We start from the raw sequence: 72,089 nt of genomic DNA on the forward strand, positions 1-72,089 counted from the left end.
TATTTCGCTGCTTTACATTTTCCAACCTTTTGTTTAAAAAAAAGTTTAATAATTATGTCCCGTGAAACATTGTATATACACATTTGTTACGGAAAGGACGTTGGTAAGTTGCATAACTTTTGTCCAATCCATTTGAACGAATTTGGTTCCAATTCATTCCATACTTTATGACTAGTATATCAATTTAAAATACTAACCTCTATTTCCCCTATTGGGCCCCAGCCCTCTGGCCCCAGGGGGGTCAGAGGCAATATTTATACAAACTCTGTTGCACTTCATGACTAGCAGCGATTTAAAGACTTATCTCTATTTCCCCTATTTGGCCCCGGAAATGTTCCTGACCATAATTTGGTTCAAATTCATTCAAAACTTTATGACTATTAGCAATTTAAAGGATTAACCCCTGTTTTCCCTATCGGGCCTCACCCCTCAGACCCCTGGGGGATCAGATTATATATTTATACAAACTCTGTTCCCCTTCCCTAAAGAATGTTCCTGACCAAATTTGATGAAAATCAATTCAATACTTTAGGACTAGTAGCAATTTAAGGAAACGCCGACGGACTACGGACGACGAAAGACGCGCCATGGCATAATCTCAACGGCCCTTTGGGCCAGGTGAGCTAAAAATCATTCACTCCACTTGTAACAAGACAGGATCTTAAGACTCTCAGGGCAAGATACTCAAGCTGCCAAACACTCTGCAAACCTGAGTTTAATTGTTAAGAATTTTACCCCGAGGATTGTCTTCATATCCGCATCTCATCACATCTCATGACATTTTTTTAACAACAATCTTGTTAGAGAGAAGCCAAGAATGAGATGTTACAGAATGTCAGCCAGAGAAAGACCAGTACGTCCTCATCTTGCATTATTGTGGTGGAGCATAAATTCCACAACAATTGACTTGTTGATAATGAAAGCTACCCAAACCATGACAAACAAATATTGCTTCTTTTTTTTTGTTTATTTACAGCAGACTTATGTATTATCTATTTAGTGGCAACTGCAGATGATGGAGCGGCTGCTGTCTTTTTCTTGGATTTGGCAACTGTACCCTCACGGAAGCCATTCCTACAATGATGAAAAAAAGACACTTTTAGATGACCTTAAATCAATAAAGAAACATTAAATCTTAAACATAATCTTTTTGTTATGAGTAAATAAGTATTTATTGGGAGAGTAAAAATTTTATGGATAAAAGATTCAGTTACAATTTGATAGTATTTCACAGATGTCAGTCATTTCTATCGTCGTAATCTGCATAACACTACACTATACTTTATCACCCATGGGTAAGCTCAGTGAAAAGTCTTGTTTCAATGATGTCGCTTTTATAACTTGCTCTATAAAAAGAAACCTAGCTTGACCACCAGGCCCTAAGTTTTTTCGTTAAGAATGGCCAAGCTGAATTCTAGACTAAGTTTCAAACTAGGGGCAGATAATCTAGTATTAGAATTCAGCTTGGCAATTCTTAACAGAAACAATAAGGGTCTGGTGGCATGTCTAGAATCGGATATATCCTAGGGACCAAAATCATAAAGTTTTTTACAATCTTAATATTCTAGAGACAGGGGGCCAGTCTAATAGAAACTAATCAACATAACCCTTTCAGAATAGGAACTCTTCAGATTTGGAGGGGAAAATATTAACATGTATGTATACTTTTAACAATACATGACTGTATCCATGAAGGTGTGCAGATTTTCTGATAAACATATATATAGTGGACAAGAAGTCCTACATGTCTTTTGTGTTTTAAACCAGTATAAGCTAGTACGGCATAATTTGTGTGTCCACAAGCTTAAAGAAGTACTGAAATTGAACACTAACACTAATACCATCTGAAATGAACCCCTTACTTCAGCTAGCTGATATAAAGATCTCTGGCTCGAGGCACTCATCATAAGTTCTCTCTGAAATCATCTGAAATTGTTGGTGGCGAACCCCTGTGCTAGCCTTCTGGCTTCTGGTAGGCCCCTATGTATAACAAATTCTCACGAGTCCCTGAGCTGATTGTCTGGCTTTTGACCAGTGGAAACTGAGACTTGCATTTTTGGCATAACATTGGCAAATTGCTGAAATACCTGCAACAGGCTTTTCCCCACCACCTAGGCCTGTTTTCATTGATAAGAAATCTCTATCAGATAAAAGGGCCGAAATGATTTAAACCTGCTGATACTAAATTTCTGATGAAACACATTTTCGAGAATATTTATCACTACTGTTGATATACATCTTCTATAAAGCATTTGCTACCTTCAATCTGAAAATTCCGATAGGAAAATGTGATGGAGCCAATGAAATAACCTCTATTGAAACATGGATTTTTCACCGAATTAACCCACGGATAATAAGTGTAGTGTAGTGGAGAGCAATCAACCATAGGTATATATTTACGAGTCATTTCCATTTATCAAAAGTCTGAAATACTGACTTTTTAGTTGAGAAATTTTAGTAAAAATACAACAAATATACAGTAATATCTGAAATCAGATTTTTAGCTGAAAATTCTCAAGCCAGAGTATTGTTATACAAAATGTGGTAATGTAGACCTACCTGAACCTCCTGAAGACATCCTTGAGGTGCCTCATACGGCCAGTACCTGTTGTCCTCCTCCTCTTAGATTTCTCACTCCAGTTATCTGCATGAACAAAGGATAGCAATTGTTAAGTTTGAATTTCAGATGAATTCTATGTTGGCTCAGTACAAAGAGCAGCTCTAAATCATTCATACACGCTTGTAAAAATTTGCTTTCTTTCCCACAAATTACTGTAATCAATGATAAAGATTTTTATACTATGTATTACATAAAATGCATTATGGTGCAACAGAATATGGTATACATTTTGTTAACTGATTGAGAACAAACTTGCACACTCGGGGGTTAATGCTACCCATTATGAAATTAAGGGGAAATCAAGGGCCACAGTGTCTTGAATTATTCTTTAAAATTCTATGGCTATTCGTAGCTATAATTCTTACATATTTCATAAAAATTTCGGGGATTTCCTCTTTTTGGAGAATTTTCTCCTGATTTATGGGATTTTTTCTTGATGGGGAATTTGTTTTATTCAAAGGGGAAAACACCATCAGTGGGGAATACTACCTAATGTTGGTAGCAAAATTGGATTGTTTATTAGTACAAGTGAATAGTGATGAAAATATATCTTTTATACTAGTATATTTCCCAAGAGACAAAACTTTTTTCTCGCTATATTTGTAGAAGCTCAGGCTAGCAGGAATTTCCCTTTAGCCTAGTGGAAGGATGTTTGCATCAAGAGCGAGAGGTCACTAGTTCAAAGCCTGGCACTCGGCATGGATACATCTTTTTTCATTACTCCTTCCCATTACTTATGTAGTTTCATTTATATGTGTAGAAATGGTGAGCAAAACACAAGAGATTCATTCAATGGTCTGATTTACTGGAGTGTTGTTTACATGTTTGGGGCCGCGGTGGCCGAGGTGGCCGAGTGGTTAAGGTGTACCGACACTTTATCACTAGCCCTCCACCACTGGGTTGTGAGTTTGAAACCTACGTGGGGCAGTTGCCAGGAACTGACCGTAGGCCGTTGGTTTTTCTCCGGGTACTCCGGCTTTCCTCCACCTCCAAAACCTGGCACGTCCTAAATGACCCTGGCTGTTAATAGGACGTTAAACAAAAAACAAACCAAATCTCAAATAAATTGGACCATCGAATGAATCTCTGTGTTGGGCTCACCGTTTTCACACATATATTATCTGGATTTCTGGTAAGACCTTGTGTATACATATGTATCTACGGCAGGAATATATACTCCTAAGTGTACTTACATGACCTCTTCTTTGGACTAGGATATCCACATGAAGCACATACTTTCTTCTGGATATGGAATGAGCGGCGCCCACACCTCCTGCAGTGGGTGTGGGTCTTGTTGTGCCGCTTACCAAAGCTGGATGTTCCCTTGGTCTGTCAAAAATAACACAAAATGTAAACTTGATTTAATATGTGATCATTTTACTTTCCCAATACTTTCAGCCTATAATGGATTTTTAATTATTAAGGATCTGAGAAAGTTACTCTTGAACTCGATCAAATTCTAAACATGCCATTTATAAACTTTATATTCTATATTTTTTTTCTTCATTGTGTCCTTTCCTTTCAATGGGAAACATACAAGCAAATGAGTTTCATAGAATGGTATTACAATTGTATTTAACCGAACAGTGATGTTACAACATATACAGTACATATTAAACTGTTAATATAACCATCGAATCTTTATAAAAAAAGTTGTGACAATATTAATGTATGCAATGGTTCAACCTATGTCATAAATCATTTAGAAAGAACCCCTTACTTCAGTTAGCTAAATATGCACGACTCTCGTCGTAAGTTTCTCTTCGCGTAATCCTCTACATTTTTTAGTGACGAACCCCTGCGCTAGCCTTATATGCCTACATGTATAACAAGTTCTCAAGTCCCTGTGCTGGTTGTCTGGCGCCCGGCCAGATGGAACAGAGACTTGCATTATCGTCATAACGTCTTTAATTAGCTACTTTATAAATTAGATGATTACATTGTACAGAGTAACATGACGAGATGTGCTTCTGACAGTTGTCGGCGAACAACACCTTTATTTCAACTTAACATAAAAATAGCCTTCCGCAATTAAGACATTTGTAAGCCTGTGTCTTTATCCTGACAAAATATTATCAAAGCAAAGAAACAGTAATTTATAATACCAATGCTACATAGGTATCTTGGTCAACATCTTTCACTTATACATTGGAAAATATTTTTCTTCGAACACCTCCAAAATAGGGTGTCTTGTATAAAAACTACGATATATATACCAAACATAAGGATATCAGATAAAGGACTGGATTTTTAGCAGTACAATGAGTGCATGATTATTCTGCAAACTTTATTTATGAAAGCGATAACGGTCGATTGAGAATCGCGTATTTCTCATCGCTCACCATGTTTATCCAGCAAGATGGCGAAAGGTCATTTCCGTTTTCCTGATCCGTGACCTCAAAAGCTTCTGACGTCACATCCTTAGTAAACTAACAACTTGTTTTGGCCACGTTGGAGCTGACACATAGCTGTCATTACGTAGACGAAACTAGGTATATATATAGTTACGACCATGTATTCTTCATATATCACTTTATTCAACAACAACATCGACAGTAAACTATTTTCTTACGAAAGGTCATTCATCCGTTGGTCTGAAAATGATTGAAATTGATATTCCTCACGATATTTGTCCAACAACATTTGTTTGTGAACAAAGTTTGTACACCAAACTGCCAGAAAGATCTACGTTTAACGGCGACCAAAGGTCAGATTTAACACCATCACTTAAAAGTGATATTTATTTGGACGAAGGGCTTCTTTATACTCTGAAAATTTTAGTGAAAAAATACAAAAAACAAATGGGTGAGCGACCAGAAACATTTGTATCGGGAGGACTCCAGCAGTACCTAATTAAACAAGAAATGAAACAGAGGAGCTTAATACACGGCCAGAAAAGCGTTGACCAGAATGCTTCCATTTTCCACAAGTTACCTGTAAGTATACATGTATATAAAACATAGACTTTGTATAGTTTAAAACTTTTTTGTTTTTCGAGTTGCTCCTTTAAAATGATTTAAAGACTACTGAAATCAGAGACCTATATACTATAATTAGGTCTCTGCTGAAATGAAAATGAAACTTTACAACACTTATAAGCGAAAGGAAAATATCTAACTATACTGTAGGTATTTTTACTAAAACGGCATGCTTGGTGTAAATTATCACTTGTTTTATTTCCTTGCCCAAGATATATATTCGAAAGTTGTCCTGGACTATAGATGAGTGAAATAATGTCTAAATTGTTTTGCAGTTGAATGTGAAACTCCATATATTTTCGTACCTTGGAGTACGTGACCTTTGTCGGGTTAGTGGAGTATGTAGGGACTGGTATGATGTGAGCCAGGACAATATATTGTGGCAGGAAAAACTCGCACGTAACATCCAGTCCTGGAATATTATTTCTCATCTCACCAATCCAGCTATGTACAAGGAAGTGCAGTCCGAATGGACCAACAGGGAAATGTAAGTTTATAGGCGATGAGTTGTACTTGTTACAATATTAATTCATATTTCATTACTTTGACACCATCAGCATTTTTTTTACTTCTAAATATTTGCAAATACATGTATATAAAGATTAAACAACAATTCTTAAGCAAAAAAATTAAACACCAATTTAAAGAATTGACTGATTCAATGCATAGTTAAAATTGTATCTATAATCTTTTACAGAAATTATCATTTGAATTCATTTAAAATTTGAACTTCTGTTCCGTTTAGATAATAATGAAGTATATGACAAACTATTGAGATTTAATTAATTACTGAAATTTATTTTGTAATTATTTCAGATTTCTGAGATGTTCTCCTGAAATCAACAGAATTATGCATGAGAGAAACTCCATGTTGACAAGCATATCTAATATGCTGCGATATTTCCTTCCAAAGAAAGTGCCAAAGATTGCCATGTTTGGTCCCGGCCTAGAATCTGAAAACACCAGCATTTTAGTCAGACAAATGCTGACAGCCAGAACATTATTGGAACAAGTGGGGATGGTACCAGGACAGTTTGATGGTACATATAAAATACATACATATGTATTATACAAATATGCATATCAATACACAATGTATATACTGTATACATTTGGTAAAATTAACTTTTTTTCTATATAAAATGATAAATGACATGATGACAAACTTAATCAAGCAAAAGATTAATGTAATATGTTCATGATTTTCACACAAAAAAAATTCCCTTGTCATTAATTTTATCTTAATTTTAATGTAGAAGTGTTCAATGAAATATATGGGGCTGAAATCTGTAGCTTTCATTTATTCTTCCTGTTATAAAGGTGTTGGTTCTGGCTGGCTCCTGAAGATGGCAGACTGCAGTAATTTTCAGCTGTCAGTTCTGTACTCTGCTTCCAAATCAATCCGACAGCAACCAGGATGGGACCGTATCAATGGCAATAACTTATTGCAGGTATCAATACAAGATGGAGAGGTTGGTGTGGAGCTCAAACCAGCCGTCAAAGATTTCTGCCGTACCGTAGATGCTTTTATCTATGTCATAGATTCAACTTTATCAGCAACTGGTAAGATAGGTTGTTGATTATGACTAGACCAAACTTAAAATAAAGACAAAATTTTCAAAAAATTAGATTAGATTTTTTTGTTGTCACATTCACAGCATTAATATTGCAGTTATGTAAACAAAAGGTCACTGTACATGATACATGTGTCTTTATCTTAGAACAGCTAGTACTCATTTATATCTAAATTCAAAACATCATTTTCATGAGTATTTTAACTCTTCGGAATGTTATCCTTTAATCAACAATCATATATCAATAGTTCAATGTAAAAAGTATTCCACTTTTTGCAATAAAAGTAAAGTTTTATACTCTTGATTATTAAAGCAAGAAATTTATTTCTTCAATTTCAAAATTACCAATATCTATTTCACATCTAGACCTGAAGAGATCATACAGTTACACGGTTGTTAGTATAATTAATATGTTAGACCTGTTGACTTTCTTTTGTTAAATACCATGTGCATGTTTGTGTTGTAGGCGAAAGTAATCAGGAGTTTTATACCATGGTGAATGAGCGCTGGTCAGCTACACATGTTCCAGTTCTAGTATTATCCTGTATTAAAAACTCCAATGCTTCCCGTATCCCTTGCATCAAAGTCGTGGAGAAGCTTGCAATGTCCAACATGAACAGACCATGGCAGGTAATGAACTATCAAGTGAATATGATCACTGATGCGTTAGAAATATTTGAAATGACATTTTAACTGTTTTTTGTGATGTCATGTAATCAAATAATTGATTTTTCCTTTAATTTTATTTGTAGGTGCGAGATTGTGAGGCAGAGAATCTGACAGAGGTTTTAGAAGGAATTCGGTGGGTGGTTGAACAGTCACATCGACGGTGAAACTTCGTTGTGTAATAAACACCTACATGTCACCCCAATAAGTGACAGACTAGACCCACGTCCAAGAAAAGGCTTCTAGTCATTTCTCCTTGAAGAAGTCGTACTTTGGACTATTAAGGCACCAAAATGTGTCTGACCAGTCCCATTTGAAGGAACATCATATCCCAGGGAACATCAGAGAAGCAAATACATGGAGTATCTTTTGTGTATGAGAAGATCAGACAAAGTTACACATTTAGCAGGAAATAAATGCTTGGCCAGAACTGGTTCAGAAGCAAGATTACTTCTCTTGTCCATCTTGCATTGAACAGAGGCCTGTAGCTTTAGTAAGTTTTAATCTTATAAAGACTTACCACCGTCTCCAGAATTAAACAAGATTGAATATCATTCTTGATGTTAGACATGGCAGAATGAATCTAATGGTGAGTGCCATGTTATAATTATATAAAGTATTTTGAGGATATTATTTATACTTATGTACTACAAGTTCATGTTATAGTTTGTAATGCCATGTGCCGTCATAATATGATTATCTTCCTGTGAAGGAGAAAGGAACCAATGTTTAGGATTTAAATTGAATATTGGACCTCTGAATTGTTTGGTTGTGATTTATGAGTTTTTGTGATGATTTTAACAGAATTTGTTTTCACCTTAAATAATACATGTATGTCATATACATAATTGTACTTAGATAATGAATAGAATGTATTTTATCACCTGTTTCTATATAGAAGTCGTTTTAAGATTTTTTGGAACAAAAAAACATACTTTTTGCCAATTCAAAATAATTTAAGCAAAGAAATAATAAGAAAAAAACGTTCTTTCTGAAAGCTCAAGTGCCAAAGATGTGTTGAACCCACCAGATAGTAGCAGTAATGAGATAAATTTGAACCCACCAGATGGCAGCAGTAATGAGACAAAATGTATTATTATATTTAGCTTACATAGTCAGTATACATTATATGTAGACAATTATAGATGTATTGACAGACGAGGCGAGTGCCTGTGTGTGGACAGTAGAATATAGTTAATGTTACTGCCTTCTACATCATATAATTTTTTTCAATGTCACATTTTTTTTTTGCCATATTGACTATTTTCACATTTAATAACTGTTGTGTGATAGGACATGTAACGTAGATACATATATCTATCAGCTCTGGATTGTGAATGGATGTTGATATGAATGAAGGTGACCTCTATTAACCTTTTCATGTCCAACTGGTGAATCAATCCCTGATGGCCAAGGCTATGTGAAAGGCAAGTGTATCACCACTAGACCACCCATATATGGATATTATACATTATTAATGTATGTGAGAATGCACTGTGATACAAATTGTTTGAATAATTAATATATTTATACATTATTTTTACACAAACGTAAACATTATATTATTAAATTTTATGGTTATGTAACTTCAGTTTTGTTTTTGTCTTTAATTCTAATTACCATATTTTTACCTATAATTTGTATTTCAATTGTCTTCTCATAGTAAATCTATAGGAGACAGACACTAATAGTACAGCAGAATGTAACACAATATTTCTAATTTTCCTGATATATACAACACCAACAAGTTTTATCAGAGGTTTGGATCTTTTTATTCCTCTGTTCCACAAGACCAGCTGTGTGACTTACCTACATTAATTGTAGTTTTGATATCAGAACAATCACCTATGATGATTTGACCAGTTGCCAGCTGGCTATAACACACTTACATGTACCAAGCACTGAGAATGGCCTGGACTACAGATCATATCATGTAGCACTTAATTTTGGCACATTATTTCAGCATCCACCAAACAATAGCTTTGGAATAAAAAGACATGAACTCCTAAACTAGATACTTCTGGGACACTCTGAACCAATATGAAATTATGAGTCTAGTGATACAAGTTTCATAATGATTTTCAACGTTCGGTTAGACAAAACAAATTTTAAAAAGATATTCATCTTTGGAATATTTATCTTTCAAACAAGGCAAAACAAGATAAAATAAATATTGCATGTATTTGACTTTAGACAAAATTAAAGTTGGCTTAAAAATTGTTTTCGCTTGATCCCAGCAAGTTCTTTTTCAATAATTCCTACTGATTGGAAAGTACACTTGTACATAGCAGAGGACTTGTCAATTCCAATTCCTTTCAGAATAAGTTATCTCATCTCCTCAATTAACTACCAAAACCTTGGTACATTTGTTGTTTCATCCAGCTTCTCATGAGTAGGTGTTCCATGTCTTGAAACACCACCATGTAAGATAGCCAGATTATAATTAACATGGTGAGATAACAACTCGACCATATACACAAGTCGTAATCACCCTCGGGCTAGTGACTTGATCCTGAAAGAATTCTCCATCATACTTCCCATGTAGATCATCCATCTTTCTTCAGAGATAAGTACATTACATTTTTCACCATCTCTTTCTTTGGGCTGATTTTTTTAAGGAGGGTTGCTATAGCACTCATCATAGCCTCATTTGTCATGTTAACACGTTTGGATTTAAACTTGTGTAGCAGTTCCTTAGTGGTCATTGGTTTTCTCATCAGATATCTCCGGATTGATTCCTCTGTGATACCACCACTGAAACAAGACAACAGGGCATTAAACTTCAGTTATGTATACGATACCACCACTGAAACAAGACAACAGGGCATTTAACTTCAGTTATGTATACGATACCACCACTGAAACAAGACAACAGGGCATTTAACTTCAGTTATGTATACGATACCACCACTGAAACAAGACAACAGGGCATTTAACTTCAGTAATGTATACGATACCACCACTGAAACAAGACAACAGGGCATTTAACTTCAGTAATGTATACGATACCACCACTGAAACAAGACAACAGGGCATTTAACTTCAGTAACATATATGATACCACCACTGAAACAGGGCATTCAACTCAGAAACATGATACCACCACTGAAACAGGGTATTCAACTATAACATGATACCACCACTGAAACAGGGTATTCAACTATAACATGATACCTCCACTGAAACAGGGTATACAACTACAGTAACATGATACCATCACTGAAACAGGGTATTCAACTATAACATGATACCACCACTGAAACAGGGTATTCAACTATAACATGATACCCATCACTGAAACAGGGTATTCAACTATAACGTGATACCCATCACTGAAACAGGGTATACAACTACAGTAACATGATACCATCACTGAAACAGGGTATTCAACTATAACATGATACCTCCACTGAAACAGGGTATTCAACTATAACATGATACCACCACTGAAACAGGGTATTCAACTATAACATGATACCATCACTGAAACAGGGTATTCAACTATAACATGATACCACCACTGAAACAGGGTATTCAACTATAACATGATACCTCCACTGAAACAGGGTATTCAACTACAGTAACATGATACCACCACTGAAACAGGGTATTCAACTATAACATGATACCATCACTGAAACAGGGTATTCAACTATAACATGATACCACCACTGAAACAGGGTATTCAACTACAGTAACATGATACCACCACTGAAACAGGGTATTCAACTACAGTAACATGATACCATCACTGAAACAGGGTATTCAACTATAACATGATACCACCACTGAAACAGGGTATTCAACTACAGTAACATTATACCACCACTGAAACAGGGTATTCAACTATAACATGATACCTCCACTGAAACAGGGTATTCAACTACAGTAACATGATACCACCACCGAAACAGGGTATTCAACTATACCATGATACCATCACTGAAACAGTGTATTCAACTATAACATGATACCACCACTGAAACAGGGTATTCAACTATAACATGATACCACCACTGAAACAAGGTATTCAACTATAACATGATACCACCACTGAAACAAGGTATTCAACTATAACATGATACCACCACTGAAACAGGGTATTCAACTACAGTAACATGAAACCATCACTGAAACAGGGCATTCAACTATAACATGATACCACCACTGAAACAGGGTATTCAACTACAATAACATGATACCATCACTGAAACAGGGTATTCAAGTACAGTAACATGATACCACCACTGAAACAAGGTATTCAACTATAACATGATACCACCACTGAAACAGGGTATTCAACTACAGTAACATGATACCATCACTGAAACAGGGCATTCAACTACAGTAACATGATACCATCACTGAAACAGGGCATTCAACTATAACATGATACCATCACTGAAACAGGGTATTCAACTACAGTAACATGATACCACCATTGAAACAGGGTATTCAACTATAACATGATACCACCACTGAAACAGGGTATTCAACTATAACATAAAAATCCATCACTGAAACAGGCTATTCAACTACAGTAACATGATACCACCACTGAAACAGGGTATTCAACTACAGTAACATGATACCACCACTGAAACAGGGTATTCAACTATAACATGATACCACCACTGAAACAGGGTATTCAACTATAACATGATACCACCACTGAAACAGGGCATTCAACTCAGAAACATGATACCACCACTGAAACAGGGTATTCAACTATAACATGATACCACCACTGAAACAGGGTATTCAACTATAACATGATACCTCCACTGAAACAGGGTATACAACTACAGTAACATGATACCATCACTGAAACAGGGTATTCAACTATAACATGATACCACCACTGAAACAGGGTATTCAACTATAACATGATACCCATCACTGAAACAGGGTATTCAACTATAACGTGATACCCATCACTGAAACAGGGTATACAACTACAGTAACATGATACCATCACTGAAACAGGGTATTCAACTATAACATGATACCTCCACTGAAACAGGGTATTCAACTATAACATGATACCACCACTGAAACAGGGTATTCAACTATAACATGATACCATCACTGAAACAGGGTATTCAACTATAACATGATACCACCACTGAAACAGGGTATTCAACTATAACATGATACCTCCACTGAAACAGGGTATTCAACTACAGTAACATGATACCACCACTGAAACAGGGTATTCAACTATAACATGATACCATCACTGAAACAGGGTATTCAACTATAACATGATACCACCACTGAAACAGGGTATTCAACTACAGTAACATGATACCACCACTGAAACAGGGTATTCAACTATACCATGATACCATCACTGAAACAGGGTATTCAACTATAACATGATACCACCACTGAAACAGGGTATACAACTATAACATGATTCCACCACTGAAACAGGGTGTTCAACTATAACATGATACCATCACTGAAACAGGGTATTCAACTATAACATGATACCACCACTGATACAGGGTATTCAACTATAACATGATACCACCACTGAAACAGGGTATTCAACTATAACATGATACCACCACTGAAACAGGGTATTCAACTATAACATGATACCACCACTGAAACAGGGTATTCAACTATAACGTGATACCATCACTGAAACAGGGTATTCAACTATAACATGATACCACCACTGAAACAGGGTATACAACTATAACATGATACCACCACTGAAACAGGGTGTTCAACTATAACATGATACCACCACTGAAACAGGGCATTCAACTAAAGTAAACATGATACCACCACTGAAACAGGGTATTCAACTATAACATGATACCACCACTGAAACAGGGCATTCAACTATAACATGATACCACCACTGAAACAGGGCATTTAATTCTAAAGTTACATTAGAACATGATGATACAGGTAGCACACTACAGTATGACAGCCTGGCCATGGGTAATTTTTTTGTTAAGCAAATAACTCTGGTATTATGATATGCATAAAAAATGAAAAAATAAATGTACACTATAATTGGTATATTCAGTATGAAGTAGTACATACAGGCTTCACATATCATAATATTTGCAATTTTTTAGCATTTTTAAGCTGTTACCATGGTATTCACAGCTCTAAAAATCACAGAAAATATCAGTTTACTTATCCTTCAGAGCTGTATTAAAATTGCAAATGTTGTACAGATTACAAATATATATACTTTATTAGAGGTTATATGTAGGGTTAACTGGCAATGTTTACATATCTAAAACATGTGCCATATTTTTCAGAACTGGGCATTTCTACTGTACAATGCTACCTACATTGTAAAATACTTAATGTTTGGTAAATTATGTCAGAGGAGATCAGTGATTTGATCATGTTGATGGAATGAAAAGTATTTCTTTGGAGTTGGGTCACAATTATACTCGGTGAAGTACCGAGAATGTGTTACAGCTCAGTAAACAAGGATGTGATCCTTGTTAGCAGAAGAGGATTTGAAAGAGTCTTCAGTCAACTTACCTTGATGAACCTTGGGCACCTAAACTTGGACTATCTGTCCTCATCTTCTTTGAAGCTTGTGTATCTGTCTCCAGCTTTCTCTTCAGAGCTATAAGGCAGTATATATTGTGAGCTAGAATCATCTCTTGTATGCTTTTAAAAATGTTGTGTTTTACAAATTTCATAAAAATTATTACAACTTGTCTTTTAGATACTATTAAACTGTAGTTATCTGCAAATAAGCCCTTTCGTAAGTTTTACACAATCTTCTATTTCAGAACAGTAACCAAATTGTTTTGGTTCTCAAATTAAGTAATCTCCTCAAACTGCAGAACTAAGATTTTGAAAAAGTGTAGGGGGTTTATTTGAGAATCAATCTATTTTCATCATTAATTTACTAGCACTGCTTCTTTACACACTTTACAAGTTTACTTTGCTACCCAAGTCTGCTTCAAATTTAATAGTGAGCTAAACTTGAGACCTGGTGAGCCAGTAAAAAGATGTGATGGCATGTTAGTCTGCTTACATGTTTTATCCTCACTGTCTACAGGTGTACCAGCACGGGGAACCGGTGAAACACGCTTCTCTTTTTTCTGTAAATCAGGAATGATAAATATGTTCTATACTTCTGTACTAGATCAATCTAACCTACCAATACTCATACCAACATTTCTTTATAGTTTGTGTAATGTTTTATACACACATATATATATATAACATAACATATGTATATTAATCTTAATAACCACAACACTGTAAAATGCTGGAACATGTATCAGAAAATATATCTGATCATCTTCACCATTGTGTTTACAAACGTCTAAATAATAATGAAAATGGATTTTCTCTGTAGATTAATATCAAGCTTACAGGTGTCCTTACAGATACTTATATGTTCCATACCTGCATAAATATTGCAGATATCTTCTCATCCTTGTCAATATCAGAATCACTGCCGGAGCTGGAGCTGCTACTGTCGCTATCTGATCCTAGGAACATGGAGAAGGAACTATATCACAGTCACAAATCAACTTCAGACATGTATCACAAATATGTTATAAACTTTGCCGGAATGTCATAAAACATTAAAGTGAATCTCAATAAACCAATTTAACGAGGATCCGAGGGGAAAACATAGGAAACATTGATAAAAAGTGACTGGAGTTTTTATGGACTGATAAAAAGTAACTGAATATTCAAGTTTTGTACCATCTTTCTTTTTCTTTTCCTTCTTTTCTGCTTCTTCCCTCTCTTTTTCTTCTTGTTTTTTCTTTTCCTCTTCATCCTCGCTGCTCTCATCTGAGTCTAAGAGTTTTTTCAAACCCCTTTCCTCATCCACTCCCTTTTCCTGGTAGAGGTCTCCTTTCTCGCGATCTCCTGTCTCAGACAGACTACTGCAAACAAAGAACAGATATTGTGACAACAGATTATTAATAGAATTTTGGTATGTCATTTAATGCATTTTTTAAGTAAAATTCTAAATATTCCACCAACAACAAATACATGTGACCAATGTGTTTGTGGAAATTGATTCAAAGATTTATTAACATTCATTGTTGACTTAAAGGAATTCCTAAACTTTAATATTAGAATTTCAGTTCCTTAACTAGGATTTTCTCCTTAAATCCAAACAAGAGGCCCATGGGCCTTGACGGTCACCTGAGTCTTAAATATGTAACTATTTCCTATGTGTTTAAAGTGCAGCTCTAAACATACCCTAAAAAAGAAATAGTAAAATTTAGCCCCTTCAAATAATTCTAACCAATTTTGAAAAAAATTATGCTAAAAAATGTGATTTTCCTTTATGAAATATTGTAACATTCAGCCCCTCTCCAGAGAGAAACATGTTACCCATGGGCCATGAAATTTACAATTTTGATAAAACACCCAAAGATCCGTCCATCCATGAAAAGTATTTGATTCTACCATACCTGAGTCTTGATAAGAAGATTTTCGAAATTTCAGCCAATTTGGCCCTTTTTGGCCCCACCCGTGATTCCCAAGGGGTCAGCAAGGGTCAATATATATCAACACCATAAAATGCTATTAATTCTAACCAAGTTTTAAACATTTCCAATGGAACTAAAACAAATTTTGCTAAAAAAAAAAAAAAAAAAAATTGGGTTGGTCTTTGCCTTGACCGGAAGATTTCTGATTCGCATTTTTAAGACAGAACTATATGTAGTTATTTCCTAAGAATGACATAGAAAGTAAAAACGAAATAAAAAAGAAATTTATGTATTTGACACATTTCATTTAAATCCCTTGTAGACACCACCAAAACACTTAACACAACCTTCACATGACGCAAACATGACTACAAGTCCCTCTTATGTCATCTGACCCCTTACCATGACCTTCACCTTTAGACTCTGAATCTGAAGTATTATATGACACAGTATGCTTAATCTGCAATATTTTTGAAGTTAGTTACATAGAAAAAATTCAATGTACATGACCTCATGATATTGAGTCAAATCTAGATGTACTTCCTGTCTGAGATAGTGGAGTCAAATCTAGAAGATGTATTATCTGTTGGGGTAGTGGAGTCAAATCTAGAAGATGTATTACCTGTCGGGGGTAGTGGAGTCAAATCTAGGGGATGTATTACCTGTCGGGGTAGTGGAGTCAAATCTAGAAGATGTATGATCTGTCGGGGTAGTGGAGTCAAATCTAGAAGATGTATTACCTGTCGGGGGTAGTGGAGTCAAATCTACAAGATGTATTACCTGTCGGGGGTAGTGGAGTCAAATCTAGAGGATGTATTACCTGTCGGGGGTAGTGGAGTCAAATCTAGGGGATGTATTACCTGTCGGGGGTAGTGGAGTCAAATCTAGGGGATGTATTACCTGTCGGGGTAGTGGAGTCAAATCTACAAGATGTATTACCTGTCGGGGTAGTGGAGTCAAATCTACAAGATGTATTACCTGTCGGGGGTAGTGGAGTCAAATCTACAAGATGTATTACCTGTCGGGGGTAGTGGAGTCAAATCTAGAAGATGTATTACCTGTCGGAGGTAGTGGAGTCAAATCTAGAGGATGTATTACCTGTCGGGGGTAGTGGAGTCAAATCTAGGGGATGTATTACCTGTCGGGGTAGTGGAGTCAAATCTAGAAGATGTATGATCTGTCGGGGTAGTGGAGTCAAATCTAGAAGATGTATTACCTGTCGGGGGTAGTGGAGTCAAATCTACAAGATGTATTACCTGTCGGGGGTAGTGGAGTCAAATCTACAAGATGTATTATCTGTCAGGGGTAGTTGAGTCAAATCTAGAAGATGTATTACCTGTCGGGGGTAGTGGAGTCAAATCTAGAAGATGTATTACCTGTCGGGAGTAGTGGAGTCAAATCTAGAAGATGTTATACCTGTCTAGGGTGTTTGAGCGAAATCTAGAAGATGTATTACCTGTCAAGGTAGTTGAGTCAAATCTAGAAGATGTATTATCTGTCAGGGGTAGTTGAGTCAAATCTAGAAGATGAATTACCTGTCGGGGGTAGTGGAGTCAAATCTGGAAGATGTATTACCTGTTGGGGTAGTGGAACCAAATCTAGAAGATGTATTACCTGTCGGGGGTAGTGGAGTCAAATCTAGAAGATGTATTACCTGTCGGGGGTAGTGGAGTCAAATCTACAAGATGTATTACCTGTCGGGGGTAGTGGAGTCAAATCTAGAAGATGTATTACCTGTCGGGGTAGTGGAGTCAAATCTAGAAGATGTATTACCTGTCGGGGGTAGTGGAGTCAAATCTAGAAGATGTATTACCTGTCGGGGGTAGTGGAGTCAAATCTAGAAGATGTATTACCTGTTGGGGTAGTGGAGTCAAATCTAGAAGATGTATTACCTGTCAGGGGTAGTGGAACCAAATCTAGAAGATGTATTATCTGTCGGGGGTAGTGGAGTCAAATCTACAAGATGTATTACCTGTCGGAGGTAGTGGAGTCAAATCTAGAAGATGTATTACCTGTCTAGGGTAGTGGAGTCAAATCTAGAAGATGTATTACCTGTCGGGGGTAGTGGAGTCAAATCTAGAAGATGTTATACCTGTCTAGGGTAGTGGAGTCAAATCTAGAAGATGTATTACCTGTCGGGGGTAGTGGAGTCAAATCTAGAAGATGTATTATCTGTCGGGGGTAGTGGAGTCAAATCTAGAAGATGTATTACCTGTCGGGGGTAGTGGAGTCAAATCTAGAAGATGTATTACCTGTCTAGGGTAGTGGAGTCAAATCTAGAAGATGTATTACCTGTCGGGGGTAGTGGAGTCAAATCTAGAAGATGTATTATCTGTCGGGGGTAGTGGAGTCAAATCTAGAAGATGTATTACCTGTCAGGGGTAGTGGAAGTCAAATCTAGAAGATGTGTTATCTGTCGGGGGTAGTGGAGTCAAATCTAGAAGATGTATTATCTGTCAGCGGTAGTTGAGTCAAATCTAGAAGATGTATTACCTGTCGGAGGTAGTGGAGTCAAATCTAGAGGATGTATTACCTGTTGGGGGTAGTGGAGTCAAATCTAGGGGATGTATTACCTGTCGGAGGTAGTGGAGTCAAATCTAGAAGATGTATTACCTGTTGGGGGTAGTGGAGTCAAATCTAGAAGATGTATTATCTGTCAGGGGTAGTGGAACCAAATCTAGAAGATGTATTATCTGTCGGGGTTGTGGAGTCAAATCTTCAAGATGTATTATCTGTCAGCGGTAGTTGAGTCAAATCTAGAAGATGTATTACCTGTTGGAGGTAGTGGAGTCAAATCTTCAAGATGTATTATCTGTCAGCGGTAGTTGAGTCAAATCTAGAAGATGTATTACCTGTTGGAGGTAGTGGAGTCAAATCTTCAAGATGTATTATCTGTCGGGGGTAGTTGAGTCAAATCTAGAAGATGTGTTACCTGTCGGAGGTAGTGGAGTCAAATCTACAAGATGTTATACCTGTCGGGGGTGTTTGAGCCAAATTTAGAAGATGTATTACCTGTCTGAGTCTGTGATATAATCAAGTTCTCGATCATCAAAATCTCCTTCATCGCTCTCCTCTACTGCCTCATCATCTGAGTTATGTTTAGCCGTCTTTTTCGGTTTCGCACCCTTCTTTGTTTTCTTTTTAGGTTTTTCATCTATGCACAAAAAGAAATCATCACAGTCAAATTATTTCAAATTGTGAAAATTACCTAATGATCTAATCTAAAAATATTACCAGAAAAGATAGCAGTATTTATCCAACTGAAACATTAAATACACATCTAGGGCTTTTTCTCTCAAAAATTAAATCTTGCAAATTATCAGTGAAATTGATAATCACAAAATTTATAATCACATCACCACATCATGGGAAATCATCCTCATTCATATACTCTAGCCTTACCATCACCTTTCTTTTCATCATCATCATCATCATAGTCATCATCGTCTTCGTCATCATCATCATCAAAATCTGTCAATTGCTGCAAAGTATTAAAACATTTGTTTTTCTTTTGTTTCCTTCATATTCTTCCTCTTCCAAAAACGTAAGCATAAAATATGATTCTATGTCTCAAAGCTTATTCCATTTAAATAGAGGTTACACATAGTGTCTTTCATTCGCGTTAGTTATTTTTCAAAAGTAACAAAAACACAAGCTTTAGCAGGTGTTTTTTGTAACTTTTGAAGTATAACTAACAAGAGTGAAAGAAACATCATATACAACAACCACAAGTTTGTGTGACCCGTTTCTACCACAATAGAAAAGCTATTCTGAGGAATGAAGTGACCTGTTTTGTGTCAACGTGTGTTCTTTTCACAATATCAGGAGTGTGACGTAAGGATATGACCTAATTTTAAAAGCCGCTAATTAATATGCAAAACTGACAAATTCGGAAATGCATGGAAATATTACAATTCATTGCAAATCATAACAAAATGATATTTAAGTAGTTTTATTCTTTCAAAAGCAACAAATTGATAAAAATCATTTCATGGTGGGGGCATAAAAATCAAAGTAAAATTTAGGACTGGCAATAAATGATGTCAATAAACCTTGGTGACTACCAGTGGGTCTGTTTTTCTGATCTATAATTTCTTAAATGGTTCAGGGTTCAAAGGCTGACACGGATCCTGGAGATAACTGATGGCCAATGTGGTATTTATGGCAAATACTAGCTATATGCAGCCTATTGTTAACGTTCTGTCATGTAAAACACCATGTTAGGTGTTCTTGACAGTAATAAGGTGAGCCTCACACATCGTTATCTTGGAAGTATGTAGATAAGGGAAATAAATTCCTGAGTAAACAAAAATGGCCTTCCATGTTGGAATATAGGCACAATGCAAGCAACCCTGTAATGAGGAAAACTTAATGTCATGGACAAAGTAACAAAAGGGCAATTCTTTGGGAAGTCAAATAAGGACCCAAACTTCTTTTAAGATGGTATGTATGATGAAGAACAAAGCAGGGAAATTGGGGAAAAGTTAGAACAGACATGATATATTGTAGGTTTAGGAAAAGCAGACCAATAACACCAGCCTCAGATAAATATTAGTAAAGTAGGGGATGACGGACTAAATTTACCAAACGAGAGTAATGACTTATAAAATATTTTCCTATTTACAAATCCAAAACTAAATCATGCAGTGTTTTCCAAATGGCCATGACAACAATACTTTCTACTTAGCTGATGATTAATAGTTGTTTTTCAAAGAATAGTTATAAAACTTGTGGAATTTATGGTATTGTAAAAAAAAATCCTTGTGAGAAGAGGTGGTTACTTGTCTAGTGGAAGCTTCAACCAAACACAAGCCCAGAAGTACAGGGTCATAGCTAACAATGTAAACACTCTGATATTGATAGTCTGTAAAAGATTGAGGTGTGAAGTAAGAAACAAACCTGTACTTAAGGAACAAATTCTCACTCTTGCAAGAGGATTTAGCTCTGACTAAAGACTAAGTGATACTGGACAGACAAACGGAGTAATGAAGATGCCAAATACTTAATTCCCCTTCAAAGCAATGTTTTATGGTATACAGTGGACCCGCGATAATCCGGACGCCGATAGTCCGGAAAACTCACAGTCCGGACGGAAATGAACGGGAACGGATTCCCGTAACGTTATTTGTACTCACCAGTCCGGAAATTCGGATTCCGATTCCGGAAGCCAATTTTGAGACGGAACGTACTTTTCATTAGTAAATTTCCCTCAATAATCCGGATGATTTTTTCACCACGAGGAGAAAAAAATGTCGGGGCAAGTCACCCGTGTCGACAGCTGTACAGACTATCGCTTGACACTGTGTGTAGTCATAGCGACCGCTGCCAGGTCATAGCCCCGGGTGTTTACCCGTGTTACAATGTGTAGCTTTTGTTTTTATAACGGTACATTGCTTTTTCTCTACGACCTAAATGTTACAGAATTTATGCACAAACATACAGTACGTGATACGATAATTAATCAATCTCAAATACATATGTAATAAATTTATGATCGGTAATTAACATCATTAACAGTTGTATTGGGTAAACACGGATATCGGCTTGTAACACCGTTACGTGAAACGACGACTCATTGAAAGATGCATGTTATTAATTACATACACATTTATGTATTAAGCAGTGATCACAAGAACTGGGTTGATTACACACAAATTAGTCAATAGTCGTCTGATACTTAACTAAGCGTCACATTGTTAAGTGAATACGGGTTTAATAATTATCGGACATCTTGGGTAGTTCTCGCTGGTGTCGCGTACTTTTAAATAGATAGCTTGGGGTTTCTGGTACGTAAAAATGGACTGACGGTAAGTTATAAAATCTGTGTATTTTATTTAAGGTATTTAACGTTTGTAATTTCTACTTGTTTGTGAACCTCCGGGACGTGACACATGTGTGTTGTCACAAATGCCCGCTATAAATAAAACAACTTTCACTTTACATGTTCTTTTAAAAACATCAGAAACATAAGTATATTTATTGTTAAAAAGTCTGACAATTAGACATGTTTATGAAACGTCCCGGATTGTATATAATCAAGGGAGATAACTCTTACACGACAATTTTTTTGACCTGGTACACGAAATTCGGCAGTCCGGAAAACTCGTAATCCGCACAGTTTGGACTGGGAACAAAGGTGTTCGGATTATCGAGGGTCAACTGTATTCATGTTTGTGGAAAATGCATGTACATTTTTTGTACATGCACCCATTTTGACGGAAATGTCCTCATCTTTCTGTTCTCTTACAACCAATATATAATTAATTTTTTTCTCTATTGAACAAAAAAGAATTTTCTGAAGGTTATGTATAGAGTAAAGACAGACTTTTGACATTGATAAATTAAGCACATCAGGAAACTTACAAAACCTTGCTTGCTCTTTTTCTTTGACTTCTCTTTTGTTTTTTCTCCTTCATCTAACTTGACATCTCCATCTTCTTCATTTTTAATTCTTTTCCGTACCATTATAGAAAAATAATTCAAAGTTTTGTCCCTCCTACAACAAAAGATTTGGAACAATCCTAATATAAAATCAAACAAACCACAAAAATTCAAGGATATCCATCAGTCTGAATAACAAGACATCCAACAAGTGCAATCAGTGATTGCGAAAGCTCACTGGCGGCAGCAATCACACTATGCATTCATTTTTTATGTATGTATAAGCATGTCATTTTGAAATTGTATGTCACATAATATCGCTCCTAGACCTCTAATGGATGTATAAACCAAATAATAAGGGTGTGGACATACAAGCTTTTCAATACTAACCCCCAAACTAACCTTTTTGTGTCAAAAAAAGTAAGTCCACTAAATAGTAAAATGCCAAAATGCCAATTTTTTTCTGCATGATTTGCCACAGCATCACTCCTGGATCTCTAATGAATGTATAAACCAAATTAGAAGGGTGATAGGTGTATACTTTTGGACTTGCCCCCAAAACTTTAAAGTGAGTTTTGGTGATGCAAAAAAAGTTAAGTCCACAAAATGGTAAAATGCGAAAAAATCACAAACTTTTTCTGCATGATTTTGCCATAACCTCACTCCTAGACCTCTAATGAATGTATAAACCAATTTAGAAGGGCATGAGGTGTATACTTTTGGACTTACAAACTTTCCAAAAACTGACCCCAAAAACTTTAAAGTGGGTTTTGGTGCCAAAAAAGTTAAGTCCACAAAATGGTAAAATGCGAAAAAATCACAATTTTTTTCTGCATAATTTTGCCATAACATCACTCCTAGACCTCTAATGAATTTATAAACCAACTTAGAAGGGCATGAGGTGTATACTTTTGTACTTACAAGCTTTCCAAAAACTTACTCCAAAAAACTTTAAAGTTTTGGGGTGGGACGCCGATAGTCATTAAAAACTTCATTGTCAAAATTCAAAATGGCCCCTATTGCCATTTGGTTTTCCATTGTGACAGAGAAAATAAGAGGCCCATGGGGCCTGTATCACTCACCTGGTTGGATTTGACCAAATGTCAAAATAATGTTCATGTTCAATTAGTTTTCTTTGTCAACCTCAAACAATGCTATATATGGTTATAGTGTGGGGATCCCAACTGCTTTAAAGAAATAATGAAGTCCAGACCCTCCAAGTTTACAACATGCATTCATAACCTTATGACTAGTAGCGATTTAAAGGAATTACCATTATTTCCCCTATGGGGCCCCATCCGTTTGGTCCCATGGGGGTCAAGGTCATCATTAATGCAAAATCTGTTTTGCTTTCTCCAAGGATGTTTCTTATCAAATTGGGTTCAAATCCATTCATAACTCAATGACTAGTAGTAATTTAAAGGAATTACCTCTATTTCTCCTAATGGGCCCCGCCCCTCCGGCCACTTGGGGGTCAGAGTCGCCATTTATGCAAAATCTGTTCTTCTTCCCCCAAGGATGTTTCTGACTTAATTAAGTTCATATCTTTATTACTTGTAGCCGTTTAAAGGAATGACAACTATTTCCCCTATTGGGCCCCTCCCCTTTAGCCCCTTGGGGGTCTGAGTCACCATTTTTACAAAATCTGTTCCCTGTTCCCCCAAGGATTTACTGACTAAATTGGGTTGAAATCCATTCATAACTTAATGACAAGTAGCGATTTAAAGGAATTACCTCTATTTCCGCTATTGGGCCCCGCCCCTTTGGTCCCTTGGGAGTCAGAGTCACCATTTATGCAAAATCTGTTCCCCTTTCCCCAAAGATGTTTCTCACCAAATTTAGGATCAAATCCATTCATAACTTTATGACTAGTAGCGATTTAAAGGAATTGCCTCAATTTCCCCTTTTGGGCCCACGCCCATCCGGCCCCTTGGGGGTCAGAGTCACCATTTACGCAAAATGTGTTCCCCTTCCCTCAAGAATATTTCTGACTGAATTGGGTTCAAATCCATTCATAACTTTATGACTTGTAGCGATTTAAAGGCTTTACCTCTATTTCCCTTACTGGGCCCCGTCCCTTTGACCCCTGGGGGTCAGAGTCACCATTAATGCAAAATCTGTTCCTCTTTCCCCAAGAATGTTTTTGACCAAATTGGGATCAAATCCTTTCATAACTTTATGACAAGTAGGGATTTAAAGGAATTGCCTCAATTTCCCCTATTGGGCCCAGCCCCTCCGGCCCCTTGGGGGTCAGCGTCACCATTTATGCAAAATCTGATCCCCTTCCGCCAAGGATGTTTTTGACCCAATTGGGTTTAAATCCATTGGTAACTTTATGACTAGTAGCGATTTTAAGGAATTGCCTCAATTTCCCCTATTGGGCCCCGCCCCTCCGGCCCCTTGGGGGTCAGAGTCACCATTTATGTAAAATCTGATCCCCTTCCGCTAAGGATGTTTCTGATCAAATTTGGTCAAAATCCAACAAGAACTTTTGACTAGTAGCGATTTGAAGCAAATGTTGACGGACGGCGGACAGACGGACGACTCGCCATGACATAAGCTCACCAGACCTTCGGTCCAGGTGAGCTAAATACCTGGACAATCTTTGTACCAATGTTATCTATGCACCCAAACTACAACAGCAACTTTTAGCCAGCAAAATGTGCCAATTACAAAGGAGGTAATAAAAAAAAATTATGTCAGAGCAAAACTAAAGTCACTCTCACCACTTATGATATTTTATGCATCCGACATATGAAATGGCTTAAAACAATATCTGCCAAAAATTATACCTATTGAACTCCTCTTCAGCCTCCTCTGAGTTGAGGTATTTGTATTGGACCATTGGTGAGAAATTGTACCACTCCTCTATAGGGAACGCTTCAAAGGCTCCATCTGGACACTGTGTAAATATGTAGTAGGATGTGTTCTCTGCTATTGTCCCTTCTTTAACACCTTTGAATCTACAAACACAGAAGTGTACATACATATTAACCGGGCAAAAATATATGTAACACACATGTACGCTGTACAGGGAAGTACATGAATCAACTACATAATATATTAATAAAGTCGAACCTGTCTATAAAGGACACCTAAGGGACAGGGCAAAAGTGTCCTTTATAGAGAGGTGTCCTTTATAGAGAGGTGTCCTTTATATAGAGGTTCAACGAGTTATGTCCCTTGTAAACGAAGAAACATTAAACCAAAGTCTGTTTTTAGTACACTATATGTCTCCTGATTTATTATATTTAAACACTGAAACAAATGAATAAAAGACAAATAATTAAAGATAAATGCTTAATTAATTAATTTTCAGTCATTCATCTGACACAAAAATTGATGTTGATATTTTTAATAATTTATATTAAGCCTATAGTTTCAAAAAAATCTTCACAATATCATATTACACTGAATATCTATTCAGACAAATACTCAACATAGTCAAAAAAGTAAAGGTAATTCTTATCATAGTAAAACAATTTTCATTAATCCTCAATATTTTGGAAAATAAATATGTTTGAAATATCTTGTCTATTACAACATTAACTCTTTATAAATGAAAGTACATTTTCCTCTGATAATTATAATCCCTAAGCATTTATTTTGAGACATATTTTCTGAAATCCATGTAGGGATTTAATCTAATAAATACTGTTTTCTGGTAAGACCTCATATACGTATAGGAGTAGGGTTGAGTAAACAAACACCTCTGCCGATGGCGATCGGTCACTCTCTTGTAATTACTGCCCATTGTTACAGCAACTTACAGGTAACAGGACAATTAGTGACTGATGAAGTGGCTTCCCTAAGTTAGCATTGCTGCCAGGGGACTTGAGTAATTAAGGCTCTGCTAGTTATTTAGAAATGTTTAACACACAAATATCAACACAGCTATGGTTTCACGTGTCCGTTATACGGAATTTTAAATAACTTTACCGACAAAAATAAGTGTCCGCTGTCCGCATAAGGAAGGTGTCCGCTATATACGTGATATTTATATAGTGATTTTCATTGGGGATTCCTGGAAGTGTCCGTTATGGACAGGTGTCCGCTATATAAGGGGGTCCGCTATTACAAGTTTGACTGTATATAATATATGTTGTCTAAATTACAGAGTAAGTTCAATATTTACAACAAAAAGACAAGTTTCTATTTTTTAACAGTAAGACTTAAGCTTGTTAACAGAAATGTACAAACACATTTTTCGAAAAAGTATCAAATCAAATGTATTCTCTAAAATTATAGTAATGAAAACCTCACTAGTCATTTACTCTTTCCGTACTTTGTGTCCTTTCCGGATTCCGTAAAGAAAGTAGTTATTAAAGGGACAATTTAGTCAAGTTTGTTTACTTTTTTATCATTTCACAAATTATTTCATGAAAGTGTACATCAGTTCTCCTTATGAACTATCCTTGGTCATATATTGATACAAGTTTTTGTTTTCCATGCGTTTTTTTAAAATTAATTGTAAGGGGGATCATAATCGTATAACCATATGATTTATATGCAAATGAGCAAGTCGTCTCTACACACTTTGTATACATGTGTGTAAGCACAGCCCCGTCTCGTGACTGTAAACAACATCGGTTTGCATTTGAAGCTGTTAGCGCATATTTTAACTATAGGTTGCGGGTCTCGTACCAAACGTAGACAGTGAATGGATAAACAAAATATATGGAGAATTACTGTTAGGTCATAAATAAAACAGATGTGAGTTTTTTCGAACGGTTGCGACAACAATGAAGAAGTTCATACAGTTGCGAGCGAGTTTGCCGAGACTTGACCTAGATCGGCCTACGGAGTAATGTTGAGGTGCGATGTTTTTGTTCTGCACAACTTCCATTATCATAATTCCATTCGTACTTGTTATAAGTATTGTTCTGATTACATCATGGATGAAATAAAACACCTAGATTGATGTTAGCGTTTGTTTGCATTCGCACACAAATGAAAATACAATCTTTTCCTGCATACGTATCGGCCGTATACATGCATGTGTGTACACAATTACATGAACACGAATTCCCGTTCTGTGACCCTGGAATAAACCTGTGTTTGGTCAAATTGTCAAAACAATAAATCATTATTGAATCTATCAATTATGATACATGTAACAACTGTTTGCCACGCATGTTGTTAAATCGAAATCCAAAGAAATAAGTATACGTCGGATCTACCGTGTCATCACTTACAACCAACTCTGTTCCCGCCAGAGGGCGCAACAAGTTGCACTATATTTGGAGTATAGCTATATTTGACGTGGGCTTTCCCAAAACTTAAACTGACCATAATGGACATTGGCTACGTAGAGATAATTATTGACCGCAAATGTTTTTGTCTGGATATATGTTTTATCGTTTCTGTCTGAATTATAAAAAGCATGCTTGACTAAATTGTCCCTTTTAAGTCTTGCCCCAGATGTTTGAACAGAATAGCAGACTACAAGTGCATTTTTGATGTGTTGTTAAACACAAAGGTTAGTGTTATCTTTGTGCATTATTGAGAAATATCTAACTAAGTTAGATCTAGATGTCATAATGAACACAAGAGGCCCAGAGGGCCTGTATCGCTCACCTCGTTGGATTTGACCAAATGTCAAAATATGTTTAATGTCTAACAACGCTAAATATAGTTAAGGGGAAGGGACCTCAAATGCTTCAAAGATAAAACCCAGAAACGCAGTCAAGTCTCCCTCGGGGAGTGGAAAGACCCAAAGGATTGTTTCTACAACATGATTGTGTTTAAAGTAACCAAGTCCCCTAGGGGTGGGGAAAGACCCAAGGGCCTATTTCTACAACAGGCTTGTCGTTATCTCATGGTGCCAGCGATGCCATATAGGGTTATGGGTTGGGAATCTCCACACTTTCAACGCTACAAAAAAGTGTTTATAGCAATATGGCCAAATTGCTCACTTTTGGCCCCGCCCCTCAGCCTCCTGGGGGTCAGCTGGACCATTTGTAGCTTTTGAATCGTGATCCCTTAGGGATGCTACCATTCGGGTATGAATGATATTCATCACTTACATACTACCAGAGAAGAAGTTGTTTATATCAGTTTAGCCAAATTGACCCCTGTAGGCCCTGCCCCCGGGGGGTCAGCCCCACCATTTGTAAAATTTTGAGTCCCCACCCCATAGGGATGCTTTTGACTAAATTTGGTCAAATTCTGATCAGTGGTTATGAAGAAGAAGTCAATTGTTGACGGACGGACGGACGAGGGACGCCACAGTATGGCATAAGCTCACCTTGGTCCTTCGGACCAGGTGAGCTGACTAGGAAATATCCTAGACACTGATATCTAAAATGAAAATGTAGCAAGCTGCGATATTGTTTACATTAACAACCTATTGGGGAAATATCACCAATTATGGTATTTAAAAAACGTAACCTGAACAAAATAAACACGAATTTATCAACCAAAATGTTTGTTTCAAAAGTTTTGCACACCTTTTACATGTCATTGTATTGGTAATTGTTTGTGTCGGGTGCTGTTTTCAATAAATCAACACTTTTAAAAATGATGTCAGCTTAGCCTGTCGGCTATAGTCAAGAGCGGGGAAGATGGAGCTCGAAATTATGTCGACTATAGTAGACAACAGGGAAGAAGGAGTATTTCTTTTTGTCGACAACAGTACTGAAAGAGTTAAAATACATACTTTTTTGCCTCCTTTGCTTTTCCAACTTTCATTAACCAGGGCTGATTGCCTGGATCATATCTCTTCATCATGATACCATATTTTTTGCGTCTTGCAGTCTCTTTCTGTTCACGACCAAATTCACTTCCTGCTCCAAATTTAGGCATCATGTCGATGCCGTGGGCAGTCTTGTATTCCTTTAGGTTGTTTTCCCTTTCCATCCTCACTGGTGTTTGCTGGAAATTAACAACATATTCAATAAAGCATGTACCAACTAGAAATTTAATTAATTTCTCGTGGTCCTGTCGACTTTGTGTTAACGAAATTCCACTGTACCTATACAATGTCATCTAGAAATGTAATTACTATACTCGAACAGGATTAAGCCCCTGCTCAGCCATAAGCCCAAGCTCGGCAATTAGCCTCCTCCTTTTGGTACCAGGCCTACATTCAATAATAAGCCCCATTTCACATTATCTGGAACTTGGTTCGGGCTTTGTTCAAGAATTTTTCAATTAAAAAAATGCCTTCACTGAATTTCCCTTCTCAACCATATGTGAAAGAGAATATGAGATGAGGTAGAACACTTTCCCATTTTCAGTGTGATAGTGACTTGTTCATTGTAATTTGCACATACACAATATATATACATTTACCTCCTGGTGAATCTTGGCAAAGTCTATATTTGTCCCAGATGAAAATTTCATCATTCTGTACTTCTTCTGTCGATCTCTGAAAAAAGGAAAACTTTTATATTTACTACAATAAAGATATGCCATTTCTTCAATTTCATTAACAGGCAAATAGTGTAAAACCAATAGCAAGGCTCCATTTTTAACTATACAGTAAGAAATTACCTCCATCAATTATGTAAATGTATATAAGTAAACAACATTATTTATTGGTAAAATTTAGGAAACACATTTGTAAACAGCTCCAGAGATTACTTCTAAGGGTGATATCCATTTTTTTTTTCTTCAAAAATAAGTACACTTGTTTTACTGCTGACAAGATTAACTTTGTGAAAATGAAAATTTGTACCCCTAAAATTTAAATTAAACATATAAATATATATATACTAGCAAAGTACATCTGTTAAGACAGCAGTCTTGCCACTGTAAGGTCATATATACACTACACTACATGAACTGGTAAAACACACCTCAAAAGTAAACATTTGTTAATGGAGGATAGATTGTCCAGGGGAGAAATGGGCTATCATAATATATATGCTTTATGTTTCTTGCAGAAACAAGAGGCCCAAAGGGCCTTAACGGTCACCTGAGATTTGAAATATTTCGGCCAACTAAATTGACCCTTTTTGGCCCCATCCATCAGTCCTAATGGGGTCAGTCTATGAAGAGTATTTGATTCTAACATATAGTTGATAAGAAGATTTTGGAAATTTCAGTCAATTTGACCCTTTTTGGCCCCGCCCACCAGCCCCTGGGGGTCAACAGGGGCCAACATGAACATAACATCAAACTGTAATCCCATGCTGATAATTTGAACCAAGTTAGAATGAATTCCAATACAAATCCAACAAATAATAGTCAAAAATGTGATTTCCCTATATAAACTATAGTAAAGTTTACCCCCTCCCCAGGGGCAAACGTGAGACCCCAGGGTCATGAAATTCACAATTTTGGTAAAGCACCTTAAGACCCTTCCATCTATGAAGAGTATTTGATTCTACCATATCTGAGAGTAGAGAAGAAGATTTTTGAAATTTCACCATATCTGAGAGTAGAGAAGAAGATTTTTGAAATTTCAGTCAATTTGACCCTTTTTGGCCCTGCCCACCAGCCCCTGGGGGTCAACCAGGGCCAACATGTACATACCATCAAACTGTCATCCCATGCTGATAATTTGAACCAAGTTAGAATGAATTCCAATAGAAATCAAACAAATAATAGTCAAAAATGTGATTTCCCGATATAAACTATAGTAAAGTTTACCCCCTCCCCAGGGGCAAACATGAGACCCCAGGGTCATGAAATTCACAATTTTGGTAAAGCACCTTAAGACCCTTCCATCTATGAAGAGTATTTGATTCTACCATATCTGAGAGTAGAGAAGAAGATTTTTGAAATTTTAGTCAATTTGACCCTTTTTGGCCCCGCCCACCAGCCCCTGGGGGTCAATTAGGGCCAACATGTACATAACATCAAACTGTAATCCCATGCTGATAATTTGATACAAGTTAGAATGAATTCCAATACAAATCCAACAAATAATAGTCAAAAATGTGATTTCCCTATATAAACTATAGTAAAGTTTACCCCCTCCCCAGGGGCAAACGTGAGACCCCAGGGTCATGAAATTCACAATTTTGGTAAAGCACCTTAAGACCCTTCCATCTATGAAGAGTATTTGATTCTATACCATATCTGAGAGTAGAGAAGAAGATTTTTGAAATTTTAGTCAATTTGACCCTTTTTGGCCCCGCCCACCAGCCCCTGGGGGTCAATTAGGGCCAACATGTACATACCATCAAAGTGTAATCCCATGCTGATAATTTGATACAAGTTAGAATGAATTCCAATACAAATCCAACAAATAATAGTCAAAAATGTGATTTCCCTATATAAACTATAGTAAAGTTTACCCCCTCCCCAGGGGCAAACGTGAGACCCCAGGGTCATGCAATTCACAATTTTGGTAAAGCACCTTAAGACCCTTCCATCTATGAAGAGTATTTGATTCTATACCATATCTGAGAGTAGAGAAGAAGATTTTTGAAATTTTAGTCAATTTGACCCTTTTTGGCCCCGCCCACCAGCCCCTGGGGGTCAATTAGGGCCAACATGTACATACCATCAAAGTGTCATCCCATGCTGATAATTTGATACAAGTTAGAATGAATTCCAATACAAATCCAACAAATAATAGTCAAAAATGTGATTTCCCTATATAAACTATAGTAAAGTTTACCCCCTCCCCAGGGGCAAACGTGAGACCCCAGGGTCATGCAATTCACAATTTTGGTAAAGCACCACAAGACCCTTTCATCTATAAAGAGTGTTTGACTCCACCATATCTGAGAGTAGAGAAGAAGATTTTTGAAGTTTTAGTCAATTTGACCCTTTTTGGCCCCACCCCTCAGGCCCCTGGGGGGTGGGGACCATATAATTCACAATTTTGGTTGACCTTCAGCCATAGAAACTTTCTGCCAAATTTCATTGAATTTTGTTAAGTGGTTTTGGAGAAGAAGTCGAAAATGTAAAAAGTTTACGGACGCACGACGCACGACGGACGACGACGGACAAAAGGCGATTAGAATAGGTCACTTGAGACTTCGTCTCAGGTGACCTAAAAACTAGCTGGGTATGAATCTTACCGGTCAGAGTAGAAACTGTTTAATTCTACTGCTGGAATAAACTAAAGCAACACCTCAACTTACTTTGGGACACGCACCACATACTCCTGTGTGCTACCAGTGGAGCCACCAGGCTGAAGATAAAGAAATATAATATTAAATATCATGAAGTCAGAATTGTACAGTTTACTTTTTTTAACATATTAATTATAGCACAAGTACTTATATTACAAAGATTTCATTTTGTGAAAGAAAACTTTCATACCAATGAAGCAGACATATTCATACTAATTTAACACAAAGATGAACTAAGATAAGATAATTGTAAGATACTGTATAAGATATGGATCATATTAGAGCTGGATGAGTTGCTCCCCTTTTCAAAGTAGGTTATACTGCAGTATGCTCAATTGTCTTACCAGCCTCGGGTGGTTGGAATTTCCTTTTAGCCTATATGTAGATGTGTAGCAGTATAGTCAGTATTTCACTTATTGATTGGATAGGGAGAGAAATGAGTCACTAATTTCAAGCCCTGGAATATCTTTCATTATGTCTTTCTATTACACATTTTTATTTTCAATTAGTGGCCTTTTGAACTCGTGCGTAAACTTACAAACACAAGCACCTTTAAGTTCACTTCCTCTTATACATATACATATAATAAAATGGAACAAGAGGCCCATGGGCCTTAACGGTCATCTGACAAACACTTACACTTACAGCAGGGACACACACCCCAATCCAGCATTATTACCATAAATTATTTATCGCAGCCAGTTATGTTTTAGATCAAATTTGGTTTTTATCCATTTAGCTTGTCCAGGAAGAGCAGCATCATAAAGCAAAATTTTAGCCAAGTTCCCATTTTTGGGGCATGCCCCTCTGTCCCAATGGGTCAGACAAGACTCATTTATATCAATTAGGATTGCCTTTCCCCAATGATGTTTCATACTAAATATGGTTGTAATCAATTCAGGCATTAAGGAGGAATTGCATTTTTAAGAAATGTTTAACCTAAGCGCTCCTTTTGCCCCATCTTTTTTTCCCCAGGGGTCAAACCTGTCTCATTAAAAAATATGATTGCTGTCACCTTATGTTTCACATCAAATTTGGTTGTAATCCACCAAAAGGTTAGGGAGGATTAGGATTTAACAGCAAATATTCACCAAAGTTCCCCTTTTGGGGCCCTGTCCCTCAGGCCCCAGGGGTCACACTAGCCTCGTTTATATAAAATATGACCACCCTTCCCAAAGGATGTTTCACACCATATTTCATATTAATCCACCCAAGGGTTAGAGAGAAGTAGGATTTATAGCAAAAATTCACCAAAGTTCCCCTTTTGGGGCCCCGCCCCTCTGGCCCTAGGGGTCAAACCAGCCTCATTTATATAAAATATGATTGTCCTCCTCCAATGATGTTTCACACCAAATTTGGTAATAATTCACTATGGGTGTTAGGAGTAGGATTTTATAACAAAATTTCATCAAAGTTCCCCTTTTGGGGCCCCGCCCCTCTGGCCCCAGGGGCCACACCAGCCTCATTTATATAAAATATGACCACCCTCCACCAATGATGTTTCACACAATATCTGGTTGAAATCCACCAAAGGGTTAAGGACGAGTAGGATTTTATAGCAAAATTTCATCAAAGTTCCCTTTTTTGGGCCCGTCACTCTGGCCCCAGGGCTCACACCAGCCTCATTTATATAAAATATGACCACCCTCCCCCAATGATGTTTCACAACATATCTGGTTGAAATCTACTAAAGGGTTAAGGAAGAGTAGGATTTTATAGCAAAATTTCATCAAAGTTCCCCATTTGGGGCCCCACCCCTCAGGCCCCAGGGGTCACACCAGCCTCATTTATATAAAATATGACCGCCCTCCCCAAATGATGTTTCACAACATATCAGGTTGAAATCCACTAAAGGGTTAAGGAGGAGTAGGATTTTATAGCAAAATTTCATCAAAGTTCCCCTTTCGGGGCCCCGCCCCTCAGGCCCCAGGGGTCACACCAACTTCATTTATATAAAATATGACCGACCTCCCCCAATGATGTTTCACACCAAATTTAGTTGTAATCCACCCAAGGGTAAAGGAGGAGTAGGATTTTATAGCAATATTCACCTAAGTTCCCTTTTTGGGGCCCCGCCCTTCTGGCCCCAGGGGTCAGACCAGCCTCTTTTATATAAAATATGATTGCCCTCCCCCAATGATGCTTCAAACCAAATTTGGAAGTAATCCACCCAAGCGTTAAGGAGGAGTAGCGTTTTGAAAGAAAATGTTTACGGACGGCGCACGGCGCACGACGACGGACGAAGCACGATGACTATAGGTCATCCTGACCCTTTGGGTCAGATGACCTAAAAATGGAGAGTATACTGCATTATATAGGTCTCTTTTCTAGTTCAGGCTCGTGGGAATTTTTCTTTTGCCTAGTGATAGTGTGTTTTTTGTTAACAAAGCATGGGCCAGCATACATGTGCAGGTTTATGGCATTCAACATCTTCCACTAGGAGCGTAAGCATAATACATGTATGTTGTTGTTGTTGAGGTACACAAATATCACATTACACGTTGGTGAATATCAATGATGTGTAGAAGACTTTGACCAATCACATCAGTATGATGTTCTATCCATGGGTTATATTCTTATTGATACATCGTAGGTACTTCACTCCTGTGTTGCTTGTTATTTTTATCGATTAATGTGTCCTTCTACAGAGGATTTGTGGTATAAGCATGGTTTAACCCTGTTGCATTTGATCAGTTTAAAAGTGTTACTCCAATACCTGTGTAATAGGAGAGGAAAAATACACAGCAAGACTGGGGTTCGAACATATGACCTCCGAACAAAAGCAGGATATGTTGCTCTACCCATTGAGCTACCTGATCACTACTACAATAATATTAGAGGTTTACACGACAGGAAACTTTTGACAGGCTGTCATGTAACCTCTAATCACCACCGCACGTAAAACCTGTTGCTGTGACCCACCTAATTAAAGTCGTTTAAAAGTTATCTTTACTCATATTTCATATGATCTGACTTACCTTATTCTATTTATCTATCATAAATATACAAAGTTACACAACGTGTGTCCATATCTATATCCAAGATCAGTGATTATTAGCCTCTTTTGTCGTTTAAGTGTAGGTCCCATTTGTATATACCGCCATACTTGTTTTGATTGTGACCTCTCGAAGTTATTTCCGGTTTATCCAAATTTGGAGTTGAAATAGACGAAACAAACGAAACGCTGGGAAAATACTGCGTTACGCTTTCCGTTTTATTTGTATTCCGTATTTTATAATAACCGGAACAGCAAAGTTGTTTTAGTGACCCAATATTTGAACACAGTAGGTTGCAAGTGAATTATTGTGGATATAATTATATTTAAGAGGTGTCCATCAACAGTTTGTGCATAAATTGATTGATACTTCGATCATCAACAAGTAAGCGTACACATATTTGTTAACATGAATTATCGTTTTAGATGGTTTATGACACTTTTTTTTGTCGCGCCCCAGAATCAGGGCGCTGGCAGCTACAAGAAAAACACGCTGAGGGGATATGAGGTCGCAACATCTACCAATGTAATCAGGTGGAATAAGACCTCATATACGTATAGGAGTACCTGATCACCAGCATTCATTCCAGTCCAGTTCTGATACATTCCTTCCTCCTTCAAGAAAGTCTTTGACCCTGAAGACACACAAGACCCTGTATACCACCTCATTTGGTATTTAGTTATATGTATAGAAGAAAAAATGCATGACCAGACCAGGGTTTGAACCCAGGGCCTCCGAACACTAGCCGGATGCTCTATCAATTGAGCTACCTGGTCGCCAGCGTTCATTTTGGTCTAGTTCCGCTCCACCTGTGGCCAACCTGGTTTCTAATAGAACCCTGTGTTTGCGACTCAGCCGATTACCGAATCTACATTGTAAATCCTTTTATGTGATATGAGAAGCTGTCAATAGATTGACGATTATATGTCATGCGCTGGGATATATATATTTTGTTCTTTTTGTTTTGGTAAAATGATGTAAATAGGCAGAATTTAAAATTTAAAGGGTGATACATAGTGTTGTAATTGGGAGTAAAGGCCTCCATACCATGTGCCCAGTAAATTATTATCACGTGTAACGCGGTGGGTTTTTTTTTAATCCGTACATGCACTGGAAGAGTAATCGCTCCATACTAGGAGATACGTTGCCGTCGGAAGAAGCATCCGTCTCGCGTCTGTTTATTTTAAGAGTTCCCGGTTGTAAATCTAACCAACTAGAAGCTGTGAAAATTATAAGAATATTTCGTTTACGACCTCAAACGCTGAGAAACTGAATTAAATGTGACAGAACGAAAGTTCAGACCCAAACGCATTGCAAATACTTTACCTGTGGCTCAGCGGTTGCAGATGCCATGTTTTTGTAATAAAAAAGCTGACTCTGATTGCCATATTTTCGTACATAATAATGATAACTTTTTCAAACATTAGATAATATCAAACATTTTAAGTATATTAAAAATGTGAAAACTTCTGATATATCCTTCAGATAGAAATATATCTTAATTGTATCTAATGCATTCTTTTAAAGAAATAGGTAAATACGAAAGTAATACTCCAAGATGGCGTCAATGTGTTAAACAAGAATAATATTTGTTCATGCGATATCTATTATTTTCACATTGAAAAGCATTTATAGATTTACTAACATTACAAATATGACAAGTTTGCATCTAATGCAAAATAAATCGATATCTTGAATATCGTTATTTAGTATGGCATCAAATAGACTGACGTTTTTATGGCAATATTTACTGCCTACTCGTCCCATAAATAAACCAAACTCGCCCCAATTATCCTAACTTGCGTTAAGGATGCGCAATACTAATCCGTGTTTTTTTTTTAAACAAACACGCACACACACACACGCAAGCACAAACGCACGCACACACGCACATTTTCAATATGTTATATCAAGCATTTTCGTGAAATTCAAAAATGGAACAGAAAAATGCAACATAAATAGGGGGGGAAATGAAATAATATGAATGAATTAAAGCCACATACTCCCAAAGAAATATACATCAATGTTTACATTTTGACCTCTTTACATATTTTAGACTTACTATATACCTTACAAATTATCGCGAATCAGAAACTGAAGGAAAATGTGTATTTTTGAAAGTATAGGGGAAATTCCCAAAATTAATAACTGGGTCCGATGAACCAAGTTTCTATCCAAATTAGTCCCACAATGCAACGGGCGGGTAATTATCAGTCAACAACAACAATGGCGAAACGCTGAAAGCATATTCCAGCCAAAAACCGGACAGATTCTGCCAAAAAGAAACGTAAAAGGGACTGGAATCGGCAAAACCTGAGGATTTCCTTAGGAGAATTGATTCTTTTGAATTTAGCAAGAGAAGAAAAGGGAATAGACTCGAATTCCTATTTTGCCGGACGTCTATTGGATTGCTGGTTAGCTTTTTCCGTATTCCTCATACATTGTCAACTTTACCGATCTGATTTTTTCGATGTTTTGATTTTAGTTGTATTTTTGTTTATATTGGGTAGTTATTACGAAAATAGTTTGCTAATTTGTTCAATTGAAAGCATAATAGGCAAGTTAACGCCTACTCGATATGAAAAAAGGGCCATGTAGTTTATATGCAGTGCAAATTCTTATATAGCCTCGTTCTCGGCTCCGTGACAAATCTCACGAAAAAAATAAATAAAACTGCGAGTTATTTTTATACACTGATGTCTCAAGGATCTCCCAGTCAAGCGTCCAGTGTTAGGAGAGCGTGAATGAGCATCTTGGATTGCCATTAATACATGTATGCAACTAGAATTTTAGGTTATTTGGGAAGTATGTGACTTTAACTGTAATACTGTAACGCGAACCTAGTCGGCACTATCAGGCCCATTCCAAGTGTCTCTTGAGATACAATGTAGGCTGTGTAGCGCACTTGCCTAGTTCGCACGGGTTTCCTGACAATTTGACCTTATCAAACCTAATCTCAATCAGAATGGAATCAGTATTATTTACAGATGATTTGTCTCAACGGGGTCGTGCTGCTTGCCACGGGACCTCCACACAACAATACCAATATAACGATAATACGATAATTTACCATTGTATAATAGTTTATGAAAGAGGACGTTACTAAGTTGTATTTTTCAAATAAAATATGTTTAAGCAAAACTAACCATAATATAGGCACTGTGGTAACCTTAAGCTTGTCAGTGCCCAGTACTTACAAATCAAACGCGTCTACTGCAGATGTTGCATTGGTTACCTTGCGCACCGACGATACAACAAACACGGGAATGGAGTAGTGACTACATTGTGCACCGGCTCCACACAGCGCATGCCAGTCGATTATATAAACACATGACCTTTCAACCCCGTATGTAAATGAGGAATCTGTACAGGCTGAGGGAGCAGTTTGAAAATGGTGTCCTGAAGGAGGAATTCGGCGATGTTTTCATGGATTATTGTGTTTTGGATGTAACAATTCGTATTGAGGGACACGGTAGGTTAAAGATGAATGTTTCTATATGATGGTAGTATACAGTATGCGCCGTGTCTGAATAAATGTGTTTTTTCGTCGATTGAAGTGTGGTGGGGTGCCGTTTCGTTCGTGGTAGAGTTGCCAGCCTTGTACTTTCAAAAAGTATTTATACCACTGTCATATCAATTTTTAAATTCATATTTTCTATGCAAGCGCCTGTGGCTATTTCTGGCTAGGCGATTAGGTGCCGTTGGTCGTGAGTTCGAGGCCCGGTTAGGGCACGTATGAGTCATAAAATTGTCTTATAAAACATCGGTTATGATATGATATGCATTGTTCTGTTATTTTTTGGTTGAAGCACGGGCATACATTAGAGTAACAGGAAGCAAAATCACTCACTAAGACCGTTATTTGAGAGAAGTTTAATTCCGGAGTGAGCGCATATTGGACAAGTTAAAAAAGCGGCTTCATTTTACACACAGGGACAACATTTACAAAGATCGTTTTCTCTTGGGGTTTTTGGCTTATAATAATTAACGTCCTCGCATTAGCTGTACTTAGATACGAGAACTAATGTGAAAGTGTGCGATACATTTCGGAAGTTAGACTAATACAAACAGAATGGACTCTACATTGTACATAATTGTTATGATACACACTGGGCAATGATATTAAGCTGTTTGCTGTGTAATATCACATATTTCACAGACATACTTGGAATATCGATATATATTCGGTCATGTAAGTAAAATATGTTTCTACCACAATACGTTGTGTTATTCCACTCTCAAGCCATTGTATAAATGTGCCGAGTGTTGGATATATATGTTATATTCCACTAGTGGACTATGACCTTCCCGTCTTTTGATTGGTCAAGAATTCGAACTTTGACCCGAGCTGCAATCGTTATTGACGTCATCAATGATCGAATGACGTCACATCACCGCTAAAGTTCATGTCTTTTGTAACTTTTAAAAAATAACTTACTCGTGTGAAATAAATTCCATATCCATCAACCACTCGTTGTGTAACCTCTATATACACAATGTATGATATTACAAGGGAACCAGGTCAATTTTCATCTATTGTTTACTTCATTTATACGAAGAAAAAACTGTATGCGCTGAGAAAGCGCGGGAATCAGTGGTATAATATTTTACGTTGAATTCTTATGACGTCACGCTTGACGACTATACTGAAAGGGCTGCACAACTCAGTAGCTATTAAGGGTTTCTATTGTTACCTGGGAAGTTGAGCTTTCAAAACTGTTATCTAATAATAATACAATTAAAACAGTACTATACACTGCAGAGGTACAGCAAAATACCCTCTTCTCTCACTTCATTTTGATATGCACCGAAAACTAAGCACGTTCCGATTTAGGTAACCAACAAAATATCTCAAGCCAATTAAATTTGCCAGATACATTTACTTCGTCAGTCAAAATAAAAATAGAAATGGCAACTTTTAAGTAGATCATGTCTTTGACATGTGTTGTGTGGATATTTCAAGAATTAGGATAATTTGAACTGACTTTCAGTTGCATGATGCTTGTTTTGACGAGGGAGGAATCATTCAGATCTCACCGTATAGGAAATGAGATTTCAAACATGGCTGCCTCTTCTGGAGGCGCGAGACTATTCCCGCGGGACATGATTTCAAAGTTGAAGGGTGTAGTATTGATATTGGATATATAGATAAGTAAATAAACAGATAAACCGGCAAAGTCCAGGTTTCTTCACAATTTTGGGGAGTTTCATTACTTTTCTTTGACGTTTGTTGTTTTAGTGTTGTTTTTAATACCGACACTTTTATAGAAACAAGAGAATAATATTTTGAAACGTAAAATCACAACTCTATCGCAAAAACAGTTCATTATACTGGAATTTCTTCTTTAGAAATGCCAATACATACATATTTACTAGCAGAACCTATTTAGAGTGTTTGACCTGTGATAGACGTGGTTGGCAGTGATCATTCCATGACAAAGTATTTATCTGCATTAAAATTTATCTGCCATTTAGACTCCCATTTTTGTAGGTTTGGTAGGTCTTCCTGAAGTTGTGTAGAATCAATTTTGGTATGTATAGTTGTGAAAAACAGGCAATCGTCAGCAAAAAGCAGGGCATTTGATTTTAAGCCTGGTAAGTCATCTATGATTAGTAAAAGGGGAGGGGTTCCAAGAATCTGCCTTGTGGGACACCAGAATTAACAGGGAATGGATCGGAAGTGCAATCATAGACTATTACACGTTGTGACCAGTTTTGCTGAAAAGAGGAGGTAAATCAAGGCATCAGTGGAGTTCCTAATACTGTCGTAATGGAGTTTTTAAGTAAGCGTTGATATGGGACTTTATCAAATGCTTTGGAATAAATCTAATAATATTGCATCAATTTGGTCGCCGTCAGCTAAGGATTCGGCCATGTCTTGGAGTGTAATAATAAGCTGTGAATCACAGGAATGATTTGATCGAAAACCGTGTTGGTTTCTAGACAGAATATGGTGGTGGTCCAGGTAGGACCGTATGTTGCTGTGCATTATATGCTCCAGGAGTTACTACTGATAGATGATTGAGGCAGAATAGTTATCCCCCTTCTTATAGATGGGGACAATGTTAGCCTCAGTCCCTCACGTTGCGCAATACCAGAACAGGGTTGCCAACCTGTAATTAGCCCAATGTGGGAGCTCCCACATTGGGCTCTTCAATGTGTGATACTTTTTTTCACAACGTCGTGGTGTCACGGCATTTTATTAAACGTTTTTACGTGAGTTTTTTTTTTTTTTGTCTCGCGTGAGTGAATTGGCGACCCTTCCAGAATATATTGTGAGCTGATAAAAAGGGAGAGAAAGTTCTAAGGAGAAACATGGACAGAGATGTTATCAGGCCCAGTGGTTTTGTGGGTGTTGACACCCAAGGACGTCATTCCCTGAGACCGTGATGTTAGTCATGGTGAGGTATGGACCAGGGTTTTTTTCAGGAGAAATTAATTCAGTGCAAATTGTTCTTTTAGATGAATTTTTTGTGCTGAATTTAATACAAGATGGTGGCCCCCATATAAAAAAAGTTGGTAGAATTTGGTTCCATGGTACCTTTAAGGCATGGAATGGACAATTTAAATTCGACAAGAACGATTTCGTGGTCTGCAATACAAATGATGGATCATTTGTCATGAACAGATCAAGGGCGTTGTCTCATTTATTCTAACCCAAACATTTCGACATAATTTAACGAGTCGAAGTAGAACGCAAAACAACAGTCTGAAAGTAGTTATAGATATTTATTTATCATTTGGCAATGGCATATTGTCCATCAATGATAGTAACGATTGACATGTTGGGATGTAAAGGTCTACATTCTTGTGTGCTTATTTACAACAACAACAACAACAACAATAACAACAACAACAACAACATATATCTGAATAGTTTCTTCATATTTTAGAAAGAATTTAAACATGTTAGGTTAGTTGTGTTTATTTTGATAATGAACAGTATATAAGTATTTGCCATGAAAAACAACTACTTGAGTATACAAGAATGCATACTGTTGGTATATTTATCACAACGAACAAACCAAAAACGGATCTCATACGCTAGTATACAAACGGTATGAATACAATTCTGGATGACAGATGAATAGAATGTAATTTCGTATCTAGAATATCGCTTATAATATTTTTCATAACAACTACATTTCTTATGATAAATGTGTAGCTTCATAACTTGTGAAGTTTTATTTTTGTTGTGGTGGTGGCTTAATTACAATATGTGTGACTAAATGATAACTTTAGAGAGCTCTCTAGGACTGTTGATACAGAAAGTAACTGGCAGCTGTTTTTACTTTTTCTTTACCGATTACAAGGCCATTTGGATCTTCACTGACTGAATCGATTTCAATTGTAGTATACAGTCTCATAACTACAATTTGTTTTACTAAAAACATATGCAAAGTGTATTTGTATATGAATTAACCCAATGATACTGTATTCCTCTGCATATCGAATATCATTGATATCCTTTTGTGGAGTGTATTGCCTGTTTTTCTGTTTGTTTGTTTGTTTGTATTGAAATTATCAAAACTGGTCAATCGGTTATACTGTATGTCTTGCCTCAGTACAACTGCATAACTGATCTCGGAAAATCAATCTGCAAAAATAGACATTAAATTTGAAATAATATCAAAGAATAAGATATTATTTCCTCACAAGGAATGCCACGCTTACGACATTCAAATATACTGCAAACGTACTCATTAAAGCGTATTCAAATATGAGCGAATAGCTGAATTCTAACAGAGTAATTAAATCATGAAATGAATACACTAAGCGTAACAACAACTTAACGGAAGACCGAAAACCGCTAAAATAAGAGTACTACTAAATTGTGGACGTTTACGGTAAGTCGCGTGGAAGGTACAATCGTCACGTCGACAACAAACAAATGATATAATACAAATACAAAACCATATCAACATTGGATATAAATTCAAACAGGATACAATAGTGATGTAAAATTCTAAAAGGAATGATTTTTTTTTTACAATACATTATTCAATTCAATTAATCAGTTATGGAATACAAATGGGATATACATATATATATATAAATACAAAGTTTTTGATTATACAAATACAAAATAAAGAAATATAATGTGAAATATAGAATATAAATACTGAAATATAAAATATAAATAGAACATTATACAATATAAATAATACAAACAGAACATAGATATTGAAACATATGGAATACAAATAAAAATGATATACAATACAAATTCAAAGTTATGTATTACAAATAGGAAATATACAATAAACAGTAAACTCCCCCTAATGCCAACAGATTGGGAACATCAAATTATTGAATAATGCAACGTTTGGCACGCCATCTTAACCGTATAGCTGCCGCTTTTATTGTTTCTTATCGTAATAGAATAATTCTACATGTAAGTATCAATTGTAGTGGTAGATCTCCTGGAAATGTCCTCTGAAGTGCGTTCGCATGTTTTGCATTTAGTTAGGTATTTCCTTGTCCTCCCATCTCATTACCGTCCTCAGTGGAAGGCACAGTAATCCACCGATCCCTATAGCAGCCCCAGAGTAGTAGAATGTCACATTGTAGTACCCCGTGATATCAGCCAGGGACCCTGAAATGTACATGTCTTGTCAATCATGGCCATATTTCTACTCTGATCTCTCAATCTTTGTTACCGCTACTTCATGTTCTGTTTTGTAGATTACAAGCTTGTTTATTGGGATTCTTCTGTTTAAATTAATGCTGATTCTATCAAAATATTCGTGCAAAGCTGACATTATGTATCAAAAAAGCTACACACCATACTGACTAAAGAATACTGAACTCCATACCATAAAGACTAAAATATCCCGAATTGGCAGAACCACTCCATACCATACTGACTTTAGTATACTGAATTGGCACAGCAGCTCAATACCATACTGACTTAAGTATACTGAATTGCACCAGATATTTAATGTTATAATACAATTGAACTTCAAAGATTATCTATGTGCAGTAATGATAGACATTTGTTGTATTCCAGATTGAACAGCCAGCAGTTATTACACAAAGAAAACAATACATTGTATGGTGTAAAAATGAACGATTTTGTTGTATTTTGGTTTGAATGTACATCTGTATATAGTTTTCACTTCCTACACATTTCATACACTATGAAAACGAATGAAAAAACAAAGCAGATATGACAGTTGTTTTGTACCAACAAACTATTATGTAATGTTAATCAAATGTCAGAATGAAGAGTTTGCTACTTTAGAACTTAGTAGCATACTCAGTTTTCCCAGTATACTTAAAAAGATATCTTTTGCTCGCCTTGATAAAATTACTTTCAAGCAATACTTGAAAGCGTTGGTCCGCTCTCACTTAGAATAAGCTTCAAGTATGTGGAGTCCTTATGAATGGAAGATATCTAAACCATCGTAAAGATCTAGAGACGAACCACTTAACAGGCTTAAAGTATAAAGGATTTACCCTATTTGCCCTTACCAACGTTAATTTACAAATTACGAGTAGTCACAATTAACGTCTATAAAATAATCAATAGCTTATATGTCATTTTTACTGTAGTAAAAGGATGCAGATCGCAGAGACAATCGACAGACAGCAGGCAATAGCCTTGGAATCTCCAATGTCCTTAAGCAGAATACACAAGAGAAACCAACCAAGATCATGCAGTGTTTCAAACAATCAACATGCAGTAAGATACAACAGGCATATTCTTTCCCCGCTCTTGAAATGGTTTGTATGAAATCATATGTTCTCAAAGCTAGGTTAGACCTTTTAACAGTATTAATATTGAACGCTAAACGATCTAACCTGCTATAGGAGATCCAAGTACCAAGGCTATCCCTATCCATAGGTTGAGAATACCAAAGGCATTTGGAAGTCTCTCCAATCCCTTCAACTCGACCGTGATAATTGAATTCAGTGTTGAAAATGTCCCTTGATAACAGATGATAATAAAATCGGTATATTTCTTATATATCACAATGAAAAGAGCGACTGGAAACAATATGTATAATGGATACATAAATCAAACGGCTCTTTCCTGCTTCAGTTTGAAATTTTTATCGTAATTTATAAGGCCGATTTCCTATAAGATGAAAAAATAGTAGATGAGTAGAACAATGCATTAAGAGTTATACAAACAAAAATGCCAATGTGAATCAATGATTCATGAACCTCAATAAACACAAACAGTTCCATTTAACATGACCCCGTATGCCCATCAGTAATCTTTATATTCATCTCATATTCTAAAATGTCATCTTTTGTGGTTTCATTTGACATTATGTATTATTACCACGTGTGAAAATATTTCTGATTTACAGTTTGAAAAAATATATGTAGCAATGCAGCATTGGACTATTATCTTAACAAAACAAAGAGTCAGTTCAACATACCTATAATAAACATCAGCAGTGCTTTTAACACGGCACTTCGAAAAGAACCCGTAAGACTATCAGTAAACTCAACTCATCTCATATTCGAAAAGGTTATCTTTTGTAGATACATTTGACGTGTTATATACTTTAGTAACCACGTTTGGACATATTTTTGGTTATAGTTTTGAAGAAAAAAAGTTGGAATGCAGCATTGGACTTTTATCAAAAATAAATGTCTAGTTCTACATACCCAAAACTCCTCCAAATATGACGGAGTACGCCGCCAGGATACCGAACAGACGATAATATGGCACAAAACACGTGGTCACTCCACCAATCGTAAGCGTCACACTATTGACGAGGATACAGTCGACCCATGATTGGTCAGATATTTTACCAATCACAATCTTTGACAAAGTGTTAGAAATGCCGATGATAGATATCAGAAGAGCTCCTTCCCGTTGCTGACATCTTCAAGTCATGCGCAAGTATTGGTAGGAAATTGAAAGGAATGAAAAATCCTGAAAAAGCATTTTAATTTATCATTATTTACACTTCATATACATACATTCTATAATTATCAATACAATATTAAACTAAATATTAATATTTTACCTTCAATTGTATACAGTGTTTCTTTTCAATTCAATTTAGATAGTAAGGTGACACATCGAAGTGACCGGTACGTTAGTCTATCATCGTGTTCTATTGTTTAACGTCCTATAAATAGCCAATACCACCCAAGGACGGCCACCCTGTGTGCGAGCATGCGTGAGGTAAATGAGTGTATACCCTGGGAGGTTACGCTTTTTTCGTCATTGTCCCCTTGTGATAGCGCGGAACTGATACTGACTTCACCTTACTGAAGCATACTACTCAAAGACAATCCAGCAGGACAACCAGATCACATTATACTGACAATGGGTAAATCAATAATTTTTCTTCCAAACTGTCGAGGTTAAGTCAGAGCAGCAACTTCCATTTTGATAAACTCTGGTATGCCAGGGGACAGAATCCAAAGTCTTTATATCAAGGCTAAACGTGAGACAGTGTCGAGGAAGAAGAAAGTTGTCTTAGATCATGCAATTGGGAAAATAGGTACGATATTAATCACCCTACCTGCAGTGTTTGATATATAGGTCAAATATGAGCACCTCTTTTAGGCCGTTAAGGCCTTGAGGCAGAAATGACAATTTTGACCTTGAAAGTAGGTCAAGGGCATTCATTTGAACAAGCTTGGTAGCCCTTTATCCAAGCATGCTACAGGCCCAAAATTAAGACCATTGGCCTCTTGGTTATTGAGAAGTTGTTGTTTAAAGAAACTTTCAAAATGGCATAATCGGAAGTGCTATGGAAAAACCGTAGGCATCAAAATCGCTGGAATGACATACTGCGTTGATCTACGTAGTAAAATTAAAAAGTTGAAAAAATTTAGTGACTCTTGACCCCAAAGTGAACTTCTTCATTTGACCTCTGACCTTAAAACTTACTATTAAAAAGTTAACCCCAGCCATTATCTACAAATTATTTACACATGATCACTATATATTTATTTTAGCTATTACCACTTAAATCTTTTAAGATATGACGGAAATACAAAATGGCATAACACGATAACGGCAAATAAACCGAAAAACTAAAGGTATAAAAATCATTTGAATAGTATTTTTCTTTTTACCCGTTAGCTCACTTTTTAATTATACTTATTTGTACATGTATTAACATGATGTGGGGACAATTTAGCTCTAAAGATATTCTACAAATAATATATTTGTTTAAACCCTGTAAATTCAAAGGTTTTCGAGTAATGGCCATTTAAAATTTTTTAGGTATGACATCATGGTGACCATATTGGATTCTTGACCTACTTATTGATAGATTACCACACCCCTTTGATATGTGCCATACAATGTAAGCGAAATGTTATTGGCATAGCTTTTACCATTGTGAAGCAGTTGTTGCCACAGAATAGAATGAAGAAGAAGAAGAAGTCTTTTCACTTGTTGGTACAAAACCCTAATAATAAGACCAAAAAAAACATAGTTAGAACCTTTTCCAAATAGCATCTAGATGCTTAAGGGGTATCTAAACAGTAAATCCAGTCAAAACAGCGATATTTTACAAGCCTATGAATTCCTACTATGGTGCAATTGAACAGAATTAACTTGATGAACTTTTAGTATGTATCATGGTAAACTGTTGGACTTGCTGTTGACTTGAAATTTGTTAAGCTGTTTGTAAATTTCATCAAAACATGCGAAAAATGCATGTTTCAGGGGGACATAATAATCTCATTTGTATTGGTAATTTGTGTGACTTATTTGATGCTGCGTCTTACCACAAAGTAACTCTATCGCAAACAACTGTAAGCATCTACATAAAATAATCGGTGATTTGAAGAAGCTACATATCAAAACAAACATTTTTGATTTATTACATGACTATTTTTTTAATATTTATTCGTGTTTGAAGTTCATAATTATTCTCCTATATAGATGACCCTAAGAGAAAAAACAGCAATGAGGCTTACCGAGAGATACCAAGAAACACGAAGAAGAATATAAAATGAAGGTAGGACTTGTGAAGAGAGAACAGCCGAATAAATCAGAGATGGATTTGCATATGGTCTTCAAACTCGGGCTTTCTTTCACGACGTTTTTTGTTTCATTATCTTCCTGGTAGTGCAATGGACGAAATAATGACGCAAAGACAATTCCGTTGAGAAAAATTCCAGATAATATCCAGGTAGCTCCTTTCCAGCCATATGTCTCCAAGAGTACTACCGACAAAGGTGGGAAAGCGAAGGTTCCTATTCCCGACCCGCACATCGCAATTCCAGTAGCGAATGCTCGGCGTTTGCTGAAGTAATAGTTGATTATGACAATGGAGGGAGTAAACATTAACCCAAATCCCACACCTATAAATCAAAGAAATGACATTATCAGGAAAATACAATCGACTACAATCTACAATGACAAAAAGCATATTCTTTTCAAATGTCCAAACCAATTAGTCACTTTTTTTTGTGAGATTATTACATCAGGACATAATCAAAATATATCAATTTAGATTATACTCCAAATTCATACAGGTGATTGGTTCTACTAGGAAGTACACACCAACAACTCCTCCGTACAGCAAAATCATGACATTCAGGTCCACGGAGAAGGTGGACAGGAACAATCCCGCACTGGATACAACCGTCCCAAATATCGCGACCCCTCGACAACCGAACCTCTTTAGAGCAGCGCCAGCAATAGGTCCTGAATTACAATGGAGAGCATCTCTCAGTAGATTGTGGATTTAAAATGCAAATACAATGTTTGTGAATCATTAGCGAGAGAAATTCGACTACATAAAAATGTTTTCTTGTGTCATATAGTAAATATATCGGGTTACAATATTTTGTAATATTTGAATTAAAAAGGAAATTTTAACGAAACAACGCTAGAAATAAATCATAATTCAAAATCATTGAAAAGAAATAAACAGTGCAAATATACCAAACACCTGCTCGATAAATAGGTGAATGGAAAAACAGGTGTAATTTTGTTTATTGCATATATCCGGTGCAAACGGCATTTCAAACAATACGTAAGAGATACATATTTCACATACATATATTATTTAATGTACAAGTACAAAAATGTAGTTTTAATAATAGATAGATGAAGACTTTATGGCATGATTGTAATGATAACCATAGCAAAATATAGGGATGTATACCTAGAAGGAAAGTGGTTCCGTTTACAACTGAACTTAGCAGTTGGGTTTTCCAGTTGCTGCCTCCAAAATACACCAGGAACTCCATGAAGAACACACCGAAAGAAAAGCAAATTCCGTCAATGAGAAAGTTGAGCATAAGGGAAGAAAATGTTACCATCCAACCCCATCCACCGTCTAGGGGTCCAGACATCCTGTTCTTCTTGTTTACAGCTGTGATGTAACCAGAATTCATCGTGTTACACTTGTTGAATGCGAGATGGAAAAAAATGAATAAGTTATTTATTTCATCCTATTATATCCTTTTGCAAGGTTTGATGGTCCACTGTTGTTATATGATGTTTTCATTTTACAACTGTACACTGATGTTGGAGTTTTTATGTTCGCATTGCTATCACGTTCTCAAAAGATTGTGCAAACGACATACGATAAGTTAGCATTTTTAAAACAAATTGATTTGGACTCAGTGGAGCAAACATGAATTATAATGCGCCATACAGCTATTTCGTCTTTGTAGGATTGGTCAGTGAAACGAAGTGACCAAAAACAAAACTCAAATACTACTATATCAAAAGAAATGCTATAATCTAGATGAGGGGATGCAAAAGACCCATAAATCAATCTATTTTGGTCTTTTCAATATTACTTTTCAGAAAAGTATTACGTACATCTATATACTGTGTATGTAAAATAGATTAGAATAAACCTAGGGGACTAAAAATCCACTAACAGTACTAGTAGCCACAACCTGAAAGTACACAGTAGAGCAAAAGGAAATATACTGCATATTACAGATGTTTTATCCTTCTAGGACTCGTCAGTGAAGCTAGGGGCCTAAAGTGTTAATAGTAGGAGGCGACCAAAACAAAACTATATTTGGAAGGGGATGTGTAAATTTCCCATAGTTCAATAAGGTTTGGTATTTACGATCAATTTCATAATTTTCTATCTTGCATTTGACCTACAAACCTATTTGTATCGTGTCGTAGTCGATATCGAGAAAAAAACGCCGTATACTTTTTTCTAAGGGGATGTATATGTGTGAAAGTGTCAATGTTGCTTTGTAATATTCATAATTATGTATCCAACCTCTTTTTTTCTTTTTCAAATGAATCTATTTACATCGTTGTAGGCGTTTGGTATCACATATAAGCAAGAGACCATCCATATATATATATAAATATAACAAGGTAGTTAATAAAATATGCTTGAATTGAAAATAAAAGTTAAGTGCATGATCTGATATCACGCTATGTTCTACATTTAACTTTTATCTCGTTTGAAATAAGTGTTATAAACACTCAAGGTATCAACATTTTGTATTTGGAGGCAATGGTTGCAACAGTTGCTATGTTGGTTAATAATACCATCAATACGTTGATGACTAGTGACATTCAAATTGCTTAAAGAGGTGATGATTTTGTAGACAAATGGTCAAACTGTTGTACTTTATATGCTACAGGTGTTAATTTCCTACTTACCATTAACCTGCTATATGTCCTCTTTAATACGTTCACATTAAAGTCAGCGAGGTGTATTGTGATCATGAATCTCAAAGGAACAACAAAATACTTCATCCACAACCTGAAATATCAGGGGAGTTACAAAGCATACTTCGACAGTGTTAGCGTGTTAGCGTATAACTTAAACGTGGTGTACTTTCGCACAATTTGTAAATTTGTAAAGGTTTGAATTGGTGAAATTTCAAATGATGTCAACTATATTTAGTATAGAAATTAATCCTGCATAAATTTGTATTACGTGGAGATATGCGGGTGCAGGAAAGTGTTTGCCTCGGAACGTATGCGTATTCAACCTTCGTATTTGCATATAATTTTCTAATTCTTTGTATACCGCATTAAAAAATCTACACTTGTAAAATGTAAATTATCGCTTGTATTGAGTAAACAAAATGAAAGACAGTTATATCGTCTGACCTCGTTTGACATGTGTCCTAGTTTCGACAGTTTTTATTTAAGTTTTTTATGCTTCTTCGTAGATTTCAACGTAATATAATACGCGTTGAATTATTTGCCTCATTTCGTAGTTTCACATGACTTGTAAAATGGCTTTCAGTTCCATAAAGCTATGGTCATTTATGGTAAATTTGACACCTCCGTCAGCATACGTCACTCCTACACAGGTGTTTAGTTTATGACCTCACCGCAATCGATTGAAACAACTTGTCGTGATATAAATGATTGTATACAAACATAATACATGCAACTTCCCAAAGTTATGGTGGTTGATTACTGCCATATCATGTTGGCGTGATAGAACAGACAGCAACTGCGGCAAGGTGCCAAAAATAATAGCAAAGTTTAGGATTTTTTTTTTTTTTGCATGAAAGACACCAAATATACAACATCTTATTATAGTGCAAACATACTGGTTTGGTGCACTCAATTTTGAGCGCATAGCTGAATTCAAATAGATTAATGCAATCATAAAATGACGCGCACGTAATACTTGCCATTGATACATTATATAAAAAGCCACAATTAAAGCAAATTCTATTTGGCGGGAAGCCGAAAAGCGCTAAAATAATATCATCACTGAAATATGTATGTTTACAGTATGTCACGTGGAAGGTAGCACTTGGTGACGTTACAAATCACGTTATCAATCAGTGGGTTGTGGACGTATATTGAAGTAAATCTCACTTTCCAATTTTAAAACATAAGAAGAGTTTTTAACGGTACAGCTGCCGCTTTTATTGTTTTATATCTAAACAAATAATTCTACATGTAAGTATCAATTGTATCGGTAGATCTCCTGGAAATGTCCTCAGAAGTGTGTTCACTTGTTTTGCATTTGGTTAGGTATTTTTTGTCCTCCCATCTCATTACCGTCCTCAGTGGAAGGCACAGTAATCCACCGATCCCTATAGCAGCCCCAGAGTAGTAGAATGTCACATTGTAGTACCCCGTGATATCAGCAAGGGACCCTGAAATGTAAATGTCTTGTCAATCACGGCCAGATTTCTGCTCTGACGATTCTAAAATATTGTTATCATTATTTTTTTTTTTTTTTTTTTTTTTTTTTTGTAGATTACATGCTTAATTATTGATATTTTTCTGTTAAATCTAACGGTAATACTATTCATATTATAATGCAAAGATTACATCATATATCAAAATATCATTTCTGGTATCGTGATACCTAGTAAAAAAGAAGTCGAACGTTTCCATTCCTGTTTTGCAGTGTGTACAGAACTCCAACTTAACCAATTTGGTACACTAGCTCCGTACCGTACTGACTTAAGTATACTGAATTGCAATAGATATTTATGTTTAAGTATTCTCTCTTCAGTATATCTTTGTACTATTTTGACATGCCTTAATTCAAAACAATGACTTTCGACAGATTTTATTAATTATATTATTGTACATCAAAGATGATCTATGTGCGGCAATGACATACATCTAATTTATCCAGATAGAACAGACAGCAGTTATTACACAAAGAAAACAATAAACGTTAAATACCTTAAATAAAATACCCGGATTTTACAACTTACCGTCAGTCCATATTTTTTTTTATATATTTTTACGTACCAGAAACCCCAAGCTATCTATTTAAAAGTACGCGACACCAGCGAGAACTACCCAAGATGTCCGATAATTATTAAACCCGTATTCACTTAACAATGTAACGCTTAGTTAAGTATCAGACGACTATTGACTAATTTGTGTGTAATCAACCCAGTTCTTGTGATCACTGCTTAATACGTAACTGTGTATGTAATTAATAACATGCATCTTTCAATGAGTCGTCGTTTCACGTAACGGTGTTACAAAGCCGATATCCGTGTTTACCCAATACAAGAGGTCGTAGAGAAAAAGCAATGTACCGTTATAAAAACAAAAGCTACACATTGTAACACAGGTAAACACCCGGGGCTATGACCTGGCAGCGGTCACTATGACTACGCACAGTGTCAAGCGATAGTCTGTACAGCTGTCGACACGGGTGACTTGCCCCGACATTTTTTTTCTCCTCGTGGTGAAAAAATCGTCCGGATTATTGAGGGAAATTTACTAATGAAAAGTACGTTCCGTTCCCAAAATGGGCTTCCGGAATCGGAATCCGAATTTCCGGACTGGTGAGTACAAATAACGTTACGGAAATCCGTTCCCGTGCATTTCCGTCCGGACTGTGAGTTTTCCGGACTATCGGCGTCCGGATTATCGCGGGTCCACTGTATTGCATGATGAAAAAAGGAAAGATTTTTTTTTCTATTTGAATGTAATTAAAGTCTTCATTTACATTTATTTTTTTACAGTATGAAAACGGATGGAAAACAAGAGTTTGAGTCTCTCACTTATTAATATACTTTGGGATCTTGGCAAGATTACTTTCAAGCAATTATTTAAAGCATTTGTTTGCCCAAAAGGATGAGAAATCTTATAAAATGAAAGATATTGAAACAATCGAAAGGGTCCCGAGACAAGCCACTAAACTGGTCCAAGGCATAAAGAATTTACCTTATAAGCTTATTGTGCCAGACTTAAAAATAGGTCTGCCAATGCTAGTTTACAGTAGGTTTAGAGGGATGATAAGTGAATAAAGATTGCGATAATTGGCAGCAGCCATATGCTTTGGCTTTCCAACGCCCTTAAACAGAAGAAGACATCGGAGAAACCAGCCACGATCCTGCAGTGTGCCAAACAATTAACTGGACCTTTCAACATGCAGTGAGAAATAGCATATTCTTTCCTCGCTCCTGCTTAGATTAATAATGTGTTCTTATATCTATGTAAGGTTTATTAGCTTTATCGATACTAAACACTAAATTTTTATCTCACCTGCTATAGGAGATCCAAGTAGTATGGCTATCCCAATCCAAAGGTTGAGAAGACCAAAGGCATTTGGGAGTCTCTCAAGACCCTTCAACTCTATCGCAATAATTACATTCAGTGTTGTAAATGACCCTTTGAAACAAATAATAGAATCGATATATTTCTATGTTTCTGTTCAATTAACAAAAGACTAATGATTTCATAAACCACAATAAACATCAGCAGTGCTTTTAACACGGCACTTCGAAAAGAACCCGTAAGACTATCAGTAAACTCAACTAATCTCATATTCGAAAAGGTTATCTTTTGTAGATACATTTGACGTGTTATATAACCACGTGTGGACATATTTTTGGTTATAGTTTTGAAAAAAAGTTGGAATGCAGCATTGGACTATTATCAAAAATAAATGTCTAGTTCTACATACCCATAACTCCTCCAAATATGATGGAGTACGTCACCAGGATACTGAACAGACGGTAATATGGCACAAAACACGTGGTCACTCCACCAATCACAAGCGACACACAATTGATGAGGATACAGTCGACCCATGATTGGTCAGATATTTTACCAATCACAATCTTTGACAAAGTGTTAGAAATGCCGATGATAGATACTAGAAGAGCTCCTTCATTGGCTGACATCTTCAATTCATGTGCAATTATTGGTAGGAAATTGAATGGGACGAAAAAACCTGGAAATAATTACTGCTGTTTTTCAGAGTACTTTTACACATAGTGAAATATATAACAGTACATTAAATATAAATCAATATAAATCATTATTTAAGTTGAAATTCAAGAAAGATAAATTTAACAATTTTGCAAATGTTTCTTTCCGGTTCAGATTTCATAGTACAGGGACACATTGGCTAGTACATTAGGCTCTCGCCATGACGAACAGTGTTTGATATATAGGTCGTACGTGAACACCTCATATAGGACGCTCTCAGAATAATGTGACTAAAAGGAATTTCGTGGTTCGGGTATGACTATTACGTGCAATATCATCCAAAAGTACTCAAAAGTGGACATAGTCTGAGATATTTCATCATCAAGATCGGCAAATGGGAAAACATTAGCAAAAACTGTAAAAAAAAAGTATTATATTTTTTATGCTTCCTTCTATGAAAATCTAAAAGCATAAGAAAGAGGTGAAGGGAAAGTGACAATGAGACTTACCGAGAGATACCAAGAAACACGAAGAAGAATATAAAATGAAGGTAGGACTTGTTAAGAATGAACAGCCGAATAAATCAGAGATGGATTTACATATGATCTTCAAACTCGGGCTTTCTTTCACGGCGTTTTTTGTTTCATTATCTTCATGGTAGTGCAATGGACGAAATAATGACGCAAAGACAATTCCGTTGAGAAAAATTCCAGATAATATCCATGTAGCTCCTTTCCAGCCATATGTCTCCAAGAGTACTACCGACAAAGGTGGGAAAGCGACGGTTCCTATTCCCGACCCGCATTTCGCAATACCAGTGGAGAATGCTCGATACTTATTGAAGTAATAGTTGACGATGACAATGGAGGGAGTAAACATTAGCCCACAGCCCACACCTGTAAAGCAAAGATATCAGGAAATACACTCAGTGTCAAAAGCAAAAAAGATGTTGTTTTCAAATGTCCAAAGCAGTTATTAACTTTTGTGTGAGATTATTACAAGAGGACACAATGAAATATTAATTAATAAATTACACACCCACAACTCCGCCGTACAGCAAAATCATGACATTCAGGTCCATGGAGAGCGTGGACAGTATCAATCCCGCACTGGATACAACCGCCCCAAACATTGCGACGCCTCGACAACCGAACCTCTTTAGAGCAGCGCCAGCAATAGGTCCTGAAGTGTAATGGAGTACATCTCTCAATAAATTGTGGATTTAACGTATGAATTCCATGTTTGTGATGCATTAGCGAGAAAAATTGACCTACAGAAAAATGTATTTTCTCATGTCATATGGTACATATATCGGATTATTTAAATATTTGTTTGTAATATTAACAAGGCTGTGAAACCAACAGCACAATAGATATCAAATTTAATTCAAAATCAATGAAAAGATTCCTCAACAGTGCAAATCTACCTAGCACCTGATCGATGGATGGTTTGATTGATAAAACAGGTGTTAAGTATTTATATAAAACAAAGTGTAAGTAACTATAACATAATAGGTTTAAGCATCACTTCAAATTTTACATTACATTTACAAACTATATGCTGGATTTAAAAATATGTGCACAATGTACAATATGATAGTGTATCAGTAACACATATAATTTAGCTAAATAAATAGTTATGAATTAACACATGGCATGGTGATATTTGTTTCTAATTGACACAAACATACGGATATACCTAGAAGGTAAACGGTTCCATTTACAACTGAACTCAACAGTTGCGTTTTCCCGTTACTGCCTCCGAAATAATCCAGGAACTCCAAGAAGAACACACCGAATGAATGGCAAATCCCGCCAATGAGAAAGTTGAGCGTTAGGGATGAAAATGTGACCACCCAGCCCCATCCACCGTCAAGGGATTCAGACATCCTGTTCTTCTTGTTTAGAGTCACTAGAAGTCACCGTGTTACACTTGTTGAATACTTGGTGAACAAAAAAAAAACCAGTAGAATATATGTTATTCATATACGAAAATAATGATGAATTTTAAAAACGAACATAGGTGGGGTTTCAAAATGGCCAAAGAAGCCAATACGATATCTTGTATGTGCTATTGGTAGCCTCTGTAGTCCTGCATTTAAAAATAGTCATTTAATTCCAAACAGGTACATACGCAAGAATATATCACCCTTTTTGTGCCAAAATTGGTTTTGGGGGGAAATGCTACAATATCAGATCTTTCTTTTTTTTTTAGAAAATTAAACGCTAAATAGTTTTGAATGGACTGGCTATGGAAGACATTCCAAATGGCATTTGTTCGCAAAAACTTTTTTTTACACAAAATGCTTAAAAAACCTATTATAATGGCGGTATACCAACTGTTTTAGTGTTTTGGTATTGTGTTAATGGTTCAAACTTTCCTTTTTCGATAAAAATGATTAATTTTTATCTGTTTTGTGACAATATGCGTTCTTAGTTTAGCAATCAAGTTGCGTAACTTGTTAATTAGGTGCATCTTCGATTGAATTGGATTAATTGTATAGCCATGGGAACCAAGTTTGATGGCACAAAGCAGTGTATCGGTGTGTATTCTTTAAGTGTAAAAATTCTTTAGGCCGAACCTTAAGGGAAATACACATTGCTTGACATTAACGGGTCATGTAAAAGACCAAAATGTTTCTCCGGACATGTAGTTTCTCAAAGTCATCAATTATTTGCTGTCGATGCTGAATGCTTCATCTGAAGAGTTATTTTTGGTAAGATTCCGCAACGAACAATTATGAGCCACAAAAGTTATCAAACCTGAAAAATAGTCACACGTGTCTGTAGCACGTAACAGGAGCATTTTTTTTTATTGTATCTGACTTTATTATAAACACTTATTCTATTTTGACTTTGAAACGCAAATGAAGGTTACACAAATATGGCATAAAAGTAGGCATTTCAATTAATAAAAAAAATCTTATTGAATACTATTAAGACATCTAATCATAGAAAGAAGGATGTTTTCAAGACAAATAGTTCAACTAGGTTGTCTGTGGCTTTTTCAGTAATATGTAGCTTTTATATCAAACTCAGTGGTGGATCATCTTTTTTTTCTTGCCATGTGTGACATTAACACCGCCATTTGCATTTTAACGTAAAGAACATAATCAGTGTTCATACGTATACAAAGTCATATCAAAGTCAAGTAAAATATTTGAGTTACGTTTTTATCGCATATGGTGGCAAACTTATAGCATTCAAATTCCGTTTAGAGGTGATTATGATCACATAGGTATACAATATATGCCATCGGTCAAAAGTTCCTACTTACGATTTGTCTGCTCTAGATCCTCTATATTTTCTTACGTGTTTTGCATTGTGATCGTGGATCCGACAACTTTGACCTACATTTCAGAATGCCGTATACATTCTGGCAATTGTTGCACTAATCGGTGAATTGCGCGGACGTAAGTTGATACACCCGATGTTTGTCATACTCTGTGAAACGTTCGGAATGTGGGATGTGAACTTTTGATGCTACCTAGGTTAAGAAAAATTGTTTTATATTATATCAGAAGAAACCTTGCATAATTTTATATTACATATTGGACATATACACCAGATCTGTAAACCTCTGATCACATTCAACCTTCTGCTTTTATTCATTTTTAAGTTATATATATGTAAATCTGATTACAAAATCTATGTAATATTAATATATAATATTACTATATATAATGTAATATGTAAATAATCCTTATTTGCATTAGAAGAAAATATATATATATATACATATAAGTGTATAGAGATGAGCGGTCGTTGCCTCTTGTCGTATTATGTACAAGGTCACGTGATTTGTCATGTAATCGGAGTAACACGCTTTCAACCCCGTAGTATAGTCATTTATACTAAATCACTCCTGCACACAAGTGTAGTTTATGTCTGTACAACAGATTCCTTCAACTTGATTTATTAAAACCAAGTTGTGGTGATAGAAATAATGTATACATTGGAATTAGTAACACTACAAAAATGTGACACATATATACACTACAATTTGTAACACATATATACGCTACAATTTATAACACATATATTCACTACAATTTGTAACACATATATACACTACAATTTTTAACACATATATATATCCCAATTTGTAACACATATATACACTTCAATTTTTAACACATATATATATCCCAATTTGTAACACATATATACACTACAATTTTTAACACATATATATATCCCAATTTGTAACACATATATACACTTCAATTTTTAACACATATATACACTCCAGTTAGTAGATACGACGGGATCGGGCACACTGTGGTATCTTATTGTAATTTTAGTGGTTATGTGCCTCACATGTAACCTGTTTTGACCTCTAGAATCAACCGATCAATCAATTTATCGTCATTTATACTAAATTTGATACCACAACCAGTATACATCAGAATTGTTTCGATCTCCTAGGGGGGAAATTCAAGCAGAGAAGCCAAAAAGTTTCTAAACAAATGTTTAAATATAGAACAGAATGTTTATAATTACTGGATTAAATGGTTATTTTGTGTTCATCGGTTGTATAACGTTGATTAAATTGAATAAAACACGTCTTTAAAGATAGACCCTACTTAGTGTACAAACGTAATTATGATATTTAGAACATACAATATTGGTAATACATGTATCTCCCTCATTATGCATGTGTCTTCAATTAGGCCAGGTTGTAAACGAAAATAGGTTATCCAACTAATAATATGATCAGCTTATTTGATCTTTAATATTTGTTGAAATAATTTAGATATGACATTGTATGCAAGGATTCCTGAGGCTACACTTACAATTTGAATATTTAGGACTTCCAACTCGACAGGAAGGTATTCAATCTCGTTGTAAATTGGTAAAATATGATTATAATGAATGCCATCGATAACCACCATAAGGTAATATAACACTACATGCTACCCGCGGTATTCTTGTTAAGTTATTCATATGCTATGTGTTGTCGAGGAGACATCATACACTTATCGTACCGAAACAATAGGCTAGTTTTAACAGTCCATGTTTAAATCTATGCTTTGGTCATATTTTGCATCTGTTTTCTCAATTTTGATATGTTCGGAATCTTTGTATCGTGTAAGCATCTGTTTTCTCGGTTTTTCTTACTAGCTGGAAACACAGCTACTTCTTATGCCAGTTCACGTTTTGAGTGATCAAAATGCATCCCCATGTATCATCATTTACTTATTTCGTTTTTTCTGAACGTTGTGCTCATTTTATTGACCCTACTATAGACGACTGGTGACTGTACTGAGAGCTAGTAAGTAGCAAGTGTTTTATCTAGTGATATATAAATGACGATACTTCAACATAAAAGATCTTACTTTTACTTAATGTGGCAATATTAGTTATATTTTTCATTTTATAGGTCAGATTTCGTTATAAATGTACCCGTCGATTTCGAAATAAGAAAACATATTCTATTGATAACATTCTAATACAAATCGCAATTTATGTAATCGAAGGCACACGACAAGCTGTTTGATTGGTATCAGGAAAATTACGCCGGGCAAATCGCGACAACCAAGATAAAAAAAAACAAGGATCAAAGTCGGTCAATTCAACGATATGACGTCCTAATGCTTTTGTTTCATTACTCGAGCGTTGCCATACATGTACAATTATCATTGCCTATCAATAGAACACCCTCTATCAACTGTATTTTAGTAATGCTTTAAGATCGAAGGTCACTTTGTGTAATATAGGTTGCCTGGCTGGTGAGCGAAGGATCGCTGGTTCAAGTTATTTTTTTGTATTCTTGAACAGCATATCTTGCTATGTGTTCCAGTCTATTCAGCCATGCATATGTGAATGTAGTGAACAAGATCATAGCGGAAAAGAGCACCAATCTCAATAAAACAAAACAGGTACATGTACATCACGTAAGATAATTTATACTGGAATCTAGGTGAAATTTATTCTAATACTTACTTTTTCATATTTCTTCATGTAACCCTGCAGCTATGCTTATGATTTTGATTTTTTTTTTGTGCGGGAATTCATAAACAGGGAATGATGGAGGATGATAAAACTGGTTCTGAACACGAAGAAATTTCCCTTGGAGACATTGATTATGAAGAAAAAGACGAAGATGGCCACTCCAAAATTCTACGCTATCATGTCCAGGATTCCTTTATAACAGAACTTCGACATAATGAGGCCACACGTTTCAAGGTCATTCTTAGCGTGTGTGTTACCATCGCCTATTCCATGTTGGTATGCAAATTATTTGAGTGTATACCCTTTCCATTGGCGTCATTGTATATTGAATAACTATTGTTTTGGGGAATTGTGGTAAACTTATTTACAAATAATGTGCAATACAAATTTAAAATTATTGAATGGTAATAAAAATTGTTTGATGGTTATGAAAAATATTAAATAGTAATTTAAGTCATTGAATGGTAATTGAAATTATTGAATAGCAATATCAATTACTGGATAGTAATGAAAATTACGCATTAGAAATCAAAGCACATTGAATTCATTTTCAAGAAGTGCAACGTTTGACATTTCATAGGTAACAATTGCCACTAGAATAAAAATATTTGTCTAAACAGCGATATTCAAGGTATCAATCATATCCTAGAACATTATAACTAAAACATTGATTTTAAAATCTTTCAGTGTTCTACATAGAGGATAACTGGTATAAAGACAATTACTGAAATTAGACATCTTATTACAGCTATTGTTATGGCTCTCTTTACTTATAGATTGATGATCAAATTATCATTACCATTTAATTATCTCTTAATGTATCTCTCAAAGGTCATCATAGAAGACAACAGGTATGAAAAAAATAACTGTAACTATAGCAATGGTTATAAGTTTGCCTACTTATGACAACATCGGTTATAATGCTAATATTTTGATGTAGTGCAATTACTCCCCTTCCATAGTTGTCTGCTTTAAAAAAAATAAAGAAAAAACATTCTTTTTATTTTTGGCTCTGATCTGGAAAAGGGATCTAAAAGTTACATGTCTTATTAGTGTAGAAAGTGTAGATTTTGAAAAAAAAAGTTAGCATGGAAGGGCAAAGTAATCTTTTGCAACAAGGTAAATCATTTCCACATTTTTGTGAAATGGAAACAACGAATCACCCAAAAATAAAGTTTTACTATTGTAGTTGAAGGTTTTTTAAACTAACATAATATTCTCCCTGTAATCACTAAACATTTACAGAGAATCGTGTCCAATTTTTCATCCTAATTTCGAATTATCTTTTCCAGGTTACATGTTTTTTTGTTGTTTTCTTTTTATTCAAAAGTGTAGATTTTGAAAACAAAATGGAAGGCAAATTAATATTTTTCAACAATACCAACAGTGACAGCGGGCTGAAGTTAGCAGCGGATTCGTTATTCGTTATTGGGGATTCGAATAACGAATCCTCTGCCAGCAGTGGATTGGGGATTCGAATAACGAATCCGCTGCAGCAGTGGATTGGGGATTCAGTTACATATAAGTATTTTTCTTATAATATGTGATTGGGGATTCGAATAACAAATCTGCTGCCAGCAGCGGATTGGGGATTCAATTTTTTTTTATGTTTAAACGATATTTCTTTTAATTGACATTTTGACGATTGGATTCAAATAACAAATCCGCTAACAGTGACGCAGAAATTACTCATGTCAATTTTTCATGACAATTGGTTCATTATTTCCTGAAGATGTCGTATCCGCATAATAACAAATTCGGGTATGAATGTTTTGATGTAGTAGAGTAGCTACCTATTTCATAGTTTTCTGTTTTAAGAGATGAAAAGATATGGTTATTTTTATGTCATCAGGGATGGAACAAAGGTCAGATAGGTCCGGCATTTTTAGATATCCTTTACATATCTGGCACTGACCTAGAACAAGGATCTGTCTTCATGACGTCATACAGCGGAGGTCGAGCGATAGGATCAATTATTAGTGGAATCCTTTACTCCAAAGTGAACAGATACCTGTTACTAGTGTAGCTTTGGTGATTTACAGTCTTACACGTGCACTCATTCCATGGTGTGCTCTTTATGGACTTATGGTAGCTGTTCAGACGATACATGGTATTTGCGCCGGAATGATCGATGTTGGTGAGTATATTTTAGAAAGTTAAACATTTAAGGAAATTCCACTCTGGTAGTTACAGTTGTAGAATCCTTTACCCTTTGGAAAACCTTAAAAATAAGGCACAATCAATCATATAACAATAACAGATAATGTAATTTTACTTACGATTTGTTGTACGTTCTATATATATATATATTTTTTTTCCCACTTTTTTCCATCAAATTCTCCCTTTTCCATAATCCTATTGATGCCGATTTATGTACAATAATTGACCTGTTCTGTTTCGATAAGTGCTATTTTAAAAAATGTTTACAATGAATTTCTTTAAAGTTCTGAAGTCTATGGCGGCTTCAATATGGGGAGCTACAGCCAGAGGTAGAGTGTTCCTCAGCATTTACATGGCATCTGACGCTTTAGCCGGTCTCATCGCACCGATGATTACATCTCCATTCCTATTACCAAAAACCAGTGGCGATGTCGGGCGCAATGACTTTTGGAACACCTCGGTCACAACAGGAACTTATCCTACATATCAAACAGTCGGAACTATTTCAACTACCAGTGCCATCCAACTTTCGAACATAACGTTAATCGAAATGCCTGAATCGGGGGTTTACATTGCTTATACTATAACAGCCGGATTGGCTTTTCTATCAGCAATACCATTCATTGGGGTGTATTTCAAACCGCTAAATCAGGAAAATAATAGAGGCGTTAATGAAGAATCAAATTTTATCGGAAATTTTCCTCTGAGTATCAAATTACTTCAATTAGTAAATGTCGGGTTATTTGCTACATTTTACATGTCAGTGTTTTTTGTATTTACTGGATATTTGACTGCTTTTAGTGTCAAACATTTACGATGGACAAAGTCTTCTGGGGCGTGGCTGACGTCAGAAATATTTCTGGCGTTGCTCATCGGTAGGCTATTATGTGCCTGTGCGTCGCAGTTCTTGAAGCCAATGAAGATGTTGACATTTTCAACCATATTGCACGTCATTGGTCTCGTTGGAGTCTCCGTTAGTGGGGTCTTTCTTGCTGATGAAGGGATATGGATATCTGTGGGCGCCATAGGAATTGCCTGGAGTATAATGTGGCCTAGTATGTGGAGCTGGGTAAACGAGAATTTAATTCCAGTTCGTGGAAAGGTCACTGCATTTATCATGTTAATTGGGTTCGTTGGCACACTACTAAGTCCTTTGTTATTTGGTTACATGATGGAAGAACTTTCACCGATTTGGTTTAGCTTTTTAAACTTGGGGATTGCTTGTATCATGAATGTGAACGTTATATTTATGTTTTTGTACGCAAAGTGTCTAGGTATAAAATCAAGTATTGATAAGACAAAACACATTAGCAACTAAATACTGGCAGCCGTGGGAAAGTCAGCATCATCTTCGATTCTTTATTTAATCGCTAATTTGTGCATATATCTAATAAATGAATTTAATAATCAAATTTAACGAAGTCTGATATGAATATGTTTATTATGTTATGAAAAATTGTATATCTAAGCGTGACCATTTAAGGAGCATATAAAGAAAACGTAAATTCTAATTCAAAGGCAAAATATAAACAAAGGATTGAACATGAGATTTTAGCACCTTTCAAATCTAATTGAGAGTTAGGTACATTAGAACCAAGATGAATGAAACTGCAATATGCAGCTGTTTCGTCATTCTAGGACACGTCAGTGAAGCTAAGATTAAAAGTGATAATACCTAAGAGGCGACCGAAAACTTCATCATTGAAGATATAACGGTTATCATTTTATGATGCGCTGCATTGAGGACACGGACATTAAGTCAAATCTGGTGAATTTTGCATTCTTAAAATGACCAATAAACAAAGATCCAATTGATTTATCTGATTTGATCAATAAAAACTGTCATGAAGGTATATATAGCGAGAACACCCAAAGGGACGGTGGAAAGCCTGTCAACAGCCACAAAAAAAACAAAAACAAAAAAACAGTCGTGCATATTTAAGGTATAATATACCTTTAAACTTCGGGTAGGAAAGAAGGAGGTGCTATATTTCATTACCTCAAAGTGTCATTAGATATACAATATCTATACACAAAGATGAAAAAATATTAGCCGCCTTCTCAGCCTAACCACTTTATGGCGTTTAAGTTTTCGCTGCAGCATTATGTAAAACGGGTAAGTAATTGCAACAGAAGCAATATAATACATTTGGTAAAGACTTTTGAATTAAAAAAAGCAGATGACCATTACTGTCGTCAGCAGTGGTGACATCTGAGTGACTTCGACGCTTGAAAGGGTAGTACGAAATTACGAAACGTCACAGGTGTTCAATAGTTCGCACGTGATTAAGTTCCAAAGCGTCAAGGTGTTCAATAGTTCGCACGTGACCGTGCAATTGTCATTTTAGCGGTGCAATAGTTAAACATATAGCTTATGTGTATAGGTAAGGAAAATCAAACGCATTATGCAATAAATGTATATGTACAAAAAATGTATATGTGTGTGTGATATAGGTCAACGGGGTGTTACAAAAACTCGTAGAGTACAGCTGTATTAGGACAATCATTGTTTTTTGTGTATATTCATATGTATTTCAAATGCAACGTTGACTGTAGATATATGCTCAAGAGTACATATGTATCCATAAGGGTATGATCCCGTGTGTTGAATCTTGGATTTTGATCAAGAAAGTTATTTAATGCGTAGAAATCTTACATGTTTTCATATTAGTCATAGTAGTTTTCCATCATAAACTGCGCAATAGATATTACAAACTGTGCTGACAAATGCTTTTTTCTGGCTGAATCTACTGATGAGATTAGTATCTAAGGTTAAATGTTAAATAAAATACAGGGCATCTTTCACTATGTATACCCATATTGCATGCACTATATTTGCGGCGTACTTTTCGATGTTCTGTCATACTCGTGAAATATATGTTATATTCAACGGGAAACCATTCAATATCCTCTGTAGATTTAAAACCAAATGTATCTAAAAGTATGCGTTGGAATCTGAAGAAATTTTAAAGGGCGTGTCTCTCCATTTTATGCTTCTTGAGCTAGGGCTATACTTGTATACACAAGGTCTGCAAGTAAAACAGTCAGACGTTTTAACTCTAAAGGTACTTCCTATTTTACCATTTTGTGAATCCAAAGAATTTAAGCTAAGTTGAATATAAACAATCGAGTTAAAGATGTGTTCCTACGTTTTTGCGATCAGTTTTGTTTCTCGTAAAATACCTTTTTTTTAAAATTATTTTTCCTGCATTGTCTAAGTATTTACAAAATAAAGTAATTTGCTGTATAAATAAAAAAAAAATAACGTTCTTGTTTTGACATGTCATATCTATAGAGTGTACTTTTAAAGCTAAGTTAAACATTACACAAGACTCCCAGTATTTTAAATCGTTTGAACAAAATGGATAAGATTAGTATTTTACATGCTTATATATTAATGTATGTAACGTACAAGTATTGCTGAGCCGAGGATAATGACTTGTTTATGCATGTACACGAATGACACATCGTACAAAAGGTGAAAATTGAGAGTTCGTGAATCCATATGAATGTATTGCACGTGCTCGATATAACAATCATACATAGTAAAAATGAAAACGAAATCTTCAATTGTATTGTTGTTTTTCCTAATACCTTTTGACAGCTCATTAAAAGTCTCAGAGAAAATGCCATTCTTCTGGATTTAGCCTTTGATTATGATTCCCTTGGAGGTTGACTTTTACAAAAAAATCTTGAAAAAAACGCAAATTCATTAACAGTTACGTAATAACGGTGCACGTGTCTATACACGTTATATATACATTTGTTGGATAGGGAAAATGCCTTACATGTATGATGTATCATTTTGTCACGTGATTGTGATTGTTCACTTTTAAATATAGTGTATTCTCGACCAGACACACCGAGTATGCGTATGTAAGACGGCTACCTGTCAAAACCGGGATGAAGTCTTTTCATTTTTTATATCTGCGAGTTACTCTAAAAAATTTGTATAAACGTAAATTTCTAAACTGAAGCAATCTAGGAAAAAATAGTAACTTCATGTATAAAATATTTTCACGGGAACGGAAATTGAGCACAAATACATGATGGATCTTGCAAATACAAAAAACACAGCATGGTTAGGGGAAGAATTTTTGTCACTTTCAGGATTTCATTGAGAAAAGAACAATTTCCTTCATCGATATGAAATTAGTCGTGAGTGATATTAGCCGTGAGTGATATTAGTCGTGAGTGATATTAGTCGTGAGTGGTATTAGTCGTGAGTGGTATTAGCCGTGAGTGATATTAGTCATGAGTGATATTAGTCGTGAATGATATTAGTCGTGAGTGATATTAGTCGTGAGTGGTATTAGTCGTGAGTGGTATTAGCCGTGAGTGATATTAGTCATGAGTGATATTAGTCGTGAATAATATTAGTCGTGAGTGATATTAGTCGTGAGTGATATTAGTCGTGAGTGATATTAGTCGTGAGTGATATTAGCCGTGAGTGATATTAGTCATGAGTGATATTAGTCGTGAATGATATTAGTCGTGAGTGAGAATAGTCGTGAGTGGTATTAGTCGTGAGTGATATTAGTCGTGAATGATATTAGTCGTGAGTGAGAATAGTCGTGAGTGGTATTAGTCGTGAGTGATATTAGTCGTGAGTGATATTAGTCGTGAGTGATATTAGTCGTGAGTGATATTAGTCGTGAGTGATATTAGTCGTGAGTGATATTAGTTGTGAATTATATTAGTCGTGAATAATATTAGTCGTGAATAATATTAGTCGTGAGTGATATTAGTCGTGAGTGATATTATTCGTGAGTTATATTAGTGGTGAATGATATTAGTCGTGAGTGATATTAGTCGTGAATAATATTAGTCGTGAGTGATATTAGTCGTGAATGATACATATGTATTAGTCGTGAGTGATATTAGTCGTGAATGATATTATTCGTGAGTGATATTAGTCGAGAGTGATATTAGTCGTGAGTGATATTAGTCGTGAATAATATTAGTCGTGAGTGATATTAGTCGTGAGTGATATTAGTCGTGAGTGATATTAGTTGTGAGTGATATTAGTGGTGAATGATATTAGTCGTGAATTATATTAGTCGTGAATAATATTAGTCGTGAGTGATATTAGTCGTGAATGATTTTAGTCGTGAGTGATATTAGTCGTGAGTGATATTAGCCGTGAGTGGTATTAGTCATGAGTGATATTAGTCGTGAATGATATTAGTCGTGAGTGATATTAGTCGTGAGTGATATTAGTCGTGAGTGATATTAGTCGTGAGTGGTATTAGCCGTGAGTGGTATTAGTCATGAGTGATATTAGTCGTAAGTGATATTAGTCGTGAGTGATATTAGTCGTGAGTGGTATTAGTCGTGAGTGGTATTAGCCGTGAGTGATATTAGTCATGAGTGATATTAGTCGTGAATGATATTAGTCGTGAGTGAGAATAGTCGTGAGTGGTATTAGTCGTGAGTGATATTAGTCGTGAGTGATATTAGTCGTGAGTGATATTAGTCGTGAGTGATATTAGTCGTGAGTGATATTAGTCGTGAGTGATATTAGTCGTGAGTGATATTAGTCGTGAGTGATATTAGTCGTGAGTGATATTAGTTGTGAATTATATTAGTCGTGAATAATATTAGTCGTGAATAATATTAGTCGTGAGTGATATTAGTCGTGAGTGATATTATTCGTGAGTTATATTAGTGGTGAATGATATTAGTCGTGAATAATATTAGTCGTGAATAATATTAGTCGTGAGTGATATTAGTCGTGAATGATACATATGTATTAGTCGTGAGTGATATTAGTCGTGAATGATATTATTCGTGAGTGATATTAGTCGAGAGTGATATTAGTCGTGAGTGATATTAGTCGTGAATAATATTAGTCGTGAGTGATATTAGTCGTGAGTGATATTAGTCGTGAGTGATATTAGTTGTGAGTGATATTAGTGGTGAATGATATTAGTCGTGAATTATATTAGTCGTGAATAATATTAGTCGTGAGTGATATTAGTCGTGAATGATTTTAGTCGTGAGTGATATTAGTCGTGAATGATATTATTCATGAGTTATTATAGTCGTGAGTGATATTAGTCGTGAATAATATTAGTCGTGAATAATATTAGTCGTGAGTGATATTAGTCGTGAGTGATATTAGTCGTGAGTGATATTAGTGGTGAATGATATTAGTCGTGAATAATATTAGTCGTGAGTGATATTAGTCGTGAATGATATTAGTCGTGAGTGATATTAGTCGTGAATGATATTATTCGTGAGTGATATTAGTCGTGAGTGATATTAGTCGTGAGTGATATTAGTTGTGATTGATATTAGTCGTGAGTGATATTAGTCGTGAATGATATTAGTCGTGAATAATATTAGTCGTGAATAATATTAGTCGTGAGTGATATTAGTCGTGAATGATATTAGTCGTGAGTGATATTAGTCGTGAATGATATTATTCGTGAGTGGTATTAGTCATGAGTGATATTAGTCGTGAATGATTTTAGTCGTGAGTGGTATTAGTCGTGAGTGGTATTAGTCGTGAGTGATATTAGTCGTGAATAATATTAGTCGTGAATAATATTAGTCGTGAGTGATATTAGTCGTGAGTGATATTAGTTGTGAATTATATTAGTCGTGAATAATATTAGTCGTGAATAATATTAGTCGTGAGTGATATTAGTCGTGAGTTATATTAGTGGTGAATGGTATTAGTCGTGAATAATATTATTCTTGAGTGATATTAGTCGTGAATGATATTAGTCGTGAGTGATATTAGTCGAGAATGATATTATTCGTGAGTGATATTAGTCGAGAGTGATATTAGTCGTGAGTGATATTAGTCGTGAATGATATTAGTCGTGAGTGATATTAGTTGTGAGTGATATTAGTGGTGAATGATATTAGTCGTGAATTATATTAGTCGTGAATAATATTAGTCGTGAGTGATATTAGTCGTGAATGATTTTAGTCGTGAGTGATATTAGTCGTGAATGATATTATTCGTGAGTGATATTAGTCGTGAGTGATATTAGTCGTGAATAATATTAGTCGTGAATAATATTAGTCGTGAGTGATATTAGTCGTGAGTGATATTAGTCGTGAGTGATATTAGTGGTGAATGATATTAGTCGTGAATAATATTAGTCGTGAATAATATTAGTCGTGAGTGATATTAGTCGTGAATGATATTAGTCGTGAGTGATATTAGTCGTGAATGATATTATTCGTGAGTGATATTAGTCGTGAGTGATGTTAGTCGTGAGTGATATTAGTTGTGATTGATATTAGTCGTGAGTGATATTAGTCGTGAATAATATTAGTCGTGAATGATATTAGTCGTGAGTGATATTAGTCGTGAATGATATTATTCGTGAGTGGTATTAGTCGTGAGTGATATTAGTCGTGAGTGATATTAGTTGTGATTGATATTAGTCGTGAGTGATATTAGTGGTGAATGATATTAGTCGTGAATAATATTAGTCGTGAATAATATTAGTCGTGAGTGATATTAGTCGTGAATGATATTAGTCGTGAGTGATATTAGTCGTGAGTGATATTAGTCGTGAGTGATATTAGTGGTGAATGATATTAGTGGTGAATAATATTAGTCGTGAATAATATTATTCGTGAGTGATATTAGTCGTGAATGATATTAGTCGTGAGTGATATTAGTCGAGAATGATCTTATTCGTGAGTGATATTAGTCGTGAGTGATATTAGTCGTGAGTGATATTAGTTGTGATTGATATTAGTCGTGAGTGATATTAGTCGTGAGTGATATTAGTCGTGAGTGATATTAGTCGAGAGTGATATTAGTCGTGAGTGATATTAGCCGTGAGTGATATTAGTCCTGAGTGATATTAGTTGTGAATAATATTAGTCGTGAGATATATAAGTCGTGAGTGATACTGGTTCCCACTTATTAGAGAGCGTACAATTACCTCGTTTTACCTTATTTACGCAGCTATGTTTTTGTCCTGCTAAAGTAAAAGATTATAAAACAATATTAACCTAATACATCTGCATCTACACAATCTGGTCCATACCTCGAGCTCTGTTTGCTCCACAATTGTAAAATATAAAATACCAAACAATATAAATGGCTGTAAAATCTTGGCATACCACTTGATGAAGGGGGCAGCCGTTTATAATTAACAAAAACTTTAACATATAATATTTCATATATTTTAGAATAACAACATAATTTTAAGCAAAGGTGAGCGAGAACTACGCCATACTGACCCTATTTAAAGGGACCAGGCGCCGAGAAATAATAAGACGATAATCATCCTTTCTAGCGACTTATCCTAGTAACCCGGATACGACCTAGATTTTCATGGTTGGTGTCGTCGACACCCTACCTGAGCGCCAGGTTACATTTTCTATTGTCCTTGTAAAGTAGTTTTAAAAACAGACATTGGTTGAATTACATGCAAATAAAATTAATTAAATTACACATTTCATTGTCAAAACGATATTAGCATTAGGTACCATCTTGATTGTCCACTAATAGTTCATTCATAGCGTTTGTGCTAATTCCATGTTCGTATGTGTTGCATTAAGGTGTATTATCTTTTCATTGGCATCATTGTACAGTATATTATTCAATATCTTGATGAATTATTTTGTGTATATTCATATTCGAAATGAAAACTATGGAAATAATGAATGGTACCATTTAGTGATTTTAATTGCGAAATTATAGAGTTATAAATTTTCAATAAATTGCATTTTGTA

General features: G+C 35.8%; 4 protein-coding genes and 1 long non-coding RNA gene across 7 annotated transcripts; 1 reads left to right on the plus strand and 4 right to left on the minus strand.

Moving 5' to 3' along the window:
• Positions 1 to 948: 948 nt before the first annotated feature.
• LOC117325956 (probable 60S ribosomal protein L37-A) lies at positions 949 to 5,077 on the minus strand. Its single transcript, XM_033882488.1, has 4 exons — positions 4,963 to 5,077; positions 3,814 to 3,949; positions 2,560 to 2,644; positions 949 to 1,074 (listed from the first exon to the last, which is right to left on the minus strand). The coding sequence occupies exons 1-4, from the start codon at positions 4,963 to 4,965 to the stop codon at positions 993 to 995; spliced, it is 306 nt and encodes a 101-aa protein (XP_033738379.1). The 5' UTR covers positions 4,966 to 5,077; the 3' UTR covers positions 949 to 992.
• Positions 5,073 to 9,429, plus strand: LOC117325955 (F-box only protein 4-like). Its single transcript, XM_033882487.1, has 6 exons — positions 5,073 to 5,556; positions 5,874 to 6,085; positions 6,415 to 6,638; positions 6,919 to 7,161; positions 7,639 to 7,802; positions 7,925 to 9,429. Exons 1-6 carry the CDS (start codon positions 5,221 to 5,223, stop codon positions 8,003 to 8,005), a joined length of 1,260 nt encoding a protein of 419 aa, XP_033738378.1. The 5' UTR covers positions 5,073 to 5,220; the 3' UTR covers positions 8,006 to 9,429.
• Positions 9,430 to 9,586: 157 nt separating this feature from the next.
• Positions 9,587 to 37,073, minus strand: LOC117325957 (general transcription factor IIF subunit 1-like). Of its 3 annotated transcripts, none has more exons than XM_033882491.1 (13): positions 37,020 to 37,073; positions 32,707 to 32,756; positions 29,960 to 30,035; positions 29,325 to 29,539; positions 25,459 to 25,629; positions 22,649 to 22,781; positions 19,688 to 19,766; positions 19,298 to 19,439; positions 15,546 to 15,730; positions 15,240 to 15,325; positions 14,863 to 14,929; positions 14,358 to 14,445; positions 9,587 to 10,592 (listed from the first exon to the last, which is right to left on the minus strand). In XM_033882491.1, the coding sequence occupies exons 1-13, from the start codon at positions 37,044 to 37,046 to the stop codon at positions 10,385 to 10,387; spliced, it is 1,527 nt and encodes a 508-aa protein (XP_033738382.1). In that variant the 5' UTR covers positions 37,047 to 37,073; the 3' UTR covers positions 9,587 to 10,384. The 3 variants fall into 3 exon arrangements, with proteins under 3 accessions (XP_033738382.1, XP_033738381.1, XP_033738380.1); XM_033882490.1 differs by lacking the exon at positions 37,020 to 37,073 and adding an exon at positions 36,260 to 36,376 and having other exon boundaries at positions 19,694 to 19,766; XM_033882489.1 differs by lacking the exon at positions 37,020 to 37,073 and adding an exon at positions 36,260 to 36,376.
• A 6,901-nt stretch (positions 37,074 to 43,974) lies between these two features.
• LOC117324854 lies at positions 43,975 to 46,567 on the minus strand. The gene is made up of 3 exons (XR_004532075.1): positions 46,317 to 46,567; positions 45,498 to 45,623; positions 43,975 to 44,289 (listed from the first exon to the last, which is right to left on the minus strand). It is a non-coding gene; the product is annotated as an uncharacterized LOC117324854 (long non-coding RNA).
• Positions 46,568 to 48,004: 1,437 nt separating this feature from the next.
• On the minus strand, positions 48,005 to 57,154 carry LOC117326518 (monocarboxylate transporter 14-like). The gene is made up of 9 exons (XM_033883274.1): positions 56,965 to 57,154; positions 56,305 to 56,448; positions 56,029 to 56,162; positions 55,019 to 55,238; positions 54,598 to 54,723; positions 49,793 to 50,002; positions 49,186 to 49,329; positions 48,850 to 48,983; positions 48,005 to 48,082 (listed from the first exon to the last, which is right to left on the minus strand). Exons 1-9 carry the CDS (start codon positions 57,152 to 57,154, stop codon positions 48,005 to 48,007), a joined length of 1,380 nt encoding a protein of 459 aa, XP_033739165.1.
• Between the last annotated feature and the right edge of the window lie 14,935 nt (positions 57,155 to 72,089).

This window comes from Pecten maximus, chromosome 4 (genome assembly GCF_902652985.1).
Source record: "Pecten maximus chromosome 4, xPecMax1.1, whole genome shotgun sequence".
Classification (NCBI taxonomy): domain Eukaryota; kingdom Metazoa; phylum Mollusca; class Bivalvia; order Pectinida; family Pectinidae; genus Pecten; species Pecten maximus.

What these genes read in the sequence shown, in the direction of transcription:
- LOC117325956 (XM_033882488.1), bottom strand. An exon ending in TAGTCCAAAGAAGAGGTCAT is followed by an intron (nt 2,645 to 3,813) that starts GTAAGTACACTT and finishes TTGTTCATGCAG; the next exon opens with ATAACTGGAGTGAGAAATCT. An exon ending in GATGTCTTCAGGAGGTTCAG is followed by an intron (nt 1,075 to 2,559) that starts GTAGGTCTACAT and finishes TCATCATTGTAG; the next exon opens with GAATGGCTTCCGTGAGGGTA.
- LOC117326518 (XM_033883274.1), bottom strand. Translation starts at nt 57,154, where the DNA reads ATGTCTGAATCCCTTGACGGTGGATGGGGCTGGGTGGTCACATTTTCA. An exon ending in CGGAACCACTTTCCTTCTAG is followed by an intron (nt 49,330 to 49,792) that starts GTATACATCCCT and finishes ATTGTAATTCAG; the next exon opens with GACCTATTGCTGGCGCTGCT. An exon ending in TCGCTTTCCCACCTTTGTCG is followed by an intron (nt 48,083 to 48,849) that starts GTAGTACTCTTG and finishes TCTTATTATTAG; the next exon opens with GGTTTTGTACCAACAAGTGA.
- LOC117325955 (XM_033882487.1), top strand. Translation starts at nt 5,221, where the DNA reads ATGATTGAAATTGATATTCCTCACGATATTTGTCCAACAACATTTGTT. An exon ending in GAATGGACCAACAGGGAAAT is followed by an intron (nt 6,086 to 6,414) that starts GTAAGTTTATAG and finishes TAATTATTTCAG; the next exon opens with ATTTCTGAGATGTTCTCCTG. An exon ending in GGTACCAGGACAGTTTGATG is followed by an intron (nt 6,639 to 6,918) that starts GTACATATAAAA and finishes CCTGTTATAAAG; the next exon opens with GTGTTGGTTCTGGCTGGCTC.
- LOC117325957 (XM_033882489.1), bottom strand. Translation starts at nt 36,361, where the DNA reads ATGAGGTGGTATACAGGGTCTTGTGTGTCTTCAGGGTCAAAGACTTTC. An exon ending in GCTGAAGAGGAGTTCAATAG is followed by an intron (nt 22,782 to 25,458) that starts GTATAATTTTTG and finishes CTTTTGTTGTAG; the next exon opens with GAGGGACAAAACTTTGAATT. An exon ending in GGAAAAGAAAAAGAAAGATG is followed by an intron (nt 15,326 to 15,545) that starts GTACAAAACTTG and finishes CCATGTTCCTAG; the next exon opens with GATCAGATAGCGACAGTAGC.